This window comes from Dunckerocampus dactyliophorus, chromosome 14 (assembly GCF_027744805.1).
Source record: "Dunckerocampus dactyliophorus isolate RoL2022-P2 chromosome 14, RoL_Ddac_1.1, whole genome shotgun sequence".
Taxonomy (NCBI): domain Eukaryota; kingdom Metazoa; phylum Chordata; class Actinopteri; order Syngnathiformes; family Syngnathidae; genus Dunckerocampus; species Dunckerocampus dactyliophorus.
This window is the reverse complement of record NC_072832.1, coordinates 1,581,906-1,653,994: the sequence shown is the minus strand read 5'-3', so window position 1 is coordinate 1,653,994 and position 72,089 is coordinate 1,581,906. Positions and strand designations below refer to the sequence as shown.

Below are 72,089 nucleotides of genomic sequence, written 5' to 3'. Positions count from 1 at the left end.
TGGAAATACATCTGTACTGTATATCAAGGAGCGAGTGAAGACGACCACATGGGCTGGCTTCTCTTTTCTTGCTTTCTTTCATGCACGCCCACAGAAAGAAGGCCAAATACAGCAAAAAATAGATGAATTTTCCCTCAACAAAGGCGGCGATGTAATTAAATGCAAGATAAGGCCATTGAAGATGCCAGGCAAATATCCTGATCATCTTAAAATCAACCAAGTGTGAGGGAATAACAAAAATCCAAATTGGCTGGTCTAGATCAGCGTGATAGGGCTTTCAATATGACACACAACAATGGGCGAAATGAATGAGAAACAAATTACAAGAGCTGCGATACGGCGTCAGACTGCACGGGGGAATTCAAGCACAATCGCTTCCCAATGCGGCTTCCAATATTGCAGCCAATCCTCGCACGATTCATATCCGATCACAAATAATGTTTATCACCCTCATATCTCTCTCGCTAATGGAAAAGGCCTAGTGTTGGGGTTTAAGGAGCACATTCATTTTTAATGAGGTCTGGGCACTGGCCAGAATGAGATGAACAGTCAGAGAGTTTTGGGCCACTGCAGTAAAAGGTCGATCCATTCATTCTAATGTGACCAGGTTATGTGCAACTATAACTTGCTACGTTGTTTATTACTACTAAACAATGCTTTTACGATATTGTTACTGTTTTCTTCCCCCTCCTGTTGGGAAGTTTTTAAAAGGCAAGACTGCGGCAAAAAGACTCAGAAGAAAGAACAACCAAAAGAAAGAATGGATCATGCCTTCAAAGTGGTAATGTTCAAGTCCCAGCTCTGACATGACCATTGCTGTGGTTTTGATGTGGTTTTACTGCTGCTTGGTTTTATGAGTGAAAGCCTGATCTCTTGGCAAGTACGTAGGCTTTTGCATAAAATGTGTGGCATAAAACCGCAGTGTGGCAATAGATGAGTAGTAGATGACTGACAAATTGTCTATTTTTAAATTAATGATAGAAAAATAGGCTGCACGGTGGTCTAGTGGTTAGCATGTTGGTCACACAGGCAGGAGGTCTGGAAGATCGGAGTTGGTATCTCCGTCTGGGCATCTCTGTGTGGAGTTTGCATGTTCTCCCCGTGCGTGCGTGCGTGGGTACTCCGGTTTCCTCCCGCATTCCAAAAATATGCATGTTAGGTTAAGTCAGTGGTTCTCAATTATTTCCTGTCATGCCCAAAAATGTTTTGCGACCCCCCAGTTTGAAATACTATTGAGAAACTGATCATATCTATTTATTTATCTGTGCTGTACAGAATTAACAAAAAACTGAAAGCAGAGAAATGCAACAAAATGGAGAGCAATGAAACACACAACACACAGCTCAGCATGACAAATTCAGACATGTTGGCAGGTCTGCACTAACACTGAAATCTTTTCCATTGATTTAACTTTTCCAGTTTATTTGGAGTTGTTAACACATTCAAATACTGTAGATAAGTATAGTACAGTATAATCCTGTCCTGTCAGTCCTCTTTCTTTCAATAAAACACAGTCAAAATGGGCATATACCATACACACAGTGATTAATCATGATGAACTCATTCAATACCAAAGACATACAGTAGTTATACGATTTAGAATCCTCAAGGCCCGATCCCAACAACGTATTTATACGTCTTTTTCGTATTTTTTCACCAGAGGCAAAAAGAGGTGATGACGACTTCAAAGCATCTTTTAGCCATAAAAACGGCCACAAGGTAGCAGAAGTGCACTTGATTAGAGCTCAAGGACAAATCACACATGACAGGAAGGAGGAAGTGGGAGAGCGTGGAGGAGTGTAGCGTGCAGAAGGTTACGCATTGTAGGCACTGATATTTGTCCCTGAAACTTACCTATGTTCTTCTGCTGATTACTAAAGAATGGAAAAAGGTAGAAACAAACTTTTTATTCTGATAAAAGACGGGAGTCCAATCTTTCTTTTGGTAGGTTCCATGTTGACATAGCCACAGAACACAATATTCTGTGTGCCTTCAAAGATTGTCTAAAATGGCCACTACTGAAGGGCTTGTCTTTTGAAAAATGGCTGGGATTGAATGAGCAAATAATTTGATAACTGTGCTTAATCTGATTAAAAACTTGAATGATTTGACAGCTCAAGATATGTATTATTTGATTCATATATGTATAGTTACTGTTATTGTCAACAATGGTGCTTTTAGCAACAACCATTAAAAATTCATTTTGAACATACTGTACAACAGAATGCTCACATTTTTGTGCCGTTTCTTACTAAATCTTCTTGAAAGCACACGGTTGTGGGTGTTGCATGCGAGATTCTGACAAGCATGAAGTCATCTCCATTTGCAGAAACTGGGAGTAGAGAATTATGCACTAAAATCAGGAAATACTTCACTTGAGCCAAGAAAATTCTCTCCAAGCATCATGCAAAACAAGCTCTTGTGAAGGAGAGGGCAGCCATATTTTCAGTCTGGAGGAGAAAATGTGTTTCCTGCCAATGATTGGTGTGCGTGGCAGCATCTCGCGGCGAGATCACTCGTCAGGGCCGGGGATAAAATGTCGCTTAGGATAATGCGATTGCCCTTAAGCTACGAGAAGGTGAATGATATTCCCTGATTTATAATCTGAAAATTAAAGACACACTCATTTTCTAATTTAATTCCACCTTCAATGGAACAATGTTCACTCTGAGCCAAATTGGCGAATAATGTTACTAATTCAGATGCAGATGTAATTTCTATTCGGGGGCCGAGGCGTGCCGTGATGAACGAGTCCCGGATGGATCGTTGCCACTCCTATCTCCCCGTCTCGACAATTCCCCGGCAGTTGTGATAATAACCTGGGCAATAAAAGAAGGGAGAGGCAGTCACTACCCGGCTGCACTCCTCATATCCCAAGTCATCTGATACTTCATTTAATCGTATTTCTGTCCTTTCTTGTGTCACTCCTCCATCAGAGACAAACAATCACACGACGCGAGTATTAGCGGTGGATTAGACAACACGGGTCTTGATGAGCCGCATAATCACGGCTGCTTTGCGCGATGCAAAAAAAGTCATCACCACAATAAATCTGCTGTTAAAAACTTGATTGAATGCAGGGTAAATGTCAAGGTAATTATACGGCTCTGAGGGTTAAAAGCAACATTAAATCCTCCCGCTGAGTGGTGACATTCAAGCAAAGGAGGAAGCCATCGTGAGGAATGACGAGTGGAGCCGCAGACGGAGATAGGCCACCAGTTTGTAAATGTAGACCACATCCAAACACTTCCACACTTCTTCATATTTATGACTGCAAACCATTTAAGACATGACCTCGCTTTGACTGCTTCCCCCATGCACGCCGATGGGTCCCCGTTAAAGACTAAATTCATCACCTAAAATGTCAAATGTCGCGTGCAGGAAAGATACTGAATGACACTTTGCTGATGTGTTTATCGTCTCAGATGCGTAGGTCTGTGCAAAGGTTTCTTGGACCACGTCCCAAAAGTAACACTAACTTTGACAGCACTAAAGGCATTTTTCCATGTACGGTTTTGGCACATACAGTCATGGAAAAAATGATAAGAGCACTCTTGTTGCTTCAGTTTCTTGTTCATTTGAATGCCTGATACAACTAAAGATGGGCAGGTACTTGGTTTGGACAAACATAGCAGTGGCAACAAAAATAGCTCATAAAAGTTACATTTTTGGGCAGTCCAATGCTATAGCTATTCATGTAAGAACTTACTGTAAGTGATTTTGGTTATTATCAACATATTTGTCCAGACAAATGTACCTTTAGTTGCACCAGGCATTACAATGGATCAATAAACTGAAGAAACAAGGTTAGTTTAATCATTTTTTCCATGACTGTAAATCATGGTGTAAGCCAGGGGTGTGCAAAATGCGTCCCGGGGGCCATTTGCAGCCCGCATCTGTTTCTTTATGGCACATTCTAAAAATATAATTTAACAAAACTAAAAAAAACAGCAAAAGTTGAAAAATCAGCAGTAATTTAATAACAATAAAGTCAAAATATGAACTCTTTCAATACCAAAGACGTAAATATACGTTTTTAGAAACCCGAACGCCCAATCCCAAAGACGTATTTATACGTCTTTTACGTTTTTTGAGCGAGACGCTAAAAGAGATGATGATGCATCTCCCCACTAAAGCATTTGGCTGTAGAGTACTTTTAAGCCATAAAAACGGCCACTAGATGGCAGAAGTGCATGTGATAAGAGCTCAACAGCCATCATGTAAATAGAAAAATCACACATGACAGGAAGGAGGAAGTGGAAGAGCGTGGAGGAGTGTAGCGTGCAGAAGGTTACGCATTGTAGGGACATTTTAACGCATACACACACGCGTGTACTCACGCACACGCGTGCACACACAAGTGCACACACGTACTTCAGTTCCACATGTGGAAATTGTAAATAGTTCGTGGTGTTATATTTGTAAATAAATTGTTATTTTTTATGTAAAACAAGCCTTTTTTGTGTTATTATGTTGGTATAGTTGTTTAGTTGTCTGAGCTGTCATAAAACCAAAAACTATTTGTGTCAAAGTGAAAGTTATCCTTGAAATGTATCTTTTCACAAAACTTACTGTAATTGCCTTTGAGCGTATGCGTAGGTATTGACATTACATCCCAGCGCTACTTCACACTTAACTCCTCCAGTATACTTTACCCTTCCATCCAATGTCAGCACGAAGCAGCAGGGCTGTCGGAGGTCAGGTCATTGACTCGCTTTAAGCCCTTGCTTAAGAAACAAAAGGGTCGGGTGGTCGGGTCACTGTGTGGAACTTGAGGGTCCCGTGTCGTGTGCCTCCTCTTCACATCCCGTAATGATCTGCCAAGCACAACGACCCCAAGAAGACTGGGGTGTGTGGGTGGGTGGTGGTCGGGGGGGAAAGAGGCCTCTTCTGGCCCCTGCTTGCGCTCACTTCACATGAGAAATATAACGTGAAAGAGATTTCCTTTCTTGCCGTTTTCTTTTTGTTCTGCCCCTATTCTTCAAGACCCCGCTGCCCACCCTCAACCGCAGTGCGAGCCAAGGCTCCATGACAAAAAGCCAATAGAGTTAGCTGCCAAGGCTCGGCGCCCTGAGAGGGATAACCGGCGCAGGAGGTTAAAGCAACAATGTTCCCGGCCCCATTGAGCGACTCCTTCTGTGTTGATGCTGAATGCGCGTGTGCATCTCAAACATCGCTGTGTGTATAAGGTGTCAAGGGTTGTATTGCCCGGGATGCATCTAAAAGAACACCTGTTCACACCCAATAACCAGGGCTTCATTTGATTTCAATCAAACCTTAGTTATGACTCGGCATCATTGTGTCCGATAAAAAGCAGAGGAAATGTAAAGCACATAGGGTTTGCGGGGAGTAATGCTAATTATTTGCTTGAATGCTGAATGAAATGCAGCCGTTTGACATCCTCCTGGCTTCTTACATTACATTTTCCTTCCCGGCTGTAACAATTTCAAGGCGAGTGCTTTTCCACAGGAGCCACAATGAGAGGTGTGATATTCCGCCCTCCAAACCATAATGGTGCCTTGTTTGAAAATGACAGGTGTACGAATGAGGCCCTCTCTTTTCCTAAGTACGGCAAACCGCGGCCATTCGCTCTGCTTTGTTTTTACCGTAATAGTCCCATTTACAAAATGTCAGTGAAATTAATGTGGGACAAACGCGGCGGTAACCGAGCCAACTAATTTTTGCTCATTCAAGCTGAATTATTAATAGGTGAGAAATATACCATATGCTTTCCCAGGAACGGCATACATTCATTTTATACGGAATTGACGCTGTTTTGTGAAAAGTATAAGTAGCTTAACTGCTCTTTTCAAATGGGGTGACTTATATGGAGGCCTTAATGATGTATAAATCAGCTGGTGTAATTACCTTCCAGCTGCTGCCTTGGGCTTTTGAGCTGAAACTATAAGGCCCTCTGCAGCCTTCATCGCCGGAATCCCTCTTCATCAAGCGCCGCTGCTTTTCTCTCCTCAGGACACGTTATTATGACTTATGGAGAGGAAGGCAGACGCGTTAAGAGCCGTACGGTTGCATGATTGCGTGCATAAAACCGTGCCTCTGAACAGATTAGTAAGCATGTTTACTTGCATGTGGGCGCATGCTTGATACCGCAGCGGTACTCTTCATGTCACAACACTGAAAGCAAACAGATTACCACAACTTTGGAAGTCTTCATATGTCTTAATTATGACCAGTTCAGCATATGGAGAGCGGTGATTGCAGCGTTATCTTGCTGAAGAGAAGGGGCGCCACCTAGTGCACAGCTGCGGCCATAGCTTCTGCACACATTCCCCTCCCACTTGCATCACTTTCTAACACACTTAACACAACTGTTCACGAAGCGACTCCCGCTATCATGATGTTTAACATCTGCATTAGCCTCGTGTGTCAACCCTACAAAAAAAGCCCTGCTATGTTCCTCATCACGCGGCTGTCAGACTTGGCCGATGCACGATTTACATAGAAAAGCAGAATTTGCTTTGGAAGTGCAACACATCCAAAGTCGAGCTAATGATTGACTTCCATTTAATGGCGCAGCTGTATTCTTGTTTTATGGCATGTTTCTCTCGGAGGTCATAAACACCCTCCTCATGCAAATGGCTTCTCTAGAAACGCTTTTTTCCAGGTTTGTTTAAAGTTCGTAAATAAGCATGAAAAATCCAATTATTAACTTCATCAAATATGTCCTATACGTTCCAACCTCACAATACTAACGCTTTAAAATGATGGCAAAAACACCATGTAAAACACCATGTTTGCTGAGCGTTTTGTAGCTTTTCTGCAGTATGTTGTGGGTAAGGCTTAGGCAGGGGTCTGCAACCCACGTCTCTGTTATCCTTGTGCTGTGGCTCCAGCTGGTTTATGCTTGTCTTCTGGTGAGTCAACTGGGTGACAAACCATGACGCTGGTCAACTATTTTGTCTTTTTAGCTTCCCTTGCCGCTAATTACTGCAGCTGAAACTAATCGATGTGTTACAACACTTCTACTGTGAATGTCGTTCCGAAATGAGTGCAGAAGGCTTAAGAAACATGACTAATCGCCAGGTGGCATCAGGTGTGGCTCATCAGTCTGCCAGGAGGAACAGGATGACACAAAAGCAACGTGACAACGTGCTTAAGGACGCTACTGTATAAACAGTATATAGCATTGCCTTGAATTTACTCTAAAACTGTGGCAAAACATGGGACTTTCTGTTTGCAGCATAGGATCGCCACCATGTTTATGGAGGACAAGCCATATTTTGTGCCATTGTGCTGCAACACAAGTTTTTCTTTGCTGCACTTTTCTACTAAATTCTCCTGGGAACACGATGCTTATTCAAATGCGGCTGAACAATCTCAAGCGAGGAAACAAATCCACGTCACGTTTGCAAAAAATAAAATTCAAACTGAATGGTTGGCTAATGTGTTGATGTGCTGTGAGCCTAAACTCACCATCCTAGCTCTACAATTATGGCAAAATATAGCACTTTTTGTAGCAAAATATCAAGTTTGCAGCACAGGACCTCCACTATGTTTATGAAAAATGTGGCAATTGCATTGCTGTGGAGGAGCGTTAACGTGTTTCCTGTGCACTTTCCTACTAAATTCTCCAGAAAACCCTATGCCTGTTTTAATGCAGGCTAAACAATAGCATTCAAAGTCAATGAACAGGTTGGTAAAATGTATTCAAGGAGGGCTTTATTTAGAAATGTTCGTTATTTGACCCTCAACCTAACCTTCTAACGCAAACATTCTGGCTTGCAGCACAGGACCTCCACTATGTTTATGAAAAATGTGGTATTTATTTGTAATTGCATTGCTGTGGAGGAGTGTTAATATGTGTTTTGTGCACTCTGCTACTCAATTCTCCAGAAAACACAATGCCTACTTTATTGCAGACAGGCTAAGGCAGTTAGACCAGTTAAGGTCTCGGAAGACAAGAAAATCCTTGCCAAGTTTGCCAAAAAATTGAATTCAAACTCAATGAACAGGTTGGTAAAAGGTGTTGAAGGATGGCTTTATTTAGAGAGGTGTGTTATTTGAGCGTCAACCTAACCTAAGAGTTTGCAGCACATCTATCGTGACTGTGCATGAGTGCATACACAGCACTCGTGCGGTTGTGGTGAATGTAACTCGGCCTATACACTTTTTCTATCTACTAAATTCTCTTGAGAGAACTGGTCAATTCAGATGAAACATTTATGTCACATAATAAAAAATGTTAATAGAAAAGCACACTGGGATTAATGACCAAGCATGTCTGTGTTAAGCGTCACATCAAACAAACAGGTCCTAATTGGCAAAGGTTCCAGCTCTGTGCTAAGTGGACAGGCAGTGGGCGCTGCCTCTCGATCGCTGCCTTTGTCTGCTTTCACCAGAGGGTCAAGCCCCCCGCATTAAGAAGCCCACAGTGGACTCATGTTTTCTTTGGAGCGTAATGAAACACACACCTGCTGCTCCCGATGCGGTGAATGGCAACTTGAATGTCATATCACTGTCATATGCCTGCTATTCGTGCTCACAATGCCCGTGCATTGTGTTGGCTTTGTGTTTATTTGCATGCTTGCAACTCCTCACTGGGCTGAATTCATACTGCACACCCGACACAGAGCAAAATGAACGAGCATTTGTCTGAGATTGAGTGAATGATGCCTGAAAATGGGAAACTATACTGCTTAAATTCTCTCCACTAAATCACACACACACACACACACACACACACACACACACACCGATATGCTGCTCCATCTTGAAATGCTAATCTATGATTAGCGTCATTATGCAGCAGTGTAATTTCACAAAAGCTTTCCCACAGTGGCGCACAAAAGACTCATTCAGCGCCGGCGCTCATCTGTGCGGCGAAGAATTATGGAACGCAGATGAATTCATTCAGACGGGAGGGGATTTATTCGCTAATTATGGGCCTTCACAGTTTTAATGCCACTTAATGAGGCGCTTGCATAGTGTGAGTCCCACTCGGGCTGACGAATGGATGCTGGATTTTATTCCGTTGTTTTTGTTTTACCCCGTGCAACATCTGTTTGGATGGTTTATTTTATACATTCAGAGGCGGTGCTTATCGGGCGCCTGTTTGTACAATGAGTCAAAGTAGGGAAAGGTTAATTCCTAGCCGAGTGGCATGGATGAACGTCATAATTCAATACAACACAGAACCATGCAGACTCCGCCAGTCCTCTGTATGATTTGTCACCTTATCTTTATGGGTCTGTCTAGTTCCACAGCCGATTCAGTTCAAGGCCGCCGCACTCTGATGACAACAGCCTTAACGCCTCATAGTCATGTTGTTGTGGAGAGCTAATTAAGTTGCCAAAGTTTAATTGTTCAATCATCGCCACCCCCACTTACTTTTAACATACTATATTCATAATGGCTAACAATTACTGCAAGGGCCCTTTAGCTGGGGTATGGCAGTAGTAAAAGCTGCCGGCACAAATGAAAAGCCATAATCACTCCGCCCACAGCAGTTATTAGTTACAAATTATGGGTCAGTTGAGGGGTTGGCTTGTTATATGCATTAAGATAAATAACACAGCAGCTTGCGGCAAGCGCAGCAGAGAAATGAGCAGCATATGTGTGGCTAATTGTACCTATGCATGCGTATGGCGCATTTCCTCAAATAATGTCCTCATGTGTAATTGACGCCATGCTGCAATTAATTGTCTGGTGTCTTGTCCCCACAGGACAGGGGTGTCCAAACGTTTTCTGAAAACTGAACGCATGCAAGGGCCACATTCATATTTTGTAAGAAGTTCGATATATATTTCAATGAAAAAGTGCATCTCAGCTTTGGGATTTGCAGTCGGTGAAAAAGCAGATTGTTAGTATGAACTTCTTTTTCAGTCTTTTCTCTTTTTTCCCCCATTGTTGTTGTGTTTTTCCATTTTCCAAAGATTTCAACTTTCTTTTTAAATAATCTCCATACAGTTTCTTTTTGGAACATTATGACTTTATTTCCATAATATTTTGCCTTTATTCCCATAATATTATGAACTTTTTCCCCAAAGCTAATGTTCCCAAAAAAAACCACAGCTTTATTTTGTTTTTTTGTTTCTTATAATATTACGACTTTTAAAAAAAACATTTTTTCTTTAATCTTTCAACTCTGTGCTACTAAAATCATCTTCATAATATTAACAAGTTTATTCTCGCTAAATTGTGACCTTTTTTCGTGTAAGAATACGTCTTTTTTCTCTTCATATTTGGACTTTATTCTCATGAAATTACAGCTGGGGTTTTTTTCCCACAGTTTTCTTTCAATTTTCCAACTATTTCAACTTTCTTCTTGTACATTTTCTTCTCGTAATTATGGCTTTATTCCAATAATGATTTGACTTTATTTCCACAATATTATAACTTTTCCCCAACCTAATTTGACAAAATTACAACTTTATTTTGTTTTGTTTGTTTCTCACAATACTTTTTTTTTAATTAGAATGGGAAAACGGAAAAATATTTTGGAAATCAAGTAATAATATTACAAAAAGAACATGTATGAAGATTATTTAAGAGGAAGGTTAAAAAAACAACAACAACAGCAATGGCTCAACTGAGAAGACAGTAAATTATGATTTATTGATCAAATTGTGATTGCAACCATATAACTGACAGATAAGTAAACACACAACCAGGCCATCTGCCAACACTACATGGAATGACAATAAACTAATTATAGAACATTAACCACATAATATTCACAACTATTTACAGAGCAGTGCTGCAAAGCATGATGGGAAGCAGCATGTGCAAGGAGGAGTCTGGGTTTTTTCCCAACCCGGAGGTCGCTGGTTCAATTCCAGTGCTCAGCTCAGCTTCCAAACTACTCTTACTTCCGTTCCAGATGTGAGCATATTTCCACAGCATTTGAGTCAAGCTTCGGCTACCAAGCAGCTCCTGTAGTCGACTGACATTGCATCATGTTTTATATTAATATCGTTTCATTTAATTATTATACTTAATATTTCATTATTGCATTATATGTCCTTTATGTGTTCCGTGTAGAACAGTGCTTCTCGCTGGGGGGCCCGCACTGAACTGTTACAGGGGGGCGTGAGAGGCAGGGAGGGCTTTCAATATCGGTGCAGACCTGCCAACATGTCTGAAATTGTCGTACTCGGCATCCAATTTGACTCTTGAATATGCTCGTATGCGTCACTGCTCTCCATTTTGTTGCTTTCATTTTTGAGTTCAATCTGTACAGTACAGATAAATAAATAGATATTATCAATTTCTCAATAGTATTTCAAATCAGGGGGCGGCGGGCGCGAAAACATTTCTTTCCCCAGTGGGGGCATGACAGAAAATAGTTGAGAACCACTGGTGTAGTTTCATGGAGGTATAATTTACGGGTTGCGGTATAGACGTCCTTGCAACAACACACAGCTCTCACACAGCAGACGTGGCATCTGTAAAGCTGAAGTTTACAGGGTAAAGTGCTGCATGGCACATTCTGGAGTAAAAGCTGCTAAACATTTCAACATTAACCTGAAAACTCTTATGGTTTAAATGAATGAATGCGGACAACTTTGATTGGAGGCTCTTAGATGGCACTCCTTAATGATATAACACGAAAGGCTCTTCTAAAACTACTAAAGAGGCTTTACTTCCCTGCATGCTAATGTCACCAACCATCAAATTATTCAACACATTTCACAAAGTGCTTTCTCCGTCCTAATGGCCTGACTTCCACGTCAATGCTTTTCTTTTAGCAACAAATGTATGCTTTACAAAAGCTCTAATGCCAGTATTACTATGCAGGCTAGAGTGTATCCCTTCATTATCCGCGTCAGGCCCGCTGGAATGCTACGCCTCTTTGATCAAGTCTTCATTATCAGTGACTCTGAATCACTTGGCCATCTGACGCAAAAAAAAAAAGTACAGGAAGGAGCAAGGCCTCTTCATACAAGACTGAACAATCAGCAGGCATCCGCATTAATGAGAAGCATCCGCATCCAACCGCAGTCCCCCGGCAGCCTTCGGCGGGCGGAATGCTTGGCCCCTGTCAGTCTCACCATTGCTGGGGGGTGCTGTTAGCGATTCATTAAATAACTAGCTGAGCAGCCGCCTAGCTGTATCAATTAGGGGATAGTTGATATGTCTGTTATTGTCAAGCACTGCCTTTTCAAGCTGTGGCTGCTTTCACTTCTTTGCAGAGGGTGAGCTGCCGGTGTAACCTTCGGCTGTGTGGTCCTGGCATGGCGACGGCGGGCTGACATCATCAACAGTTAGCCGCTGCAATTGTAAATATTATTCATACACAGGTTTAGCATGCACGCGATTCTAAGACCTGACTTTTAGGGGTGATCAGCAGTGATGTGCAGCTCGAAACTGAAATATCGATACTATCGATACCAGCTCTTCGTGCTCTAAAACTGATTCTCAAATCAAGATACAGTCATGGAAAAAATGATTAGAGCACCCTTGTGTGTTCAGTTTATTGATCCTTCCTAATGCCTGGTACAATTAAAGCTACGTTTGTTTGGACAAATATGATGATGATAACAAATATAGCTCCCGATCGATTGGAGTATCCCTGATAGAGCTGCAGCAATGAATCGACTAATCGATGGTTAATCGATTTCCCAATTAATCGACAACTATTTTGGTAATCGATTAATCGTTTTGTAGGCGTTTGCTTCAAATGAACTTGATCCATCTATGGCCCAACACATTACTCGAGTCATTGAAACAACAAGCTTCAGAATAATCGACTAAGAAAATGAACATGATTGAATTTTTGTGTACATTTATTGATCTGAAATTATTTGACAAACATTTAGATGTTTTATTATTGAAAATTATTTTAACAGAATATTCAAGCAGCAACCTGGTGTTTGTGTATTTATTTGCTTTGTCAGTTCAAACCTTCTATTTCTGAATAAAGAGGCGGAAATGTTTTTTTTTTTTTTATCTGATTCTGATCTAAAAGAATAATCGACCGATTAATCAGTTATTAAAATAATCGTTTCTTGCAGCCCTGATCCCTAATTTACTTTTTAAAAAATCCTTTTTTCATTTTATTATTATCTCCTATTATTTTAGTTAGGAATAATAAAAAATAGCTATAAAAGTATTTTTTATAGAAAATATAATCATAATCATAATAAAATGTAAAATATTTTGTACATAAAATGTGTATGCAGTATTTAAAACTACAAATGTAACAAAAATAAGAATTTCCCTGGCAGGAATGACATGAAATATCAGGACTAAAAGAGACACACCTTTACCACAAGACACTTGCTTCTCTCTGTGTCAGTTACAACAACTGCATGGTCTAAAAACATTGCACAAACTGTGTCTCAAAGCACAAGAAGGGGTAAAGTGTTGCCATCTGGAGGTAACATGAAGCATTGTCCGATTAGCAGCATCTTTGAAAGACACAGAAGCCATGATACAAACATGCCAGTTGACCTTTACAAGGACGGCAACCACCAACACTGCTGGCAGTAAATCATTTGATAATGTGATGTACTATCAAGTACCAAACAGCAACGATAAGCAAATCTATGACAATCGCAGTTAATATTATGACAAGGCGCACTCATGTCAACATGAAATTTGCTTAACTGCCAACACCCTGCACGCCCTGTCTGGCTAATGTATAAAAATGTTGGCCTTGGCCAGGCAAAGCTCGGGCAAACCGATTCCTCTTTTCTCGTTGTATTTGTTTGCAAGCATACTGGATCTTGTCATTGCAAACACACACTCTGATGAACACAAGGCGCTCTGTAGCTACTGTATATTATCAAATGTACTGCATATGAACGAATGTATCATTTGCATGAAATACTGCATACTCAGCCTCAATGTGGTGGTTGTTCTTCCTCGTGCCCAACACTATCATACGTTTACTTGCACGGTAAACACACACTAAGGTAAGCTTAAAATTGGCGTTCCGACACGTCAACAAGGCATGTCCTTTGAGCTGAACTTCATTTTGATGGCAACCGTGCACGAAAAGGCACCTAGAGTAATTGTTGTCATAATTGCACCAATTATCAAATCCCAAACCTGATAAATAGATGGACAATTTATGTCTTTTCTGATGTGAAATGGCTTTGCAGCCATTAGCATTGCCGTGTAAAGCAAATGATTGACTTGCTGGCTACTTAGCAGTGACCCGGGATGTGTGTGTGTGTGTGTGTGTGTGTGTGTGTGTGTGTGTATGTGTGCGCTTGCAAAGGCAAGGGTCAGCAGACTAGTGAGGGAAGGGAGGGGGGGCCAGTGCAAGGGATTGATTGGGGTCTCCGATGTTGCCAAACGGAGTGCGAGGGTGTGTTGGCGTGTAGACAATAAGGCCCGGCGAGCATTGAAAGGCCTATTCTGCGGATCCCTGTTAGCTGTCTATTATCCGCGGTCTCCAGGGGGCTGCTAAATAGAGGGCATGTGTTAGGCAGACATTTATCATGTAATTACAGCGCTAGGATCCGTTTCTGATGGTGTGTGATGATTACTAATAATTATTGTGCATTTCACGCCTCCGAAGGGCCCAGATGGGGTCCCAGGACATCAATACAAAGAAAGGGAGGAGGCAGCACAAAAAAAGGGATAGGAGAGGAAAATGCAAAGAAATGGGGCCGATAAATAGGAAAAGGTTGACGCCTTGCCTTAACCATTTAGGAGTGCTTATTAGGCAAATGAATTGAACCATATGTGTCCTAATTAAGTAAGGGGGGAGTGAAGGAGAAGAAAGGAAGGGGACATTCTTTTGCGCATGTCAATTGCAATATTGCTTTATTTATTACAGCACACTCAGTTTCACTCCACTGTTGAAGTGTTATATATTTTTGAATATACTGTATCTTATTATTTATTCCATTCATGCATTTTTACTATTGAATAAGTTTATTTTTTTGATTATTCAATTTAAAATAATAATAATACAAAAATAATACTTTTCTGGAATTTGTATTTTATTTTTTTAAAGATGCTTGAATTCAATTGCCACTATGCAATGAAAATATATATATATATATATATATATATATATATATATATATATATATATATATATATATATATATTTTAAATAAAACAAAAATATTTATTTATGAATGATTGGATGGATGACTGTCATTGACAGTGGTGATTTTTTCCCCCCTGGCAATCATGTTATACAGCGCCATTGATTTCATTGCTATAGGAGGGGTTGAAAAATTGGGCTTGTAATAAATGTAAAAAAGCCCTCGTCTAGCTGGGTGAATTAGTCGGCTTGGTATTAAAACAAATATGTGAGAAATAAAGGTTTTTACTGTGGCATGTCTGCCCTCTGCTGGACTTACATAAACGTGGCGTCCCAGCAGACGTCCAGTAGTAAGAACGCCTGGGGTGCTCCGTTGCAGAGATACAAGGCGCAGTGACTTCTGGTTAAATTCCTCTCATTCATTCGGGTTTGACTTTTCACTAAACGCATCTCACCAATGAGGTCACATTAGCAACAAAACCGGCATCTCTTTTTGGAGAGGCTGCCGAGACTTCAAGATGGGCCCAAATGGAACACACGGCACAAAGGCCACCTGAGCTAATGCGGGAGCAGAGATGGGGGGTCAGCTGCGGAAGACGAGGACCGTCCTGTTTAATAGAAACAAATTGCTCTCCACTTCCCAGTGACACAGATAGCGGACCATTTGTGCCTGCTGGCCTTTGTTGGGAACAACAGAAAGGAAATGTACTCATCCTGGAGGGGGATAAAGTTCGGGGCTTTTTGTTACACGTCAGTTACCTTAGTCTCAGTACCCACCCCCTTGAACAAGCACTGCGGTTAAGTAGTTCAGGTGCCTGCTACATTCTGTTAGATTAAAGGTCCCTGCTCCTGGCCCGAGTTGAATTGCCTCAGCTGGAGACGATGGAGGGAGGAGGCCATGAGGCATGAATGGACACCTTGTACGTGCTCACGGAGGCAAAACGCCGGAGAGAGTCGCTTAGAGTGGGGAGGTGCGGGGAAATGAGGAGGTGGCCGCGCCCTCTACTCACCCTCACGCTATCTCCTCAACCACATTTGGCCCCGGTAACGTGAAAAGCAGAACGCTTGGGGCAGGTGGACGGTGGGCAGGATATCAAAAGGCCCTTTTTCAGATGTGGAAACACAAACACGGTTCGCCCCATGTGGAACACGGCCCTTAAGAAGAAAGGCCACAAAGAGATGAGAGGTTGGGGACGGTTGATGGTGGTGGTGGTGGTGGTGGTGGTGGTGGTGCGGGGCTGTGTAACTTTGCGCCAATGTGCACCTGTGCTGCCCGCTCACTTACACAGCAGCAGTTGGTGCAGGGTCTCCGCAAGAGCCAGGGCGGCCCAGAAAACAAAAAGTCATTGTCATCTGACACATGATGGAGGCTTAACTTACACACATCTTATTGGCAGCTTGATTCCTTGAATCCCAGCCTCCGTTTAATAGATGTGCTATACAGTATCCACAACATTTCAATTAGGGCTGCAACTAACCGTTATTTTTATCACCAATTCATAGATTATCAATTAATCAGTGAATCTAATTTATTTTACAACACAGTTCTAATGTCTGCCTCTTTATTAAGAAATAGAAGATTTGAACGGACAGAGCAAATAAGTGCCCAAACACCAGGTTGCCGCTTGAATATTGTGTTAAAAACATACAAAATCTAAACGTTTGTCAACCAGCTTCAGCAAAACAATAAATGTACACAAGAATACAATCGTGATCATTTTCATAGTCAATTCATTTCAAGCTTGTTGTTTCAATGAATGTGGTAATGGGTTAGGCCAGAGATGGACCAAGTTAATAAAACACCTTTAGTTGGGTTTACAACATACAGTATCAAAAAGAGGCAAAAATGCCCACTGCCAGCTTCCTAAGTCAAAACTGCCATGTGAGAACATCTTGTTTTGGCTGAAACACAAAGATAATATGTCTGCTTTCATGGATGACTACAGAAATTAAAAAATAATCACATTTGAGAGGCTGAAAGCAGAGGATATTTACATATTTAAATTTTAAAAAATGATAGTTGCCAATTAATGAGGTAATCAATGAACCATTGAACTGTTGCAGCTCTAATTTGAATGCCTGTAAGGTCAAACGATTCAGAATTTGACCATCATTTTCAAACAAAGCTTCAGCATTTGGACCGCCGTTGGGCATGATTCAGCCAGACTTCAGCACGTTCAGCTCTCGTCAAAACATCAAGGGATTATCTCTGGACGTGTGTTTACTTTTGCAAATTGCAAATTGCCATCTTCGCCACAGTTAATAAGTTACAATGAGGAACATTTTTACACTTTTGCACAATTCAACATGCCCGAAAAGGTGCAGGAAGAAGCAGAGCTTATTTAATCATACGCCTACTCCGTGTCTCAGCAACTACTGATCATTTCCTGACATGCTGACACTTACAACTATTTTTACAAGGTTGTTCACAAGTTGAAACACAAAGACTGACCGCTGTCACGCATGGCGCCGGCATCGCCATGTACGCCCGGCGTGTACGCCCATGCGCCTCACAAGACATCAATCCCGTGAGCATGAAAAGATTTTTTGTCAGATCAGGATTTTTTTTCTTGTTGTATTTAAAAAAAAATCCCAAATCCAAAATGAAACAATAACACGGCACATAAGCATAAAATAATACATAAACACGGCCCGCATCAGAACATTACAAAGTATGATTAGGGCACTGAAAAACACATAAAAACAACTATTGACCTTGATTTGGATATTCAAGAATAATTTGCATAAAAATAACCAAACCTGGCCAATAAAAAAAATTTAACAATTAAATTCATATATTGCCTCTATAATATTTCTAAAGTATTTGGATAATCAGTTAATTTTAGATTGAAAACATTGAAAAAAAACATAGTAGTCGCCTCTGCTGTGTACTGTGGTCGCCAGCTACTGTATATTTAACTGCTCGGCATATCTTGGTTATGCTTACGCTTTACTTGATTTCAAACATGCATTCGGGTGCAGTGGAACACTTTACAAGTTACAATTCACAATCCCGCATATCCAAAAAGGAGTAGGAAGAAGCATAGCTTATTTTTCAACTTGATTTCAATGTTCCGTTCCAGTAATTTGGAGCCGTTAATAAATACAAACATACATCATCCTGTCACAGTAAAAGTGGGCATATTTCACACATACTTGCAATTGGTGAGTCAAATTTGCAATCATTTGACAGCCTTCATTTGTATTACTTCCCGTCTGCTCAGTCTGAAACCGGTCAAGCGGAGATGCACAACAGTCTGAACATGTCTCGACCTCCACAAACTCCAGGGTACGAGGTCAAGTACAAGAGTCAAAGGTCATGTCTGGCCCACAGGGTTAGATTCCAGTCAGGGAGGAAGCACCCCCCGCCCCATCCCGTCCTCAAAAGACCTTATCTTACTCAAATAACGTTCACTTTCGTAGAGGAAAAAAAAGAGAATGGCATCACTTTGGCAATAACATCAGGTTGTGCGTTACTGTTACTATTGCAGCACTTAAAAAAAAACAAAAAACGTTTGGTAATCCGCATCCTAATCTTGCGGCGTGCTCAGCACAGCTTAAAGAAACCGATACTCCTGTGACTACTTTAGCGGATGATTGTGTTACCTTCACAATTGGGCTTCGCCTTCCTTCCTGTTTTGTACTTGTGGAATGCCTGATAAAAGTATCCCCACAGCGGCTTTCCACCTGCAGAGGAAGAGGACGTGGCCGTGGTCTGGGGTCACAGTTGAAATGCAGCCCACTGGGAATGTGGGTACAAGTTAGAAGAGTAAAGACAAAACGATGTGCAACTCTTGAAACGTGCACTTGTTTGTTGTGATGTGCAGGACATGTGTCGTGCTGTCGCGCTACCTTGAAACAACAGCAGGCATTCACATGCAAAGGCGGGAGCTGTGGCTGTCAGCAGACTGCTACATATTTCTTTTCTTCCCTTAAATTGTGTTTCATTCTGTCCAGGAGGGGAGGCAATTTATCTGTCATGGCTCCCCCCTCCCCATTTCTAGTGCATTATACTGACAGCAGTGTTATTAGCCACGAGGGAAAGCGGCCGCCGCATGAATTTGGCCACTGTTCACCTCCAGGGCATGACCAAAGCTCTTGTGACAAAAGCACCAATGGCACGGAGGTTTTCTTTCTATTAATTTCATTAATATATTAATTATGACTCGGAGATGACAGTCGAATCAGATTGTCAGGCGCCCTGTCATGGGCCTCCAACCCCCCCACTTTGGTGATAAGTTCTCTCAGGTTTCCAGAGCTGTCATCCAGAGAGCTTTGACGGTCTTATCGACGTTGGGCCCATTCCCTGGATAATTTCCTGTGTGTCATAATTAAATGGTGGCTCTCTGACGGCAAGGGTCTTCAAAAGTAGAAACTAGGAATCTCTTGACATCTGCCTTTGTGGAGATAACGTTAGGCTACGTCCTCTTTGAATGACCGCTTTAAATGGGAATGAGAAGGCTGCGATTGAGTTATTGGACTGTGGTTGTGTTCATATTTATTCCACCACAATTTACAAACACTAGTTATCGTGGAACCTCGGTTAGCGTCTAAAATCTATGCACAGGTTTTGCCTCCATTTGCATACATTTCCTGGTTAGCATACAATATGGCGTGCGTCTTGTCATGTAATTAACTCAGTAGCGGCCATTTTAGACCATTTTGACTGATCTTTCTAGGTACACAGAATATTGTGTTCTATGGCTATTTAAACATGGAACCTACCAAAAGAAAGATGAGGCTCTCATCTTTCATCAGAAAAAGGTTTGCTTCTACCTTTTTCTGTTCTTTGGTAATCAGCAGTAGAACACTGCTAAAGTTTCAGGAAAATATCAGTTCTCGACAAGAAAAGGGAGGAAAAACTGCTTTTTGGGAAAAGATACATTTCAAGCATGACTTTGCCGTTGCGTCATAGCCGTCTTTGTCAACAATCAAGTCTTCCATCCCTTTCATTCCCTTTCGTTCATCATTTATATGCATTTCAAATTGCTTTGTGCATGTGAAACTATAATTGTAAAACTATTTAAAAAATGGTTTTTGGGTGTCCAGAACGTATTAATTGGATTAGAGTGCATTTGGGTTTAAGTCGGACCTTCTGTAAATGATTAATGACACTAACTGAGGTTTCACGGTATGTTCTCCACTCTGCAGGGTGCACCCATCACAGTGAAGCAAACATGGCTCTATCAAGTCCGATGTGTTTACTTTGTATCGAAGCAAACAATGTTTTGAAGGAAGATAATCTGTGGAGTCCATCCCCACATGCCCATGATTATTGGCTGCGGTTAAATTTGGACAGGTGTCAGACTCAGGATTGTAGTATCTTGCTGCAGTACAGCTAATATCTAGTCTGTTAACATTGACACATGCTCTGTCATTGGTTTGAATTGGTTTTCTAATGATAATCCAGCCTCTTAATACTTCAATTACTCAAAATTTTACAATTGAACCTCAGGAGAGATGGATTATGAAAACGGTTCAGTGAATATCCTATCAGAAAACCGTATGTTCAGGAAAGTAAATACTTTCCAAAGAAAAATAAAGTCATTTTCAAGTGTTTCCAGTAGTATTTTTCTGTATACAGAGGCCCCGTTGCACTTGGAACTATAACTGGGCCTTGTTTGAGAGCTGTCCAGATATAAAACAGAAGTGATAATTTCTACTCATGTCAACACTCCTGGGAGGCGGGGGGCTGCCAGAAAACTGTAGGCTTATTGTGTGCCTGTCATATCATCCTCCCGTTTGTGGCCTCAAGAATGAAAAATATTTAAGTGGCTTTGATGTGCTGGATCTTGTTGAACCACTCGAACGCAAAGAATTCCTTTCCCAGATGATCATTTCTTCTGTGCAACCTCAGGTTGTTTATTGATTGTTTGCACTGTGCATAGTATGTTGTACTTTAGGGTTACTTGAACAAACAGAAGTGGTGGATAGCGTTGACAGCAGCTTCTATCTGCCAATCTCCCCGTGGATATGGTTGCAGTACTGGCAGACAGATCCTCTCTGTCAGCAGATTATCATTCCCAATTAAACCCTTTCATCTAAACGTACAGTCAACTCCTTGGCAAGACCCCCTAAAAATGACCCGAACAACCTGTTATTCGTCGTTTTCAACAGGTCCCCATCTTTTCAACCTCTGCCCTGTAAAAGGAAGGGTTGGGCAATCTTCTAAAGCATTAGGGTTCTAGATTCTTTGTCTATCTTGATCCAAATAACTCAGAACGTCAGTCGTCAACGGTGGTGGTCACGTTCTGTTTCGAGATCAAACTTTCCAAGTTGCTGTGGTATCTTCTCGAACACGTGTTTCTGCACAAGGAGTCTTTTTGTCTGTGCAGCTACGTTGTGTCCGGGAGTGCATGTGTGGAATGGTGCTGTGTCGATATACGCTCCTGCTATGCCGGGAGACATGAAGGAATGCATCAAGACCTGAACAGCTTCACACAGTCTCATTTCCTCTAATAAGGTGCCCCCCCCACCCCACTAAGGCATCCGGATGGAGCAACTAAATACAGATTAACCCCCAGCATCATCAGCAGCCACTCAAGTCAACATGGTGGATTCAAGTTCAAGCACTAACTTTGATATGTTTCGATACTTTACTGGCATCAACTCATACATATGGTGAATCATATAATTCATGTACTCCCAATGGATCACTGAAACTTGAATGACTCAGGTTTAAACAACTTGGAATTTATGCCAAAACTGAGAAGAAAACATGGTCCAAACTAGGACTATGAGGACAATGATCTGTTGATTTATAGACTGTTATTTGTTTACAATATTATGTATGCAGAGCTTGACACATTTATTGGACCGCCATCTAACGGAAGCTGAAGCTGCATCCCACACCTGCCTTACATGAACAGCACTGGTCCATCCATCCATCTTCTAGACTGTTTGTCCTCCCTAGCGTCGCGGGTTGCTGGAGCCTAACATCACTGGTTAATACACCAGTATGTGGAAGCTCTAAACCAGGGGTGTCCAAACTTTTTCCAGTGATGGCCCCGTATAGAAAAGTCAAAGGATGTGGGGGCTGTTTTGATATTTCTTATTTTTGTAAAAAGGCTAAAAAAATGTTTTTAAAAACAAAAATGTTTCAGGTTTGTGTTATTGGTGACAAAGATGATGAATCATTCACAACCTTACCTTTCTCATAGCAAGTAATACAAATGATTCATCATTCATATCAATCGGACACGCTGGAGGGCTTATGTCTCACAGCTGGCCTGGGAACGCCTTGGTGTCCTCCTGGTGGAACTGGAAGAGGTGGCCGGGGACCAGGAAGTCAGGGCTTCCCTGCTGATACTGCTGTCCCCACGACCCGCACCCAGATAAGCAGAATAAAATAGATGGGTGGATATGTTTTATGCTAAAATAGAATTATTAGTGTTAGCCACGAATTTTCTAAAGTGTTGTTTTTTCAAAAAAAGCAAAAAGTATATTATTTTTATTGATAAAGACATTAATTATAATTATTTAGAACAGTTTTAGTGATTAAATACTATGCTTTTTTAGAGCAGTAGTTATTTCAGTTTGTTATAATAATATAACAACAATTATATTATAGTGTTATAGTAATAATAATAATAACGTTTTTAAAAGATTTACATGTGTTCTGAATTGTATATATTATTTTATTGATTATATTATTTTTCATTTGAATGAGATCTCTGCACAAATAAATGCCAAACCCTTAATATTCTCTGAAGGTAAAGGTACAGGAGCACTAAAGTGTAGTGACTTATGGGTCATGGGTCATCTTATGCGGATGGTAGAAATTCCTTATTCCCAAATGTATGCAATGCATAAAACTACCATAGATTGCAACGCTACATTTGACCTGTTCAAAATCTGCTTTTGCAGGATAAAAGCATTGTTGCGCCCTCTTCAGGAAGCAACCTGCACTGCAAGCCCACCTGCAGGCAGTGTTCTGGCCTTGTAGCCTTCATCTAGTTTTACAAAAAAGGTTTAAGTGCAACTCAGTTCACAATTTCCTCCTTTAGGTTTGGACATGCACACGGCCTTCCTGCTCAATGTCACAAAACCCCCAATTTTAGATTGGTTTAATCTGATTTAAATCAGGCAATAAGACTTTTATTTATTCAACGTGGGAGGGCGGGAGTGCAGCTGGCCGCTTATGAGACAGAGAGGTTGCACTTTGAAAAGTGTTACCGGACCACCTGTATCGGAGGTAAAGGAACACCTTCAGAAAGACGAGGATAATCCACTCTGTTTTTAATGGTTGTGAAAAAGTAAACAGTGCCTTTGATGAATGGGAAAAGAAGTCAATTGGCCATGAAGCGTGAAGTAGCACACAAGGCTCCTTTTATAGAACGCTGCTGCTCAGGGCAATGAGTGCAGGGGACACCTTCGCAAGGGCCTTGCTCATAAAAGACTGGAAAAACGTTCTAAACTGTGATGCGCTAGGAATGACACCGGTGCTGGTTTAGCTGTTAATCACTTCACTTACCTGCAATGTTGAAACCGTGAAACCGACCCTCGTCTCGGTCTGTCCACATTTCATCTCTGCAGGCATGAAGGTCACATAGAGCAGGTGATTGCCCTCCACTTGACTCCCATCCAACAGACTGCGGATAAAGCAGATTTGACGCTGACCCGGTGTGGCTCAGCGTGGTCCGTGCATGAACAAATCCCCCAAAACAGCTGCAAGGGGAGGCATGAAGCATGAACAAAGACATGAAGCCCAAAACAAGTCATCATGCAGACTCAGAAACAAGCAAGTACAAGTTTAGGTCATCTGCTTGGCAACTTTAAAGGCAACTTTAGCACTAATCCATGTTGATAAGAGTGAGTATTTGGAGTGTTTTGGTTTTTCCTTGCTTGTTTAGGGACGTAATAAGCAGATTAACCTTTTTGTTGTTTGTTTGGCACTCTTGACCTCGACCTTCTGAACTGGGATGTCAGCTGCATGAATCACATGTAATCACATAGACTAAATGAGGTCTGAATCTCTATATTAAACAATGTATGGATATTCTTCTCATGTTTTGAAGACATATGCCTTTGTGCATTTTAATGAATCCTATCATTCAAGATACCAGAGAATCCACAAAGGCCGCTAATCCTCAGCCCGTAGCCGGAGGCTGCACTAGGCAGCATAAGCTCCCCTGACGTTCCTGCTATCACCTGCCTATTTGACGCCATGCTATCCCTTTGGCGCTTTCAACCACTCTCTCTCCATCCGCTAATCCTCTTTAAGGACATTACCTGCTAATATGTCCATTCAGGAGGTATAAAAGCCCGGCTATCTTTTTACTGCCATCAGCGGTACGCTAAACATCCCATTAAAAAAGAGGAAGGAGGGGGATATCGTGGTCTTGACCCCTAAATACCATCCAGATGAAGGGCTGATGGAGGGAGGAGCTGAAAGATTGTTGGCCTTGTAGATCTAAAAATCTAATTGTTCATATGTCTGACCCATCCATAATTAAGTAAAAAACTACAAACACAGTGTCAAAAAAGGAATATGGGAAGTATAAGAGTCACATTTTCCAAAAATATTACACCAATAAAGTCATACAATTCTGACCTTTAAAACAATAAAGTTGTAATATTATTAGGGATGTCCGGATCCGATCTTCAGCATCACGATCGGCTGCCGATCCCCTGTATTTTGAAGATCGGATAATATCGGCTTCCGCCACGTGATCGGGCCGATCCGGCTGCTGTATAACGTTCGAAACTCTGGGTCACACTCCAACACGGTAGGTGCGGTAACGCGCCTCAAAGCTGCTTGCCACTCGACTCCCGCCACCCACAAGAAGAAGAAAACGCAACACAACCGTGCAGCCATGTCCGCGGTGTAGCGTGGAGAAGTTAGTTTCACGTTGGACGTTGGCTATTCGGCTCCATAGCTACAGCGGGAGTTCCTCCTCACTGTGCTCGAACTGCTGTGTCAGGGTGCGGGGAGCTCACACGGGAAGTGCCACTGTAACCGCTGGTTGTTTACACTAGGGACTGTCAATAAATTACTATTGCATTGAAGAGAGTTTGTTTAAAAGAATGTCATATATTCTAAAATCAGACCACAAATGGATCTATAACCATTTCAAATAATCAGTCCTACCCTAAAAGTATTTTGCATGCCCATTTCTTCCAATTTTATCTTCTTGGATGGACTTTATTGGATCTTTTATTTTATTTTATTTATACTCACTGAGGTTTGTTACAAAAGCCAAACAATATTGTTGGTCACACTGTATAATAAAAAAGACAATTGAACAATACTTTGGTTGCATTATTATTAATGCTTTGAAGAGCTATTTTCATAACCATATTCAATTCCACAAATTCAATGTTGTAACAAAAGATTATGATTAAAAAAAAAAAAAAAAAAAGGATCGGTACCGGATCATATCGGAAAGAAACTTTTTTAAAAAATCAGATCGGATAAGAAGCCAAAAAAATGTGAACTGAAATTTGAAAAGTTGTAATATGAGGATAGATAAAACAGAGAAAAAGTTGTTACATTTTTATAAGAAGATACAGGATATGTATATACTGTATCTGTGGGGGGGGCACTAGATCTCATGCGATTAAAACGATTTCTCGTGGCTACTAGGCCTGGGATGATAATAAATTAACGAATGAATCACACAATAAATGAAAATGAAGTGTCCCTGATACTTTTCCTTAGCAGGAGGATATGGACAAATATGAATGAGGCCTTCATTAAAGCATCAGGGGTCAGAAACCCGCGGCTCTTTTATCCGACAATTATTACTACAATTATCATACAATTTAGTGGTCAAATAGGTTTTGTGGCTCCAAGTGGGTTTACATTTGGTGGAAACAGGCCCAAATGGCTCTTTTGATGCTGAAGGTTGCCGACCCCTGATAAGCATACAAGTCATCTTCTAGCAAAACCGATGAATTATGATTGTTGCAAGCTTCTTGACCTGTGCTAAATAGTATTTCCTTTATTTGCTGCCTGTTCTTCCTTCTAGTTGGTTAACCTAAAGGGGACCGCCACCACCAACAAAGTGGACTTGTTGTTACGGCCTGCAGGCAGGGCAGCTGCTCATTTCACCGCTAATCTTGTGACGCTGACATCACTTTAATGAGACAGCACTAATGAGTGCTGACAGCTCAGTCTGCACGCCACTCACTGCTTTAAATGACCTGGCAACAGGAGCAGAGGTCGACCTCTACTGGTCAATATCGGTATGGACCACCACTGGGCCTAATTAACATTATCACATGCAATGCTGTCCACTAGAGGGCAACATTGTATCATAAATAGTCAGCTGCTTGTAGTGGCTTTTAAACTGACGCCTGTCCATGAGTAATTATTTACAGTGATCACGTGTGCATTCATGACCTACAATATATGTGAAGCACGATTAAGTCAATAACAAAGAAAACGCAGAAAATTAGCCAAAATGCCATAAAGCCACAGTTGCCTGTTTTTTTCTAAAACCCTCAGACTAATGAAGTGGTATTTATCACGTTCAATGCCGCTAAGGCAGCGCTTCTCAAATACATGTAAGGAGGTGGGACCCCCTGGGGGGCGCGGTGAGTGGTGAGTGGGGACTATACAATATACTACATCATATACAAGAGATGCAAGATATATATTTATTCAAACCAATACCGATAATGTTTTTATATGTACTTTTCTAGTTAGATTTAACTGCAGTTTGTGCACATCTGGAGGTAGGAAGGACTCCAACATATTTGGATTGGACCAACTGTACCTGTGGATTTGTCCTAATCAAATATCATGACATTACTACCACCACATCACTACTGTCAGGAGAACCAGAGTACGGAGCGGAGGGAGCCACCCGCTGTGACCCACCAAGGCGCATTATATTCGGACTTGGGGTGTAGTGATTTGTTTTAATACCGACTCCATTTGTATCACGATTCGTGGTTGCCGATACAATTCAAGGACAATATTGGTTCATTCAGAACGATGCGATTCGGAACGATTCAGTAAATTTTAAACAAAGATTCACCCAGCGCGACTATGACATGAATACGTGGGTACTGGACAATGCAGGTGAAGTTTCCTTGATTCTCGTTGTTTTTTGTAAGGGAATCAGGCATTAATTAATTATGGACATAAAACAACAAGTAAACAATTAATGGCAAATGGATTCACATTTTATTTGAATCAAGTGCAACCAACTCTTCAGGTTGAATTAAATCAAGTCTTTGATTAATTCTATCTGATCTACAAGACTTTACCTTTAATTTCATACCTCATTCACTTCTCTACCCCAAGTATTAAAGACGTTAGAGCAAATTTCATAGCGGGAAATAGTGCCATTGCTTTTAACATTGCGTCAAGACAAAAGCTGCGATCGACCCACAGGCCTTGGCAAGTACAACCGCCGTACTACGAAATATATCGTGACTTGGGCTGAGACCTTTGTTATAAAAGTCAACAGAGTAGCCATTTACGATACATTTTTTTGACAATCAAAAAGCCCAGTGGAGAAAATCAAGTGTCAGTTCATGTAGGCCACACGACAAATTATACAATAATTGTACTTTATATTTATATTTATATTTATATTAATATGGTGTTGGACCACATCAAACTCATGGATCGAAAAGGTATGGAGGATGTAAGGCAGGATATAAGATAGATATGAGTTCTCTTTAAAGGGATAGTTTGGATTTTTTTTGTCATGAATTTGTATGGCATCCTCATCAGCAGTGGACTGTATCAGCAGTGTGTTATCGCCCCATTTGGTCCCGCGAGTCCAGTTTCCACGATGAAGAACGTAGTTCCGCTTAGTTGCTGGGTCATTTAAGTCAAGAGTTGGCTTCTCAAAACAATATGCGTTCAAAAGGGTGATACATTTGCATCAAGAAAATGCCTCCTCAAAACAAAAAAATCTGACCTCACAAATGGCTCTGGGTTATATTTGTCTCCGCCATGTCCCTGCGCGCTGTCGCCTCTCCATTCGTGTGTGTGATGAAGACGCTGGCAAGATGGCCACGGCGCTCCGTCACAGATGAAGATGCGAGCGTCTTCATCACATACGCAAGAATGTGAGGTCTGTGAGCTCTGATTTTTTTGAGGCACATTTATGATGCAAACATACAGTATCACTCTTTTGAACGCATACTGTTTTGAGAAGCCAAACTCTTTACCTAAATGACCCAGCAACTAAGCAGAACCACGTTCCTCATCACGGAAATCCGACCAGAATTGGACTCGCGGGACCAAATGGGGGGGTAAGTCACTGTTGCTGTGGTCCACTGCTGATGAGGATGTCAAACAACTTCATGTCAAAAAATCCAAACTATCCCTTTAAAGTGAACTTATATCCTACATTTCTTTTATCTTGTCCTGAAGCTCCGATCCACGAGTTTGAAAGGCTTAAAGTTGCACTTAACTTTTGATGTGACTCGATGTGGTCCAACTCTATATAAATCTAAAGTACATAAGTATAAATCCAGTATAACGCGTGGCGATGACATCACAGGCAGAGGTGTAGAGTGTCTAGAGCAGCGGTCACCAACGTGGTGCCCACGGGCACCAGGTAGCCCCCACGACCACATGAGGTGCCCGCAAGCCTGCTTTTCATTCAGGTGTTCAGTTAATAATGAAAGAAGAGTAGAAAGAAATGCATTGTGAAATACAAAATGTGAGTTGTGGACACCAGCATTTTGTTCATGTTCTGGTAAAACGAGCATATTCGCTTTGTTTGGGTTTAAAATAAGCTCTGAAAAGAAATGTTACAAAAATGAGTAGCTCTTGGCCATTTTCATTTGGTAAAAGTAGCTCTCACAAGGACAAACGTTGGTGACCCCTGATCTACTGTAGAGTCACTCTCTACAGGACAAAAACTCAAACTTGTGGTCTTTGGAGAGGATGTGTCCGCTCCAACCGACCAAACTGTAACCCCTGGCAACCACAACAGTCGCCTTTACATGACGTCATCCATGCGCCCCACTCTACAGACGTAATCAACTTACGCCGACTCAAACTGTTACACGACGTCTTTATCATTATCATCCCTAAAGCTCGCCGTGCTTAAATCCAATGCTTCATTTCCTAGTATCGATTCAATTGATTGATTACCTTTTAAACGACGTTAGATCGATACTGTATATCTCGTCCTGAATGGAAACTTTGCTGGACACAGATCGATATAGTTGGATCATAGGAATATAAATCGATGCATCGATGTATGGATGAATCGTTTACACTCCTAATTGGGACACATGCTCAGACAGCTGGTTGTGCCGCTACGGCGGCCAGGAGAACCGTAATATAGAGCGTGAGGAGCAGCACCAGCAAGGTGCAGTGTATTCGGCACACGCTCCGAGCAGCCTGTGCGACACCACGGAGGTCTCTGGCTTTTCAAACGCCGCGGCGCTGTCTTTATTCATGCTTGAACGATGCTGGTGCCAGCAACTCATGCAGTGCTTTGGGGTGGGGGTACGTCACCACAAGGTACGTCATGACTTGTTACCAAAGTTAAGCTACAGTATTCTGTTGATGTTTTTTGTCCTGTGGTTAACTTCTTTTTACATTTGTGTAATTGAATTTGACACTATGCTATAAATTGTAGTGATGGCAACAGTTTGACTTGAACGAATCATTTATATTTATTTTATTACCTCTAGGAAAATGTGTTTATAAGGTTCTTACCTCTGTATTTAAAATGTATTTTTTTTAGTTGTATTTAAATTGCTCTCCGCCTTGGTTAACAATCAAAAATATTGAAGTATTATTTGTTTCCTCTTTGCAGCAAGTAATAAAGTCAACTTCAACAAATAGCAACAATAACTTAGTCTCCAGCCACAATCCCAGGGATGGTTTGTACCGTCCTTGCCAAAATAAATGAATTAATTTACATAACAATAACAACAAATCCACTCTGTACTGTTCTTTGACCTTCACTGACTGCACATTGACAACATCCCCTCCAGAGAATAGAACGCTTGCATGTTTATGAGTGTACTTCTGTGTCTCCTCCTTTGTGAGTCACCCCAGCCAATGTTTGAAATTATGAATCACGACATGTGCAAGCACACCCGGACATGTATGTATGTATGTTTGCATGCATGTGCAAGTAAAGTTTACCCTACAGACGTGAGAGACGGCAGTCCCAGCAATCACAAACACGCCATAATAATACGAGACGACAGCCTCTGAATTTGCGCACGAGCCAGTTGGAACTGCAACCAGGCGTGTTTTCATCCAGCCACAGGCGTGAGTCATCCATCGCTGCTCTGCAAATGCATTTGTTTTGGGGCACACAACAAGCGCCTTCCTCTTTTTCTGGAGGACTTTCAGGGAATTTACATTCCTGGGTTTTTAGCAAAACACCAGAATAAGCCCACCCATCAACCTTCTTACTGTTCAAGGTGAGCTGGAGCCTTTCCCAGCTTGACTTTCAGGAGAGAGGCGGAGAACACCCAGCACACCTGAACGTCAAACTCCACACTGAGATGCTTCAATGGCGGGTTTAACCAAATTGCCAGACAAAGCGCACCCAATTGTGCATAAACCTGGGAAGCTACCATTGAAAATACTCTCAAATTAAACTAACTATTGTGGGGGTCATGCACCTCTTCCAGTCACATATTTATCAAGCACTTTCATTGACTTTCAAGCTTTTCTAGCGTCTTGCAGCAATACAAGCAGTAAAGTGCATCTTCGCATGTTAAAAGACAGCATTATCCCACAAGCAAACATATTATCATGGCAGCTCTGTTATTCAGTCAGATTGCTATTAGTTGTGCACTTTAGAAGCTGGTAAACATTTTTAATTTAGACGTTTTAGGTTAATTTCAAGCACAAATTGACATCTTGTCACTGCTATACTTGTGTCACTGTCATTGTCATGAATTTCTAAAAAGAGAGTCAATACATGCTCTTAAGCAGTCAATTAAAAGGTTTAAAAACACTTATTGTGATGGTAAATGTGACTAAAGCAAGACAGAATTGTAATGTTTCTCACCAGTGTGACATCAACTTGAAGTAAAGAGAAAGGAAAGCCAGCTAGCGACTTGCTAGCTCGTCACCTAAACGTCTGACAGGAGTACATGTAACGTCACCACAGGTAAAGAATTTGATTGGTGTATTTTTTGTAAGCGGGAGCAGGTTGGTGCGTCTTCAATTTACTTCCCCTCAGAACAAACGGTCCGCAAAGTGTATGAAATCTCACGTAGTCGATTTACGTAAATACGTTTCATAAGAGTACTATTTAAATATAACAATGGGATAGGTGACCTTGAATTAGAGCATCTCAATCCACATTTTCACAAAACTATAGTCTTAAATTGATAACATTTAAACAGGAAGGAACAGAAATCACCAGTGTTGTTTTGATAGATTTCATAATTTCATTTCATAACAATTACTCAAAGAATGCTGCATTGGAATACATTTGAAGCAACTTTTGGATATATTACAGCAGCTGTTTTTAAAGTGTGGCACAGTGATAGAACATGCTTGAGACCTGCCCCTAGTCCCCAAAAAACTGATTTCCAGGAGCATACTTTTGTAGTTTTCTGCTGACCCCCGACACTGTTTACTCTCTCACCACAGGAATTAAAAATGCATTTATTTAGCCGTTAAACGTAACAGAAGATAGTTTGGAAAAAGATGTTTCTGAAGCTGCTGCGCCTGGTCCGCCCACACATTGCAAAGCCCTGTGCTACACTATTAGAGTACAGTACAGCGTATGAGAAGGAGTCCCATTCTGCTGAAGAATTTGCCCTCTCTTGTGATTTCACAAATTGCCGCTAAAAGATATTATTTTTGACCAAAAAAACACTGCTATGATAATACATAATAATAATAGTATATCATAATAATGCAATATTTCCTTTAATATGCCATCTTTTACTTTGTAAAGTTGCAGAATTGGTGTATTTTATCACAGTACTAATGTTATTAGTATCAACATTTTAGCTTTTTCTAGTTCCATTATGCCTTTTAGATTAAGAGTGTAGTATAAGTCCAAAAATCCACATGTTTTGATCTGACAAATCTTAAGTAACTTTGATCAAATGTAGAATTACCACAGCTTCTGCTCATTACCACAATTACCACAGCTGTTCAACACCAAGATCTCGTGACATTATTTTGGTATGCGACCAGACTTTTGTCCAAGTACAATCTGACCTCTCTGTCCTAATTACATGATAAAACTCAACGAAAGATACGAGACTTTATTTTGCTCTAATAACCATAGTCTAGAGGCTTTTGCCGTTCATATAAGCTGTTTCTGAATCTAAATGAGCAACTAAAAGTGAAGTTGTTATTTACTGTTGCTACAACTTGGATAAGAGACAAGGCACTGTACATCTGCTGTACATGTACTGTATGTGAACTGTACTATGGAAAAACGCACTGCTGTAGTCTTTCACCTTATTGTAGATGAAGTTGGACTTCAACATCTTATCTGTTTAATCATTCGCACCTTAACTGTCTAAAGGGCACACTTTATTAAAAAAAAAAGGCCCTCACTGCGGAATTCAATTAAGCATCTTCTTTCCAATTTATCATGTGTGATAACGTATTGGTGTCTGGGCAGCTGATCCGTGGGCTGCAGTTATAATGAGTAGGTCTTTTTCCTGGTCAGGTGGACAGTGTGAAATCTCCTTCAATTAAAAACTACACATTACACCCATACTTTTAATTTGACCCTTGGAACTAATCAGAAGCAAATTACATATTTTTGGGTGGGAGCGAATGAGTCATTTCAACTTGTGCTCTTTTTGCTGGTCTCACTCAACATGCTAATGGGATGTTTCGAGGATTTGAGCAGATTCATGGTCATTTGTGATGAATGAGACTAATCAGCTCCCGAAACGAAAACGACGCTGATTAAACAAGAAGCTATTCGACTAGCGTAATGCAATGTAATGTAACGCAACAGGCCTCACATGGACAGACTTGGGTCAAATTGCTTCAAAACAGAGATGGACTGGGGGAGGTTGTTTGTTTTTTTCACTCTCTGCTTTTTCCTGCTAGTCAATGGTTTAATGGTTAAAACTCTGTAGTAGCATTAGTGCTACTTACACTTCTCTATTGAGTTGTACATTTACATGTTGATACAATATCCTGCAGTCCTTACTTACACATCACATATATGCCAAATAAGCCTATTCAGAAGACATTGTTATGATCCTAAAGGCTTTCATTTGTGTTCCAGCATTCTGCTGTCATGTGACAAGAGAGGAAGGGAAAGTCTTGACCTGGTGACCAGTCAGCATCTCTGCTGATTGGCGGTGAGTGCAACATGATTCCTTATTTTACAAACTGTAAGCGGAGCTCACAGTCAACTCGGTCACCATAGCCACACACACACACACACACACACACACACACACACACACACCCCCACACACACACACATGTTCCTTGGTGATGCTGCATGGCAAAAAACACCCACCCACATCAGCTATCACAATGTTTTATGTCATAAAAACTCAGCATGCCCTCACCAGCTATTTACATACTGTACTGCTTATGCCAAAGGCTGCGCCACTGATGGTCTGGCTATGCAAGATGGAGGAGCCAGGATGAATTAAAAGTGACATTTACAGCAACACTAATGTAGTGTGTTGCACTGAGAGCTACTGTAGATGAGGTTTGAGTTCGAGTTTTAGGGCACTTTAAGCCTTTATGGCACAAGGGAGGATATTTGGTCACTTAAATCTGCACATATAGCACACATAGTACATTTGATCCCCAAAAAAACACAACTACACACATCCATAATAATCATCATCATCATCATCATTCTAACAATGAAAAGGATTTGAAGGCAATTTTAGCAACATTTTTGTCGATGAGTTTGGGTTTATATTATTATTCCGTATGTGTATGTCACTCAATTTGGCCTATTTTAGTCCAAAAATATTGAAAGACAAGTTGTATGTGGTATTGTGGTCACCAGGCATCAGTAACGCCATGAGACATGACTTAACCTCCTGACGACCAGTAGTTCAAATTTGTCCTCTGTAGAGGACATTTGTAAACCTAAATATCTCCCACCCAGTGCATCCAATCGCATTAACTCCTTTCGTGCTCTATAGAGGACATTCAGAGCTTTCCAAAGATACCAAATTTGTAGGGGTGGGGCTTTGTTACCTTGACTTACCCGTAGAAGAAAATGGCTTCCCTCAGTGCAAGCACTTTTTATGGGAAGAGGAAAAGTAAGTGTTGAATACTTTTTATCAAACACATTTTGTCTTGAAATGCTGTTGGCATTTTATTTATAAGACTCTTATGAACACGTTAAAGTGTTGTTTGAGTTATTTTAAGTGTATTTGAGCCTAGTATTAAAGTGTTTAAAAAATGTCCTCTGTAGTAGACATTTGAAGTTATTTCGTCCATTTTGCTCTTTTTTTCCCAAATGACAAGAAAGGGAGTCATTCTCAGAAGCACAGGGAATTTTACTGCGGATTGTTGATGGAAACTCAGACATTGAGTTATCTGATGAAGATGATCAAGATCCACTGTTTGAGGCAGAAGTAGAGGAAGATGATGTACACAAATCAGCGTGAAGTACTTGTGTCTGGAGCAACGTTAAATACCACACCTGAAGAACTGAAGAAATTCTTTGGGAATTCTATTTACATGGGCTGTCTAGGATATCCAAACATTCAAATGTATTGGGCCTCAAGTACTAGAGTAAAAATTGTGGCGGAATCCATGACCAGAAATCGGTTTTACAAATTGAGAAACTCCATTAAGCTCATCAACGACCTTGATGTTTCAGATGAAGAAAAAACAAGTGATCTCTTGTGGAGAATCAGGCCCCTCTTGAGCAAAGTAAGGCAAGGATGTCTGAGTCTGCCAAGAACAGGAAAATTGTGCATTGACGAGCAATTGGTTCCTTTTACTGGTCGATGCCCAGTGCGCCAGTATGTGCCGGGCAAACCAAACCCAACTGGACTGAAGGTATTTGTCTCGGCTGCACCAACTGGTCTAGTTTTGGATTTTGTGGTCTACCAAGGGAAGACAACTTTCACAGCTACAGGAGGAAAGGGCATCGGGGATGGGATGGTGGATGAAACACATGCATCAAGGTGTCGCCAATCTGGCTGCAACAGTAAAACATATGTTATGTCCTCCAAGTGCAAGATTTTCCTTTGTGTTTCCAAGAAAGGGAATTGCTTTTTGAAGTATCATACCAAATAAGCATAATAGAAGCAAAAGTGAAACAAAAGAAAAGAGATGATGGACAGTTATGTTTATGTTGAACACTTTATCAAGTTGACTTTTTGATATTTTTGTTGGACTAACTGTTTCACAATGACGTTCCGTTTCCCCTGTATTGGGTTCCGATGTCCACTGTAGAAGACACATCATAGCTTAAAAACAAAAATAAAAATTTCAAAAATTTCTTTTGCAGTATTCCAATTACTTCACATAGATTGGAGAATTTCAAAATAAATGTGATTGGACAACATTTTTTTTCCTGGTAGTCAGGAGGTTAAGATTACATTACCTTTCACACTACATGGAGACCCGCTACTGAGCCAGCAGAGCCGAGCCCACATGCCACGGCTGACACGGACATGACATGGCTGAGCTCGAGTGGAAAAAAAGGTTCTCTCTCATTCCGTGTGGAAGTGGTAAGTTTTTGGCTTCTTTGTCCTTCTTCCATTACGTCCCTGCAGAGATCCCGTAGCCTGCGCAATGCGATGAAAACACATGATAATAGGAGTGTAAAAGTGACCATTGGGGTGATGTATCACTTGATGGAGCCTACGTACCACAGTTTGAGAATGTGCTGTATGGATCATCAATAGATAGATTTTGATTGACACTTTTACAGAACGATCATACATCAGTGACTTGCAGTACAATCATACATGCTAACAATGAAAAACGTTAAGACCCAAAACTATCGGATTACTACTTAACGTGACGTCGTGCGTGACAGCAGCCAGCAGCCACGCAACCGTGCGTCTGCTGCTATTTTTTTCCATCCAAAACAGTCTATTTTTAAAACAGGGGGTTGCACCCTTCTGTGATGCACTGACAGGAAAGACATCATCAGAAGTAGCAGCACACACACAAGAAGCTTGAAGCATTTCTTCATTTCCAGGATGCCTTTCGCGTCAGTGCGTATTTGCGCATGAGTCCACCCAACTGCGGTTTTGTGCATTTTCATTTGTCGCGAAAACATGTATCGGATTCCAGCGTGTGCGTGTGTAGAGTCGCTATGACGGCCGGCAGCGGGGCTATGGGTGCATTTACGGAAAGAGTGGATATCTGAGGACACCATGCACGCCGTGGACGTAGCTGCTTCCGTGTTGCTCTCGGCCATCATTGCGGTGTCGCTGCTGTCCAACCTTGTGGTGCTGATCTGCTTCCTCTACAACCCGGAGATCCGCAAGCAAGTCCCCGCTCTTTTCATTCTCAACTTGACCTTCTGCAACCTGTTGCAAAGTGTCTCCAACATGCCGCTCACCCTGATGGAGCTCCTCACAGCCGGGCACCACAAGAGCCATGCGGGAGGGGGAGGTTTCTGTCAAATCGTAGGCTTCCTGGACACTTTCCTCACCACCAACTCCATGCTGACAATGGCGGCGCTCAGCATCGACCGGTGGGTGGCGGTGGTCTTCCCGCTGAGTTACCACTCCAGGATACGGCACCGGGACGCGGTGATGGCGCTGGGATACACTTGGGCGCACTCGCTGTGCTTCTCCACCGCCGCCTCCTGCCGCTCATGGGTGGGCTACCACCAGCTTTACGCGTCATGCACCCTCCGGGGCGTCAGGGCCAAGGCAGGCGGGTTGCACTTTGTCATCTTCACCGTGGCTCTGCATACCTTCACCTTCCTCCTCGCCCTGGTGGCTATGTGTGTGACCTACCTGAAGGTGCTGAAAGTGGCCAGGTTCCACTGCAAGCGCATCGACGTGATCACCATGCAGACCTTGCTGCTGCTCGTGGACATTCACCCCAGGTAAAGAGCACCTAAAGTAGTAGTTTTGTTGATGAAATGATGAGATGTACGGGAATTGTTACATCAGAGATAGTACATTCAAAAGTTTGGAGACACTTTCTCATGCTATTCAATGACAAGGTGTCTTCAAACTTTTGACGGGTGCTGTGCTTAGAAAAGTGCAGTATTATCACTTCCTGTCTGATGATGACAGAGACAACAAAGACAACAGAAACCATTCACCAAGTAGGTTACCAGCGTTTTTGCTGAGTCCTCTTGCCATCACAGTTTAGGTTGGACTTGTAGTCACAGGTCATTTGGTTTGTCGAATAATATTTCAGCAACGGATATTTAAATTTGAATTAGGAATTTCATGCATTTCAGCAATTATTATAATAATATTATTATTTTTTAAAATAATTTCTTTAATCAACAAAGGACATAGAAAAGAAAGAAGCCCAACTCCACCCCAGTCCAACCCCACAACACCCAAAGAGACAAAAAATCCACGCAAAACAATGGAAAACAATGATTTGACGCATATGCTTGTAATGTAGCTGTTATTCAACATAGCAGAACCACACTGGTTCTTTTTCCAGGTGACATCCCTTGTTGCTAGGAAGATTCGTGGGGCTCTATGGTAACTTCTTTATGCATAGGCCAATGAAAATGCCCACTATCAGCAATGTGAATGTCAAAGGACAGCATAGGCCCACACACACACACACACACACACACACACACACACACACACAGGGAATTACTCCAAAAGACACACATGGACTCCTAAATCAATCCTCTGTATTGAATATAAAGTCCAAGTTGGAAAAAAGTTAGAGCAATTGCTCACGTTATCCCTGTTGACCGTCCAGATTTGTCACCCGGCCATTAAACCCTACATTTCCCAGCATTCCTTGCTTCATGACATGACTTCTGATGACTCCATGACGCATGTTGTTCTTGGCAGTGTGCGCCAGAAATGCTTGGATGAACAGAAGCGAAGGAGGCAGAGGGCCACCAACAAGATCAGCACATTCATCGGCACGTTTGTGGTGTGCTTCACCCCTTATGTCATTACCAGGTGAGCAGGCATCGTCACAGTAGGGAGTTATTTATTCCAATAGATGGATGGATGGTTATGATTTACAGTTTACAGTGAGTGCTTAATGTTACAATTCACAGTTCCACATGTCCGAAAAGGAGTAGGAAGAAGCAGTGCTTATTTAATCCTACTCCCTCATCCTTAATACATTACTAATCCATCCATCCATCCATTTTCTATACCGCTTCATCCTCATTAGGGTCGCGGGGGCATGCTGGAGCCTATCCCAGCTGACTTCGGGCAACAGGCGGGGTACACCCTGGACTGGTCGCCAGCATTACTAATATCATTACTTAAAAAAGAAGTGCTTTCTTTTTCCCCTGTTGTGCTTCCTCCTGCTTCCTACTATGAGTGTCGTTGGATGTACAGGTAGATACATGGGTTCCCAATTCTAGAGCCTCTTGTTGAGCAGGCCCTTGCAATGTTGATATCAAAATGTTGTGGCATTTCATCCTAACTGCATGGCTCTTTCTTTGTGGATTGTATCCTCCATTTTCCTTGTTGTCATGGCAACATGTTCTCTAATATGCATCCAGATCGTTGACGTCTTTGATAACAAGGTTTCCTGCTTCTACTGGTCCTCCGTTTAGCTTGATGTAGATTTTGCCGTCGGTGCTCCAAGTGCTTTGTGTCCTTCCCTGCTTCCTCAAGTCTCGTGCTTTCTTGGCGATGTCAGCAGTGGACACGGGGGGGGGGGGGGGGGGGGGGGGGGGGGTTGGTTACTTGACCTTTGAATTAAGACACCAAAGGTTGGAAATGGAGTAATGATGAGTTGTCATAATCTAGTAAGGCTAGTAAGGCTGATACCAACAGCCCCCCCTGTTGGTATCAGCCGAGTAGCGCACTCCATCAATCGAGAGAATTCAATCGGGGGGGGGGGGGGGGTTGGTTACTTGACCTTTGAATTAAGACACCAAAGGTTGGAAATGGAGTAATGATGAGTTGTCATAATCTAGTAAGGCTAGTAAGGCTGATACCAACAGCCCCCCCTGTTGGTATCAGCCGAGTAGCGCACTCCATCAATCGAGAGAATTCTTCTCGATTGCTTAATTGATTATTATCCATCCCGTCTCACGACCATTAGCATGACTTATTTGCCTTGGTTTGAAAAAAGGAGGATTTCTTTCTTATTCTGTCGTCTGAATACCGATGGTGACAATCAGACATCACTCTTCTCGCTCATCGATTTTGTTGCCACTCTTAATCCTGACCCCCGAGCCTCCGCAAGTGTCGAGATGAGAGTCGTAGGCAGTGCAGAGAAAGCAAATGAGTGTTCTACGCTATCAGCGGCTCTCATTAGTATTTCACCCCATGCATTAGCGCCGGCGACCTGTGACAAGCTGCTAGATCCGTGGGATGGAAATAGGCACACGGTGGCATGGAGGAGGAGCCCTGTAATTAAGAGGACAGATTAGCCACAAAACTATGTTTTTTATTGTTACTTTCACTTGAACACAATCGGACATATTGGGACACCAGTGGGGTTGACATTTGCAGACACTGAGATGACATTTCCGTGAAATCGCCGCCACAGGGGAGGCTCATTTGCGTCTTCCACTCCAGTTAAATCGATCTTACAACTGACTGCTTTTTTCCCCACCACCTCGTCACGTTTGACTTTTCCATCTCTGTTTTTTATGCTCTATTTGAGGTAGAATTGTAGAGCTCTTCTCCCCGGAGCCCATCAACCCTCACTGGGGGGTGCTGTCCAAATGTTTGGTCTACGGCAAAGCAGCGAGCGACCCCTTTGTCTACTCGCTGCTGCGACACCAGTACAGGAAAACCTGCAGCCTCCTGGCTCACAAAGTCCTCCGCAGGAGTCAGCGGGACTCATTCTCCCCCGGACTGGAGGGGAATGCCAAGAGAAATGACATCCAAGAGGCCACCAGCGCTACAGAGAGCGTCCAAGCATGCGGCAGCAAGCCATCACTTGTCCAGTGAGGCAGAGACGATGATTGTATTTGTACCTACTGAGAGTGTCTTGGTGTTTGATCTTTGAGGTCCAACGAGTGGCATATAAGTGATTATGTCCCTGTTCCACTGCATGCTGCCTACTTGGATCAGCACGGTTCTTTTTGCTATATTGACCATTTTCCACGGGCACCACCACATTCTATTTCTCATAGCTGGTTAGTCAGGAGTCCAAGAGACGACACCATGACGTCCTCTAAACCGCTGCTGGTCTCTCATCGGTTGAACGGATGAGCCGTGCTTTTGTAACATTTGAAATATGTCTCAAAATGAGAAACGCATGACTAAACTTCGCAGTCACCGCTTTCCAGCAGCGCCCTGGTTTCCTGCTGCCCTCAGTCTCGTGCTGCCCTCAGTCTCCTGTCGGATAAAAATGCTCACCCTGTTGTGGCAAACTGAACTCTGGCACAGAGGATGCAATGCAGAGCAACAACATATCGTCAGATTCGTGTTCCTGGTCATTTAACAGTCTTGTTGCTAGGCAGAGTTCATCAGGCTCAAGCATAACAGCCCCATTGGCCAATAAAAAAGAGCCAGTCACTCCCAGTATGGTAGACATTATATATACTTGTCGTAGACATAATAAGAGAAAATAAGCCATCTTAGACATAAAGAAGATAAGATATTCTTACACGTTAGCATGGACTGCGTACTTGGTTGCTGTTGTCTCGTCAATGTAAACGACACCGAGAGACCAGTGTAGAATACTACTCTGCCTATGATAAGGACATGCTCATGATGCACTTCAATTGCTTTATTAACAAGCAGACAACGCATGCAGTCAACCTTAACACAGGAGCTGCTGTCGGCCACTCTCTACACTGCTAACCTGCTGCTAGCGCTCAGCTAACAGGCAACTCTAGCCAGCTGATGTCACTTCCCAGGCCCTGCTTCTCAAAGGCACACAAAACAAGTCACAGACACTGTATTAAATTTGCTGTTTTTTTACTAATATTAGACCGTATTCAGCCATAAAACAGCAATAATTTATTCATTCATTAATTTTGGGAAAAAACACTATAGAGTGAGGGCGCAATCTTCGAACTGCGGTGTAGCGAGGGATGACTGTATCTCCAAATTTTCTGAGTTAATGTATCCGAACTATGAAGAAAAATGATCCAAACAAATTGGAATCCATGCTTTTCCTGAACGTTCCATGTATGGCGTCACTCACGGCCACAAAGAAAGCTCGAGCATTGCTGTCGCTAGTCAAACGGGACTCATGGGACCACACTAAAACATCCCAACTGGATGCGATGATTAAAATTGAAGCATAACCTCAATGAAAATCCCCCCTGGCCGGATTAGACGTGCTGTATGTGTTCATGTGTTCAGGGGATAATGTAAAACGTGATGGCGATTAGGGACAGTATAGCGGTGAATGACATAGGTTTGTATGATTATGATTCTGATTATTATGATGGAGCTCTCTGGCATATGAGTTCCAAGTGCCTTTCAGACAATGACTTGGGATCAAACACATAACGTTTGTATTGTTTACGTGTTGTTTTCGCAGCTCGATGTAAGGTTGGTGAAACAGGTACGTGAGGATTCAGCGATGTGCTGTTGACGTTCTACCTCATGCCACATTTAGTGACATCAGGTTTGTAAAAAAAGAAAAAAAAGACTCGGTATCGGTAGCGCTGATGATGAATTCAGGATGTCGTATTTGAATGAGCAGTGTGACAATGAAGCGTTGAAGTTGCATTAATGTACTTATTTTTATCAAACTGTATGAAAACTGTTTCAATAAAGGCTGTGCAATGTGACGTTCTAGATGGTAAACATCTTAGTTCACGCTGCCAAATGTGTGCATTTAATTTAATTTAATTGAAGAAATAACTTAGAGGCTGAGGTATAAGAGTTGTGCAATATGATCATCCATCCATCTTCTACCACTTACCCGAAGTCCCTGAACACCCCCACTGGGAGGCGTACTGACCAGATGCCCAGATTTACCTCCACCTCTACCTCCACCTCCACCTCTACCTCCACCTCGACCTCCACCTCTACCTTCACCTCTACCTCCACCTCTACCTCCACCTCCACCTCTACCTCCACCTCTACCTCCACCTCTACCTCCACCTCCACCTCTACCTCTACCTCCACCTCTACCTCCACCTCTACCTTCACCTCTACCTTCACCTCTACCTCCACCTCTACCTTCACCTCCACCTCCACCTCTACCTCTCCCTCCACCTCTACCTTCACCTCCACCTCTACCTTCACCTCCACCTCTACCTCCACCTCCACCTCTACCTCTCCCTCCACCTCTACCTTCACCTCCACCTCTACCTTCACCTCCACCTCTACCTCTACCTCCACCTCTACCTCCACCTCTACCTCCACCTCTACCTCCACCTCTACCTTCACCTCTACCTCCACCTCTACCTTCACCTCCACCTCTACCTCCACCTCTACCTTCACCTCTACCTCCACCTCCACCTCTACCTCTACCTCCACCTCTACCTCCACCTCTACTTCCACTTCTGCCTCCACCTCTACCTTCACCTCTACCTCCACCTCTACCTTCACCTCTACCTCCACCTCTACCTCCACCTCTACCTCCACTTCTGCCTCCACCTCTACCTTCACCTCTACCTCCACCTCTACCTCCACCTCTACCTCCACTTCTGCCTCCACCTCTACCTTCACCTCTACCTCCACCTCTACCTCCACCTCTACCTCTACCTCCACCTCTACCTCCACCTCTACCTTCACCTCTACCTCCACCTCTACCTTCACCTCCACCTCTACCTCCACCTCTACCTCCACCTCTACCTTCACCTCTACCTCCACCTCCACCTCTACCTCCACCTCTACCTCTACCTCCACCTCTACCTTCACCTCTACCTCCACCTCTACCTTCACCTCCACCTCTACCTTCACCTGCACCTCCACCTCTACCTTCACCTCTTCCTCCACCTCTACCTTCACCTCCACCTCTACCTCCACCTCTACCTCTTCCTCCACCTCTACCTCCACATCTACCTCCACCTCTACCTCCGCCTCTACCTCCACCTCTACCTTCACCTCTACCTCCACCTCTTCCTCCACCTCTACCTTCACCTCCACCTCTACCTCTACCTTCACCTCTACCTCCACCTCTACCTTCACCTCCACCTCTACCTCCACCTCTACCTTCACCTCTACCTCCACCTCTACCTTCACCTCCACCTCTACCTCCACCTCTACCTCCACCTCTACCTTCACCTCTACCTCCACCTCTACCTTCACCTCCACCTCTACCTTCACCTCTACCTCCACCTCTACCTTCACCTCTACCTCTACCTTCACCTCCACCTCCACCTCTACCTTCACCTCCACCTCTACCTCCACCTCTACCTTCACCTCTACCTTCACCTCCACCTCTACCTTCACCTCTACCTCCACCTCTACCTCCACCTCTACCTTCACCTCTACCTCCACCTCCACCTCTACCTCTACCTTCACCTCTACCTCCACCTCTACCTCCACCTCTACCTTCACCTCTACCTCCACCTCTACCTCTACCTTCACCTCCACCACTACCTCCACCTCTACCTCCACCTCTACCTTCACCTCTACCTCCACCTCTACCTCCACCTCTACCTTCACCTCCACCTCTACCTCCACCTCTACCTCCACCTCTACCTCTACCTTCACCTCTACCTTCACCTCCACCTCTACCTCCACCTCTACCTTTACCTCTACCTCTACCTTCACCTCTACCTCCACCTCCACCTCTACCGCCACCTCTACCTCCACCTCTACCTTCACCTCCACCTCTACCTTCACCTCTACCTCCACCTCTACCTTCACCTCTACCTCTACCTTCACCTCCACCTCCACCTCTACCTTCACCTCCACCTCCACCTCTACCTTCACCTCTACCTCCACCTCTACCTTCACCTCTACCTCCACCTCTACCTTCACCTCTACCTCCACCTCTACCTCTACCTTCACCTCTACCTTCACCTCTACCTTCACCTCCACCTCTACCTCCACCTCTACCTCTACCTCCACCTCCACCTCTACCTTCACCTCTACTTCCACCTCTACCTTCACCTCCACCTCTACCTTCACCTCCACCTCTACCTCCACATCTACCTCCACCTCTACCTCCGCCTCTACCTCCACCTCTACCTCCACCTCTTCCTCCACCTCTACCTTCACCTCCACCTCTACCTCTACCTTCACCTCTACCTCCACCTCTACCTTCACCTCCACCTCTACCTCCACCTCTACCTTCACCTCTACCTCTACCTTCACCTCTACCTCCACCTCTACCTTCACCTCCACCTCTACCTTCACCTCCACCTCTACCTCCACCTCTACCTCTACCTTCACCTTCACCTCTACCTCCACCTCTACCTTTACTTCCACATCTACCTCCACCTCTACCTCCGCCTCTACCTCTACCTCCAACTCCACCTCTACCTCTTCCTCCACCTCTACCTCCACATCTACGTCCGCCTCTACCTTCACCTCTACCTCTACCTCTACTTCTACCTCCACCTCTACCTCCACCTCTACCTCTTCCTCCACCTCTACCGCCACCTCTACTTCTACCGCTGCTGCTGCTGATGTGGCAGAAGGACAAAGACTTTTAATAAAGCCAGTGTTGAGATAACAAGCTTTCTTGATTGTGGAGCTGCTAAAAGGAGTTCGAGGAGGAAAGAAAAGCCTCACATTTGAGGAAGATGCTAGCACTTCAACATCCCAAATGAAGCTCTAGCACGAGCCACGCTTATTTTCTGCTCCTCCCGTGGACGTCATCGTGTGCAAGGTGGGCACTTCCTGTCCCCCGTGGAAGGATGTGTGAGATGCGGAAAAGAAAACAATGCAACGGATGTGTCACGTATACGTGCCGTGTCTTTTTACCAAGTAGACGTGAACGCTGGCACTTCTTGATAAATTGTGGGAATGTCGGAGCCAAATGTCACAGCGCTCCCAACGGGCCTCCGGGCAGACAGCCACTGCAGCTCACAATAACAAGAATTCAAGAAAAGATCCTCTATTTCTGGACAGGAATGCTTGTTTTTGCTCTCGGCTGTTAGGCTCACAGGGTTTTATGAGCTGCCTACGAAAAGCTTTTCAACATAAAGTGTATTTTTTTAGAGGCCAAGCTAAGGTTTGAGTAATTTGCCAAATTTTCATTCCTGAATATTTTTATATCTTCTCCAACCAATGTCAACTTGATTTTGTTTTGTTAATTTTTATAATATTTTATTACCAATAATTTGAGTTTATTTTGGTAAAATTACAGCTTTTTTCCATTTCTGCTGGGTTTTTTTTTTTATATTTTCCAAATGTTTAAACTTTCTTCTTAAATAATCTTTGTAATTGTAATATTATGGCTTTATTCCCAAAATATTTGAACTTCTTCTCCAACCTAATTTTCCAAAAGGTTTGACTTTATTTTGTTTTGTTTGTTTCTTCTAATATTCAATGTTTACTGTCATAAAATTGTGACTTCTTTTCTTGTTAAATGTGACTTAATATTATGACTTTATTCTCGGAAAATTACCGCTGTTTTTTCCATTTCTGTTGTTTTTTTAATTTTCCAAATATTTCAACCTTCTTCTTAAATGATCTTTGTTGACCTTATTTTGTTTTTTTTTTCATAATATTCCAAGTTTATGTTTGTAAAATTGCGACTCTTTTTCCCCTTTCTGCTGTTTTTTTTCCCATTTTCCTGCGATTCCAACTAATTTTCTTATGATGACTTTGTTCCCATAATATGTTGACTCGTAATATTAGAACAAGTTTTAATTTTCCAAAAATGACAACTTTATTTGTTGTTTTGTTTGTTCCTCATGATATTATGTCTTTTAAAAAATATTTTCTTTAATATTTCAATATTATGCTACTAAGATTATTTTTTTCTCATAATATTATCATTAGGAAATATATATATATATATACACTGTTATTATTAATATTATTATGGTAAAATTTTGTAAAACAATTTTTTTCTCTTAATATTTGGACTTTATTCTTGTAAAATTACTGCAGACTTTTCCCATTTTTGCTCTTTTGTTCTGTTTTCTTGTTAAATTCTATTTTTACAATGTGCTGCGGGCCAATAAAAAACAGCCGCGGTCCACAAATGTCCCCCGAGCCACACTTTGGACATCCCTGCTGTGTAATAATGTCTATAGTCTCTAAAAGGGCTATCTTTCTGCTATAAATCAACACATCCTTTTTCATTACTTTTCTGTCATCCGCTGGGAAGGCTGCATGAGATAAAAAGCACCCTGACATGAGACACCTATCAGACAATAATTGAGACCAGAGAGAGGGGGACATCTTGACTGACACACACACTTTTAAAAGGTGTTAAAAGCCAGATAAGCCTGGAGGTAAAAGCATCCCAGGGTTTGAGAGGGAAGAAAGTAGAATGGCACAGCAGGGGGTGAATGTCTAATGCTTTTTGTGTTGTTTTGTTCCGTCAATAGCGAGTGTACGATACGAGCAGATTATGGGCCACCATCGGGGAGGGATTGGGAATCTATCAGAGAGAAAACCCGACCGCTGGGCTTTTGTTTCAGTCGGGCCTGGAGCACAGAGTTTAGCAGAAATCCATCAAGACGGTTTGATTAGAAGACGCCTCGTCAGTGAAAGGAGGGCAGCGGTCAGCCGTGAATCAGAAGCACCGGGAGGTCAAATGAACGATCCAGTCGAGCTGCTGTGAAAGAAGACTTGCAATGTCGAATTTCCTGGACAAGAAAGGCAACAATCGGGACTTAAAATAATAAGTTGGTGAATGATTTGGTGGGAAATGGTAGAAGTCAGCTTAAAACATTCCTTAAATGAATAAATTTTTATGTAAAACCATATAAAGCATCGACTTTTTGAAATTGCTCTTGGTGTTGCTGTGCGGAAGTACGTCGGTGAACCTCGCTTCCTGATGCGCTGGACGTCACGTTAACAGCCCCGGCTTTGTTGTTCATCTCTCATTTGCGGACCCTGGTTCCATCTCCGGGGGTGGCAGGGGATGGACAGACCAGTCGGGTTATATCGGGGGTACAAATAATTGTGCCCTACCAAATCTGCCCAGCAACACACTATTTTTACCAGTAAAATGCTACACTGGTCCAAATAAGATGTGGAGGTATTACCTTGTCAGCGATATTCTCTACTAATTTGTACGTCACACACAGAACCTACTCCACACTTTTCAACATCTGAAGTGCACACAATCACTTAACAGCCTCTCCGTGTCAGTCTGGTCCACCTTTGACAATCCTGAAGAGGGCTGCCCATCAATTCCGCCTGGTGTCGGCCAATCAGGCACGCTTGATGACTGTCCCCCTCGCCTCATGATCATCCACGAGTCCGCTTGTAAAAGTCACAGCACTCGCCAACCGCCGGGTGACAATCAGCAGCCAATTGTCCTCACTCAGTGACGGCGAGAGGGAAAATGGCACCTTAACGGGGTCTCAAAGGACAAACTACATCGACTCCCGTGTAGTTAAAGTGCAGTTTAAAAGGGATGATGTCACATGACACTGAAGAGCAGAGTAGGCCTGCACGATAACACCTTTTGTGGACGATAATTGTCATACAAATTATTGTTGATAATCGATATTACTGACGTTTTTGAGGCCATTTTTGTCATAATAATGCAAGTACATCAGATCAAGAAGCAATAAACTTTCATTTCTAAAGCGTATTTAACATTGGAATTGGAATTTCAAGAGCTTTTAAATAAAGATGCAGATACGATATTAGTAGCCCAGGTGAGTAATTGACTGCAGGTGTGTAACCAGCGCCTCCCATGCCAGTAGGCAGTGTGCTGCAACAGATGACAGACAGATGGCAGCAAAGCAGCACCACCGCTCATGACAGTACTAGCATTATTAAAGGGGACCTAATATACTAATTTTCGGGTCTTTGTATTGAGTTTTGGACTCCTGTAGAGCAGCTGCACATGATAACCCGCACAGAAAGCTTTCTTGATCTTCCAGACTCTGCACCTCTTCCTGCAGTGTTTCCTTGGGTCTCCCAATGTACTCCACTCCCGGCCCTCCTCCTCCAGCCGAGCCCACTCTGCTGTGATTGGTCGCACCCGAGGACTTCCGGACAGCCGCCGAACCATTTTTGTCCAATGACGTACACAAAATAACCACAGTTAGGACACTGATATGTTGCTACTTCCAGCTTGCTCTTCTGACTCTTCAACACGGCCAAGTAACTTTGGAAAGGCGTCGGACCTCCGCAGCAGTTTGGCGGGTAGTTCGGCTTCGTACTGAAGTTCCGTTGACAGATGAGCATATTTTTCTCTTGCTGGCCAGGAATCAGCAACTCCGAACACTTCTGCCTGCTGCTTGCCTCTTTAGGAACACCCCAACAAACATTTCCTAGGAGCCGTTGCTCGACGTGCTAACAGGGTGAAGCAGAGCGGGGGTGCTGGGCATGCCCATATAAGGAAGTCCGGGTTGTGTTGACATCAATGGAACTCGGTGTTAAAAAAAACTGTCGAAAACAGCGTGCAAAGCTGTCCAAAAGTGCTTTCAGGTCTCACTTCCAAGTGTGCAGGCCTCATTATTACAACATCGTAACAAAGTTTACAGGTCAGAAAAGAGGAAAAGCATAATAGGTTCCCTTTGATGCAAACTGTTTTTATGACACTCTTATTTTTTTTACCACTATTAGACAGGATGTGCACTTCTCTTATTTTGAAGGCCAGAAATGTGAAGTGATGTGGGCCAAAAATACGTTTTGACTTTGGCTAAGTGAGATAGGTGCCTCTTGAAGCCGTGGCTGTTGTCGCTATTTCACACCAAATCAGCTGCCAAGCTAAAACGCTGGGTGACGTGAACAAGCACTAAAGCACAACTCACACAGCCTGAGCCGTCCGCTGGGGAAATATATTCACACGCTTTTCCCGTGTGAGCTCCCCGTACCACAGAGAGCAGTCCGGGCACAGCGAGGGGGAACTACCGCTGCTGCTACGGAACCCAACGTGAAATTAACAGCGACGGGGACCAATATCCAACGTGCAACATGAAACTGACCTCACCAATGTGCGGAGTGAACCCTCATGTCATCTGGCCTGTGCGGTAAAGAGAGAGAGAGGGAGCGAGGGAGAGAAAAACAAATGCACGCATGCACATGTCAATTTATCGAGACCAGCAAAATGATGATTTATCGGTTATCGTGACAGGTCTCGTCTCAAGTAACAAGGTCTGAACATTAATGAACAACTTTGCAATCTTACTGCCCAAAAACATGAACATCATTGATGTTAGCATCTCCGGGAGCGAGATGATTGCGGTTCAATCTGGACAATCAGGAAAATGACCACGACGACTACGAGCATCAATGCCCTGGTGCCCTCCAGGCCACCCCTTTTGGATGTAATTGCACTTCATGCATGAGTTCTACACTCACTGCCTCTAATGACATCTTCTACAAGAGCTGCAGCAAAGTAACACACGTGCACCTACAGGATCAATACAACTTTATTATTGCACAGCGTTGGTTAGCGTTCCTTCCAGAAGGTCCGACTCTACCCGAAACAGATGTTAACCAAATCTAATTTTCCCATGAGAAATGATGGAGGTTGGGTACACATTCATACCAGTTAACCGAACCTAACCTAAACCCACGCACGCACGAGGAGACCATGCAAACTCCACACGGAGATGCCAACATGCTAACCACACGGCCACCGTGCGGCCCAGATAAAAAGTCCTAATTATGAGATGCAAACCGCGCACGTGACGAAGGCTCCAGTGAAGAAGGCGGCACATGCTCAGTTTGTATCTCACTATTTGCACTTTTTATCCCATAATTACAACTTTTCAGCTCATAACTATTATTTTGTTTAGCTCAAAATTTCGAATTTTTATCTAATAATTTCCACTTATCTCATAATTATGACTTTCTTATCTCATAAGTATGACTTTTTATCTCATCATTTCAACTTATTTCAAAATGGTATTGCTTCAAGTCGGATTACTGTACTGTAAACGTGCTCAAGCCGTACTGAGAGTCAAGATCCGCAAGAGGGCGCCATAGCTTATGACCAGCCAGTGCCGGAAAGTGAAGTAGTTACACACTATGGTATTAAAATGTAGAGGCTGCAGAAGAAGATAAGAAGCATACCGGCATTGATTTGGAGAGGCTGGTGCTGAACACGCAGGATCGAAGAGACCCCCCCCCCCCAAAAGACAGGACTGAAAGAGCCGCAAAGATTCAGTGACCTTCTGATGGAAGTCCTCTGCTGACTCGTTGGCCGTATTGAAATGGGGGTAATACAACCTGAAGAGGAGGAACAGAGATTGTTAGACTCTACAGTTAACACATCTACAGTATCTGCGGATGAAGTCCTGGACCAGGAAGGTGGGGTCTGTCCCACATGGTGGATACACTGGCTTCACCTTTGAACAACAATGGCAAGCAGTTTGAACGTATAAAACAGGAATTTTAACATCATTTCACCTGGAAAATGTCACCAGTCAAAAGTTTAAAGACACTTCCTCATGCGGCATGAGAAGGTGTCCATCAGTGCTTATGTATTCTTCGGTCTGGGTGGCGGAATGATAGTCGGGACAGCTGATGGTCGAGTAAGACACATTCGGCCCCAAATCGTCCTGAGGTTTGAGTCAACACGGTGTGGAATATTAAATTCCTACCTTTCTTTTTTGGGAGGTAACAGCACCTGACTTAGGTGTAACAGGTCGTGCAGGGCCGTGGCATTTCGTGCCAACGCGCACCATTTGTGGTCTTGAATTGCGTGCCAAGCGCGTAAAGAGTGAGCAAGCAGTGCTAAGCCGGTCGTCAGCTTTCGTTGGCATGGCCGACTGTGGGGCAATGCAGACGCAAAACATGTGCAAGTGTAAAAAAAAAAAAAAAAAGAAGCAATAAAATATTTCAGAGAAACAGCAAATCCGTGAAAGGTGAACCGCGATAGAGTGAGGGCACACCGTACTGCAGAATGCTTTGATTGAAAAGATGAATGGCAAAGTCCCTCTTTGTCATGAAAATGAATTTAATCCCCAAAAAACATTTCTACTGCATTTCAGCCCAGCCACAAAAGGAGCAGCTGATATCGTGTTAGTGGTTCTCTGGTTGACACGCTGTAGGCGTGAATGTTGGCAAGGACAAAGGCTGGAGATGACAATTTCACGCTGAATAAGGGAGAATAACAGACTGGAAGCTGTAAACGGAAATCTTGAGATCTTTGATTTTCCTCTGTTAACCATGATTACCTGCAAGGAAGCACGCGCAGTCATCATTGCTTAGCACAAAAAGGGCCTCACAGGCGAGGATATTGCTGCTAGTAAGACTGAAACTCAATCAACCATTTATCACATCAAGAACTTCAGGGAGAGAGGTTGAGTTGCTGTGAAGAAGCCCTCCAGGTGCCCAAGACAGTCCAGCGAGCGTCAGGACTGTTTCCGAAAGTTGATTTCGCTGCGGGATCGGTGCACCACCAGTGCAGCGCTTGCTCGTGGATGGTAGCACGCAGGTGTGAGCGCATCTGCCGGCGCACCAAGGCGAAGACTTCTGGAAGACGGCCCGGCGTCAAGAAGGGCACAAAGGTTTCTTGTGAAGGGATATTTTTAGAATGTGAATGGAGGAATGTATCGCATCAGTTGAAGGGAGGAGGCAGTTCATTTGCCGTCTGATTTTATTGTCAAAAAATGTCATGACATCATCAGATGGTCATCAGGCTGAAAGAGTTTCTTGTGAGAGGGTGGAACACCACATCACGGCAACGGGAATGACACCAAGGGGCAGGTTCCTCTTTTCACATAGTAAGGAAAATATGCTTTGCTATTGCACTTATAAAATGTCCATTCTTCCATTTGATTTTACTAAACAGTCAAAAAGAAATAAATAGCACAATCAAAACCTGTCACATTCGTCCACAGCTTTTAAGAGCGTTCCCCCTGCAGGAAGTCATTGTCACTCCACAGGAAGGCCTTGTTGTCCAGCACAGTGGCCAACTTGTGGTTGAAAGGCTGGTGCAACTCCCAAAGGAGCTTCCTGGTGGACGGCAGCATGGGGCCGAGATCCCTGTCAGCCGGCCGCCGGGTATTGGACGATGGACTTTTAGTCAGCGCCGCCTCCACTTGCAGAGATAAAGGACCTAAGGAGAAGATGAGATACTCTATTATAGCGCTTTTGTTAAATGATCATGCCTAAACTTTTGACCTACCGGTGTTCAGGAAGGAGAACACTTTTTCCAAAGTCCCTTGAAGGTTTGCGGCGTAGTCCTCCAAGCGGAGAACAAGGACCTGCTCCCTGGGGAAAACGCTCAACCAGTCCAGCAAGAAGACAATATAAAAGCCCAGGCTCAGCCTCACCTTGAATCACCCAATGAGCACAAAAGTCAGCTTATTCTGTGCTTCTCCTCATTCTGTCATGTTCATGGAAGCCCGTTCCCACCGCCGAGAGAGAAAGAATATCCCCATGGTAAGTAAAAAGTCCAAATTATGAGATCAAAAGCATAATGATGAGATAAAAAGTCCATTTTACTACATAAAAACTCATAATTATGAGATAAAAAGTCCAAATTGCGAGATAAAAAGTCCAAATGACAAGATAAAGTCATAATCTCATAATTGTGATTTACCATTGCTTTATTTTTTTTTCTTTGCGTGGCGTACACGGGCTTCCATACATGTGAGATGAACATTTTGCACGCGTTTGTTTGACGTTGAAGTGGATGTGCTCAAGCTGTACTGAGAGCGAAAGTCCGCAAGAGGGCGCCACAGCTTACAGCTAGCCAGTGACATCGAGGGCAGCAAAGATCTACTTGTAGTAGAGTAGACTGTATGTCAATGCAGGTGGGGGGAGCGGGTGTCCAAACTTTTTCAACTAACATTTTGCCCCTCTTAATATTATGTCTTTATTCTGATATTTGGACTTCATCATAACAATACAACTTGTTTTTCTTGTGTCTCATTTTACATTTTTAGTCTTTGATATTTCAATGGTGTCATTTCTCTTCATATTATGTCTTTTTTCTTGTTTTAGTTGAATTGTATTTTTAGAATGTGCTGAGGGCCGATAAAAGAAAGAAAGAAATGGGTCCCGGGCCGCACTTTGGACGTCCCTGCTGTGGAAAAAGATAAGAAGCATACCGGCATGGAGTTGGACAGGCTGGCGCTGTACACGCAGGATCGAAGCGACCCCCCCAAAAGACAGGACTGAAAGAGCTGCACAGATTCTATGACCTTCTGATGGAAGTCCTCTGTCGACTTGTTGGCCGTCTTGAAGTACAAGTAGTCGGAATACAACCTGAAGAACAGAGATTGTTAGACTCTACAGTTAACACGCCGGTCTGCTGGTCCCACCTCTCTGCAGGATCTCGGAGCATGATGATGATTTTGGCACCGGGCTGGACCATGTGGATGAAGTCCTGGGCCAGGAAGGGGGGCTCTGTCTCCTCCCCATCGCCATGGCTATAGCTCCACGCTTGGTTGTCCCACATGGTGGATGCACTGGCTTCACCTTTGAACAACAACGACTGGCTCTTTTAACATATAGAGTACGTTAGAACAGGTGTTTTTACATAGAGAAGAACAAGAGTACGTTAGAACAGGTGTTTTTACATAGAGAAGAACAAGAGTACGTTAGAACAGGTGTTTTTAAACAGAGAAGAACAAGAGTACGTTACAACAGGTGTTTTTACATAGAGAAGAACAAGAGTACGTTAGAACAGGTGTTTTTACATAGAAAAGAACAAGAGTACGTTAGAACAGGTGTTTTTAAATAGAGAAGAAGAAGCCACCAGTCAAAAGCTTAGCGACACCTTCTCATCTTGTGGCCTGAGAAATATACAAATCATACGTACTGTATTGCTACATATCTATTATGCATCTACTTTTTGAATACGTTATATGTCAAGTGCTTCAGGGCTGGCTACATTGCGGTACGAACATCAGCGTTTTTTCAACAATTCATTAATAAACAATTGCTGCTTCATGGTTGAATATGGCCAATGCTAGTTTTAAAAACTGCACAATGAAGCAAATTGTATCTAATTCTTGGCCTAAATTAAGCATTTTCAAGCATAAAAATGAACTACAATCGAAATACAAGGCAGAAGAAGCATTGTAAGTGTCAATGTAGTATTCCAAATTGGCTGCTAGGTGTGGTGGAATGTGACGAAAATATGTACAGTATGCATGACTCCATCTGACAAAGTCGGGCATCAGTGTGCAGTCGCCCCTGGTTTATCGCGATAAGCAAATTTCCACCAAGTACGATTCAATATTAATAAATCAAATATTTTTGTAGCTATGGTACAGAAAACCTGTTTAGGCTCTTCTTTAACATTATTAGGGCCCTCTAGGCATGAAATAACACCCCTATAGTCACATATACAGTTGTATTTAACAATATAGGGGATATAATCAGAAAAAATAGGACACATTAGACATAAATAAGATAACAGACTCACACGTTAGCAGTTCCTTGATGTTTTTTTTCCAGACAGCGTACTTCCTGTGATCATCAATGTCATCAATGTATTGTAATGGCGGCTTTAAACGGCTTTACACTTGTATGACCCAATATAGCAGACATAATAAGAGTAAATAAGCCCTTTAAGGTGTAAATAAAACTCCTGCTCGTGTGTGTCACAGTAAATGTGTTCCCTCGGGACCTTGGTGGCAGGCGGACAGATGTGTGGAGGACAGGAAGTGACGTCGGAGTTTCAGAGTTGAGTTTTAGCTTGTGGTGGGTTATGGCCCCCACAAGCCTGTGTTGTTATCATTGTGCCTGTTGAGAGATGGCGATCACATCTGGTGTCTGTCTCAGAGTATTAGTGACACCTAGTGGCCACTGTAGAATACTACATTCACAATTACAATGCTTCTTCTGCCTTGTACTTGTATTTTAGTTCATTTAGTTAGTTCATTTAGACATGTTTATGCTTGAAAATGCTTCATTTAGGCCAAGAATAAGTACAATTTCTTGCTAATATGCTGAATTCAACCACAAAACAGCCAGCATTTATGAATGAGTTACTTTTTGAGAGTGAGGGCGGGATGTTCGAACCGCGGCATAGCGAGGGATGACTGTATTCCAGTTGGTAAAGGTATCAGACATGTTTGCTGTCGCTATCCCAGCAGTAAACCAGTGGTGGAGCCACAAACGTTTTACTGGGGTGGCCAAGGTGACCATTACTCACATAGAGGTGGCAATAAGTTCAGGGTGGCCACGGCCATCCCTGGGCCACCCCATAGCTCCGCCGCTGCGTGAAACAGGTGATGGAAAGGTGGGCAAGTGATTCCAGGCGGCAGCGCAGTGATACGAAAGGAGAGAAAATAATGCTGAGCGATTGTCAGGTGTGACCTTTTTGTGTCAAACGGGTTTTTTGCTGCAAATGTATTGATCTTGACAATGCATATTGTTTTGAGATGCAAAACGCCCCAGCCAATCAGCCAAAGTACTTTCTCCAACACCACAAACTGACCAGAACTGGGCTGACGGGACAAAATGGGGGAAAAGTCGCTGCTGATGGGGATGTCATACACCTTCTCGTCCCTTTAAACCTCCTTTTTATGAACTCTAAGTTTATTTGTGTCTTCTGGACAGCTTTGAGTCAACCTGATGCGTCCTTCCACATGCACGGAACATTAAATTCCACCTTAACCGCAGCGTATTCACAATATATGATTGCATTTCCATCTGCTTCTACACGTGAGACATCTCGTAGGAATGAGCAAGTCTGGCGGTAAAAGACAGCGTGCCAAATCGTGCTGAAACCTGAGAGGTGCATGGATGTTCAGGCAAAGTGACAAAGCCCACAGGTTCTTCCGCTGGAAGCGTGATGTCCTCTAACAATAGCGGCGCACACCGCCACCCACGCAAAAGCCGCTTTCACACGTGGTCACCTGTTATGAGCTGCAGAGGGCGGCGGCCTCCGGGGGAATTTCCACTGCTTGACGCTTGGATCTTGTGGGCTGCCAAGTCAAACAGATCCAGGTAATCTTCCACGGGGAATCTTTCCTGTAAGCCCTCTTTGAAGCGGATGTAACCTGGATTACACCAGAAGACCCAAAATACAGCTCAACGTACAGACAAGCTTACATTGGAATTTATGAAAAAGAAAAGTCTAAAAGGTGTGATTTCAGGTGAAATGTCAGCAAGTATTGCTTTTTCTTTGGCTTTTTTGTGTGTGATAATAACCAAAGACCTGTATATGGAACTTACATCATTGCTGCTCAGCACAGGACTGACAATACTTTTGCAAACTAAAAAACAACAACAAAAAAGAACGGAATTTACGCCGCTAAAGCCCAGGTCTCAACGGGTCGTACGGGCTCCTACGGCCGGTCGACGTGCAAAGAAACGCTAGAAATGCACGGAGGACGCGCGTGTGATGTGCTGATTTTCGAGCCGTGCTGTCATCAATGAGGAAGATTGGGGGGAAAAAAAAGTGAAACTTAAGTTCGTGTGCTTGGAAGGACAAAGTTAAGTGTGTGTGAGAACAATGCATCTCTTGTGTGTCTCCCAGTCATTGACTGTCACCTACTGTTCTCTGTTTGAGTAATATCACTTGGTCAAGCCTTTTCCAATAAAAGTGTGTCTTGATATCGGTATCGGACGATATTCAAGGCTGCAATATCAGTATTGGATCAGAAATTGAAAAAGTGCACTGAGCGATTAGACTGTGTAATATCTAACACTTGCCAAAGCGTCTCCTGGTCCACCAGTGCGGCTCCTTCATGACGTTAAACCGCAGCTCGGGATGCAGCAGCAGCCTGCGGAACAAGTCGGTCGTGCCGCACTTTGGTTGGCCGACGATGTAGAAATAAGGCAGGCAGCGCAGGCGGAACAGCTTGCCGTCCTGTTGGCGCAGGCTCTGGCGGAAGTTGGATGTCAGCTGGTCGCACACACCCTTGAAGTTCATCGAACGCACGACGAAGAGGTTACTCGCATACGGATCGATGCTGGTTCCGCCGACAAACTCCTCGTACCAACAGGGGCTTTTGATCCCTGGCAGGAAGTGGCGAGGAATCACGGAGAACAACTGTGGACAAGGACAGAGAGTCACATAATGGATGATTTATAGAAGCAGGTGCAATAATGACAAAGCAAAACCACTACTGAGTTGAAGAAGTAACAGGAAGGTGGTGTCTTTCACGGCCTCACATCTCACATCTTTGGCAACAACACATCTTCAGTGAAGGTAACAATAAATATTCATTCATTCATCATTAAAATGTATTTATATTCATTTTGAATTGTTTCTGCATGTAAATCTATAAAAAAAAAAAAACATGTTTTGTGTTAACATTTTTGCCTTTCTGGACAGGATTATTCAGATTTACATGATTTCTTATGGGAACATTTGATTGGGTTAGAGTCGGACCTTCTGGCACAGATGAATGAGGTTCTACTGTATATTTACTGTATATTTCAAGGTCATCAGCAAAACAGTGGAAAGACATGTTGTATTTTCTCAAGATGGCTCCCAGGGGACGAGATCTTCCAGCAGGATGGCGCTCCATGCCATACATCGGTCTCTACCAAGAAATTTCTGCAGCAGAAGAAGATCAAAGTTCTCGAAAAGTGGCCCGCACAGTCCCCAGACATGAACATTATTGAGCACGTTTGGGCAAAAATGAAGGAAGACACCTGGAAGACAAAGCCAAAGAATCTAGATGACGTGTGGAAGGCGTGTGGAAGGCATGTGAAGCCGTGTTTTATGCCATCCCAGATGCCTTCATCAACCAGTTGTACGAGCCGAATGTCAACCGTCATCCAAGCAAAGGGAAGCCACAGCCGATACTGAAATGATCAAATCTCTCATGGTAAAAATGTTCAACATGCTTGTTGCTATGATGCTTTGATGTTGTTCTGAAACAAAGAAGTGTTTGTTGAATACATTTCAATGAAGTGTAAAACGTGACCAAGACTTTTGTCCAGCTAATAAGCTGTCTATTTGTGACTGTTACGTATCTGATTCAAGACGGTTCGAAGACACGTCGTGTCATTTTTACCAGAGAATGCCAAGACTGAAATGATTCATATGAACCATAGTAACAATAGGGGGATTAGTTAGGGAGTTATGAGGTTTTTACTTCATACTGTCTACCTATGACAAGACTTTTGTCCATGACTGTATTTCATTATTTTAGCTGTCAAACTCAGCTGTCAAACTCCGAGGGTGAGGAATCTAAAATATAAGACATATTTAGAGTTATTTCACACTTTTTTTGTTAAGTACATAATCCCACATGTGTTCATTCATAGTTTTGAGAACCTTCAATGAAAATAAAGAAAACACATTGAATGAGAAGGTGTGTCCAATCTTTTGGCCTGTAGGCTTCTGTACGCACTTACGACCAAGATACACTCCTGATCAAACAGACCAATCGAAAAATTGCAAGAATTTACATTTTGCGCCGTTGGATCTTCAGGAGGTTCTAAGTAGAGCTTCGAAATGCAAAAAAGAAGAAATGGGCGTGAGACAGAAACATGTTTTGAGTAAACAAGCATTAAAGTGAAATAGGCTGTTCATCCGCTCATCAAAAGTTTAAGACCACAGCTCAAAAACACAAAACCCCACTAAAATAAAAATAAAATATCCAAAAAAAACTTCCCTTGCCATACATCCCCAAATGTTCTCAGTTGGATTTGGATCAGGGGAACACGCAGGATGGTCCAAAAGAGTGAGCTTATTCCTCTGGAAGAAGTCCTTTGTCAGGCGGGCATTGTGAACTGCAGCGTTGTCCTGCTGAAAAGGCCAGTCATCATCACACAGACGAGGGCCTTCAGTCATGAGGGACGCCCCCTGCCACATCTCCGCATAGCTAGCTGCCGTTCGACGCCCCTGCACAACCTGAAGCTCCATTGTTCCATCGACGGAAAAAGCACCCCAGATTAGGCATGGGCCAATAGGAGATTCTGACAGTATGATAACCTCAGGCAAAAATATCACGGTTTGATTGTTTCAGGGCATTGTAATTACAGCTCTAATGTGTGTTACTTTGAAATATCTTTATTGAGAAGACTAAAAAAGGCAATTCAAAACAATAATTTTTAGACCCTAAAAGATAACACGAGGAAAGTAAACATGTGTTTTTAAAATAACAACAAAAAATAACTGAATTCTTTCCAAATAAATAAATAAAATGCAGTTGTCAATGCAGTCCACAACTAATCCTGCAACTCAAGTCACAACACCACAGATATTTTCTTTGTAAAAAAAAAAAAAGTAAACTGTTCATAAATGCGATCAAGTGGCCCAAGAAGGTCACGACACAAATATTTTGTTTTTAAACTCGTAATGTTCCATTATTATTTCATAGTGGCACGTCACACTTTTCCACAAACATCCATTTCCGGGTCATGTGATTGTTGTTAGCAACTGCGACGTTGTTACGTGGTTGTTGCTTGTTGTTCAGTGGAGAGTAAACCGCTTATACCACTTACCCTCCACTGCTGTCTCCTTCCCAATCTCGTCTTCACATTTGGTGACCCTCCACGTGAGTAATATGTCGACCAACAACAGCGACAACAGGCGCCGCTCATTGCTAGCGCCTGTGCTGTCTATGCCCGATTAATGGCAACACAGCACACGCTGAGGTTAGAACATATCGAAGCCCAATTTTGACTGCGAGGACTAACACAGGACGTGACAAAGTACTTCCACCTAGTGGCCGCGCTGGACCTCCACTTTCTCTCCTATCGAAACCGTGACTTTTCATAACGTGATATACCTTGAAACCGGTAACCGATCCATGCTTACACCAGCTCAAACATCTCAGGTGGGATCTCCTTGTCACGCCAGTAATGCTGGAAGCCATCCGCACCGTCAAGGTTACATTTTTTTCTCAGCAGAGAATAAAACTTTCCTCCACCTTTCAGTGTCCATGTTTAGTGCTCTCGTGCAAATTTCAAACGGGTCATTTTGTGGCATTGAAGAAGACAAGCCCTTTGAAGATGTTTTTTTCTTCTTAAAAGCCTTCCCTTGCAGATGCCGTCTGACGGTTATTGGAATCGGCACCAGGAACAAACTTCACTTGGGCCAAGGATGGTCCTGTGTCTTGACGGACAGCCAACGGGATCTTCCGCCTCAGGGCTGATGACATTATTTTGTGTCTACCACCTGACTTTTTTGTTCCATAACCCTCAGGATGTTTGAAGAAGTTTCAAATGACCGTCTTACTGCGTCCAACGTCAGCAGCGATGGCACGCTGCAAGAATCCTTGCTTATGCAGCTCAACAATCCGACTGCGTTCAAAGAGAGAAAGCTTTCTTGCCTTTGCCATCGAGAGATCGTGACAGTGTGAATACCTGACACCAAATCACATTTAATCCACGTTTTTGCCTTTAAATGCTGCGGTCTTAAACTTTGGGTCAGCTGTTGAACAGCCTGTTTCACTTTCATGCACGTTTGCAATCAATTGTTTACTCAAAATGTTTTTTTTGCCTCACTCCCATTTCTTCTTTTGGCATTTTGAACGTCTGTGTGGAATGTCATTATGATCCAACAGTGCAAAATGAACATCATGAAAACATGACTCACATGGGGGTCCGTCCCGATGATGTCCTTTTGGTCAGGAAGTTTCCTGGATGGGTATTCTAATGCGGACTGGATCATCCTCACCAGCTGCTCCATGTCTACTGAAGTGCTTTGTAAGGAGACTCCCACCGCCGCTGCTGCTGTGGTGTCGTTGGTCGGGACATCGACACCGTTGGGCTGATAGGGCGGAGGGGTCAGCAGTCCTTTCTTGTCCCACATCAGGACGTAAGAAGCCATGATGAGGAAGGTCAGAGTCAAACACAGCAAGAAGACCGCCATTTGGACTTTGGAGAAGTTCACCCTGGATGACTTGACGTGCACATTTTCAGGCGTATTTGTGTGCCTCACGTCCAGAAATGTCCTGAAGGGTGTTTTTCCGTAGTGTCCGACCACAGGAGAGCTGTAGGGGACGTAGCCGGGGTGCAACTGGGTGGTTCTGCCATGTTTGTAGTCCGACAGTGACATGCTGACATGAAGTAGGCATGTGGAGGGAGACACTCATTGGCTGGCCTTACACCCTTCAGTCTTTCTGCAAATTGGAAACACTTGTTAAAGCACAGAATATGCCTTTCATGCTAGATTCTTTTCATAGTCACGTCGCGTGTGAATTTGAAGCTTCCTACTTTTAGCCTCAAAAGTGCGTGAAGTGTGTGCGTGTGGTCTGTTGTTTTAACATAGAGACGAGTTCCACCGTGAGACTTTGGAGGTCAGAATAATACTTACTCTGTAATTCAACCCTAAGAACACAACATTAATTCTCTGAGAACTAAAAGGAGGGACGCTTGAGAGCTTTTTTTATTTTGTGAACCCTTGAGGATAATTGTGCAGATCATGAACGAACAGACTGGGTATTGATACAGGTGCACAGGATTTGTTTATTTGGATTTCCTGCCAGATATAAAAGTAAGAACACAGGAATGATTGCAGCACAGGTTGTCCTTGTCCCTGCGTGACAATGTACAGATCGCTGGCCCCTTGTGGAGCACGCTCTGTTAGTGCGCCTCTGTGTTTATAGTAGCGTAAATACACCGTGACCTCCCGCGAATGCGACTGCAGTGTTGGGAAGAGGGCGAAAGCACAGCCACTTTAGGAAGTAACAGCATCTGTGTTGATGGCAAACTTAAACAATCACAGAAAGGGCTCACAAACTCGACTTGCACTCACTTCCTGCTGCTCAAAGTGGCTTTCCACACTCTGGGAATGAAAACTTGGCAGCAAATCTGTATGAAACTTTAAAAGTCCCTATTGTGCAAAATAATGGTCATGTGTCCAAAACGTGACAAAAATGTATTGCCTCCCACAACACTTCATGGAAGACGGCTTTGTGAAAAAGCAGGCTTCACTACACATCTTAAAATAACGCATGGAGCTCTGCCCTGTAAGTTAGATCATTTAGCGAACCATTGTTCCCTTGTTGTATGTGATATATGGCATCTTTTATGTTGGACAAGTGCGGTTACAGTGTACACGTGAAAAGTGGATAGACTAAGTGCACGATAGCGCTTCTTGGAGATGCACACTCAACGTGAACAAACACAGAGCATTAGCATTAAAGCTACAGACACACTAAACGGCATGCTGCCAGTCGGGCTTACGAAAAGCACTTTTAATCTGTCGAAATTCCAACATCGAGGCTACCCTACTTTCCAATACACTACTGTGGGACCTCGGAGACTTGGTGAAAAATACTAAAAAATAGATGACATTTAAAGCAGGAGTGTCCAAAGTGCAGCCCGGGGACCATTTACGGCTCGCGGCTTTTTTTTATTGGCCCTTGGCACATTCTAACACATTCTAATAGGATTAAACAAGAAAACTAAAACAAACAAACAAAAAACAAATTTAAAAAGAAAAAAATATAAGTAATTTTACAAGAAAAAAAGGATAAAAAAAAATCAAATGAAACAAAAATGAAGTTGTTATAATATTATGATAATAAAGTCAAAATGTTATGAAAATAAAGACGTAATGTTAACATTATAAATAAGAATATTTCTTTAAAAAAAAATAAGCATAAAATATCAGTTAATTGGTTTCAGACCCAACGGCGATTCAATATTAATAAATTGAATATTTTCGTAGTTTAGCAGAGAAATCCTGTCTGTGACTTTGAAAATACGGTTTTTAACATTAAGAGCGCCCAGTAGACATGAAATAACACGCCTGTCGTAATCTTTACACTCCTGTTATTCACTGTTTGCATCACATTGCTGCAGGGGCTCGAGACAGCCTCTAGCTAGCAAGCTAGCCAGTTCATTTCTTCTAAACTTAAGCCAAAAGTGTACCACTTCCACAAAGAATGGGAGGAGAATTTTTTTTTCACTCTATCATGCGGGACATGCATTGGCTGACTTCATGACTTCAGTGCAGTGTTAAGTTAATGTCGTGTAAGGTCGTGTCTCAGTGGTTTGTGTCATTACCGCCGCCTCCTGACCAGCACACAAGTGACGTGGTGGTCACGAACGAATCGGCTCTAAGAGAAATGAAATGAACGATAGGAGCCGATTCGTGTAGCTGGTAGCCAATTAGTTTTTTCCTCGTGTTTTTTTCTGTTAAAGGCGGATGTCATTGGTCAAGATGTGTGGCGGCGTCTCCGTATCCACACTGAGCAGAGGGAGGGGTGGGGTTAAACATGCTGTGGTGCTCTTAGAGCCGATTCTTTCGTGAGAAACATTCTAACATTGTTATAATATATTTTTGGAGCAAATAAATCCATTTGAATAATAAACATTTGATGTCATGGATTTTTGACATTAGTAATTCATTTTATGCGATACACATAATTTGAGATGGTAATAATTGAATAATAATAAATAATTATAAAAAATAAATAATTATAATAATAATAATAATTGAGGAGCCACTAGGGAGCCAAAAGAACCGTCTCTCTAAAAAGAGCTGCAATTTCCATCACTACAGAATAATACATATCACTTGTATTTCACTATGTTTGACTGAGAATAGATCGTAGTCTACCACCACACCGCGATCATTTCATTCATTACTTTAACATGGCGATGGAGCGATAATCAAACCACGATGTTGCGAGGGTCGGCTGTAATGAGAAAAGGTCATACTAATAATACGCTCTGTCACGGATAACGCAAAGCTGAGAATCAGGCTGTTGGGGTTTTTTTCTTTAACAACAAAAACCATCTTTGCGTATCTACACAAGTTGCATGGCCCCCGCATCCATTCATTTGTCAGTATGGGGCCTTCGGTGGAAACAGTTTCTACACCCCTGCTTGAACTAATTCCAAAGTTTTTGTGTCCGTGATGAATGATGTTCTTCTAATCTGCTAAACAACCACAGTCAAACAAAACAACGGACTTGGAAAAAGTCATATCAAACCTCTTGTTTAAATATGGCCTCCGTCTAGACCTGCCAAGCCAAGGGAAGGGAAGCCCACCTTGACATATGGAGCGCAGCTGTGCGCCTCGGTTCCACTGTGTATTTGCACACGCGTGTAGCTGTGTGTACACGTGCACGCGTATGTTTTCCTTATAGTGAGGGTCTGTTTGCTTTAGCTGCACTTTAAGGCCAATGTGGCATTAATAACAAGCAGACAGCAGCTGAGGATGTGTCCTACTGTGCAGGGTGTGAGGAAGAGGCAGTATAATTACAGGTGCCAAAAGGGTCATCCCAGGTTTACTACGGCTATTTCGGGAGGCCAGTGGAGCGTTACTGTAAACCCCTTTATTTGGAGAACGTGAGGGTACCGCAAATGTTGATATTAATGTCTTAAACCGCAGCCAAGGGGTCTTGGCAGGCTTGTACTGAATGTCTGATTTGGAATTTGACATTGAAACGTCGTCATTGGTGTATGAATGGAAATGATGACTCATCTAACAGGTAGAGTGTTGTGGTTGTTACATCATCATGTTTTTTTTAACTAGCGATTTTTATGCTAGCTGCTGTGTACTAAACCACTCATAGAAGTCGACTTTATGTAGCTTAGGAGTTTTGGTGACGTCACACGTTGCATGACAACTTGCTGCTCTGCAGGTCTGCTGGGGGCACCGATACAATCTGCTTGCAAGTCGAGCAAAAAAATATACATACATATAATACATGCATTCTGATCACAATTTAGAGACCAGTTGAAAAATTGCAAGAATTTACATTTTGCACTGTTGGATCTTAAAAAGGTTCTAAGTAGAGCATTAAAGTGAAATAGGCTGTTCATCAGCGGATCGAAAGTTTAAGAGCACAGCCTTTAAGCGCAAACATCTTGGCAGAAATGTGGATTGAATGTGATTTAGTGTCACACTGGCCTGATCTCTTTCTGGCAAAGGCAAAAAAGCTTTCTTTCTTTGAAGGCGGTGGGATTGTCGAGCTGCATAAGCAAGGCCTCTCTCTCGCAGCGCGCCATTGCTGCTGAGGTTGAACTTTTTCAAACATCCTCAAGGTTATGGAACTAAAAAGTCAAGTGGTAGACACAAAAAATGTCACCGGCCCTGAGCCAGAAGTTCCCACTGGTCCTCTGCCTACATGAAGGTTGTTGCTGGTGCCGAGTGCAGTCTGATAACCATCAGACGGCAAGAAGGCTTTTTTTTTAATTCAAAGGACAGTCTGCATCAGCAATAAGTTCCATTCATTCATCATTTCTAATTATTTTGCATTGTTTTCTGCATAGGGCCGCACGGTGGCCTCGTGGTTAGCATGTCACACAGTCAGGAGATCGGGAAGATCTTGGTTCGAATCTCCGTTGGGTATCTCTGTGTGGATTGCATGTTCTCCCCATGCCTGCGTGGGTTTTCTCCAGGTACTCCGGTTTCCTCCCACATAGCATTCCGAATACATGCATGTTAGGTTAGTTGGAGGCTCTAAATTGTCCATGGGTATGAAAATGAGAGTGAATGGTTGTTCGTCGATATGCGACCTACTACTACTACTACTACTACCAGGCCAGGGTGTACCTCGCCTCTCGGCCAAAGTCAGCTGGGATAGGCTCGAGCATACCCACGACCCTAGTGAGGATAAGCGGCATACAGTAGAAGATGGATGTTTTCTGCATGTAAAATTATAAATATTTGTATATTTTTTCATAGTTTGTACTAAAACTGAAAGTGGTGGTGGTCCTGGAAACCTAGCGCCTTCCCCAATAATTGGGTTCACCTCAGAGTGCACTTGGCTGGCGATTGCGTTGACAAAAAAGCTCTTCTGGGACTTGTCGACACTCTTATTGTGTAAGACAGAACCCTGACAGTAATCCAGTTCACGTACATGACATGTAGCAGCTTGATCGCGCTTGTTTTCTCCGATACTGCAACTCTCACACTCACTGAGTGAGGACCTCACGTCTGTGAATGCACTAAGGGTCACGCGCTGCTATAAAGCTGATATCGTGAAATATTTATTTTCTGAAGCCATTCGCTAAAGTAATCGAGGCCGGTGGAGATGGGCTGATCTGACTGACAGCATGCATGTGGTTTTCAGAGTGCGGAAAGTTCCCGTTTCATATTTATAAAATGTCAATCAAACAGTTCAGGCAGACGCCAGAATACGTTTGAGTAAAAAAACACACGGTATGGTGCCTTTGCAAAAACAAGTTAGAAATAACACATTAAAACATCAGCACAAGGACTGGAAGAAGGGAAAACCATCAGCCACGGGGAAAATGACTTGATGGCAAGGGAATGACGCCTGCAGATAAGAATGAAACTTTTTTTTTTTGCTTAGAAAGGACACGATGTTGTAATCTCACAAAACAGCAAACTCAACTTGAAATAGAAAGTCGGAGATGCTGCCAGAACATTCGTCGTCCTCCCACATTCCCGATGCTGCAGCACAAATTCTTCTCTCCCACTTGGAGTGGTGGACCCCCAGATGAAACAATCTGATATGATACTTCTCTCTCATCCTCCTCCTCATACTTTCAGCCTTACCTCAACCATGGGAAGAATGCCAAAAGAAGCAAAGGTTTGGACATCTCAGGATGCTGTACTCCACTATTTCAAGGTGACGGTGGTGGGACAACCTAAAGCCTTCCTGCTTTCAGACCAAATGTACCACAAGGCAGCATGCCTGAGGGAGGTTTGTCTTGGGTGTGTGCAAATGGGGGTGCTACATTGGTGCGACAACTTAGACATTTACAAATCTGTATCCTCCTTCCTTGCAGGTTGGTCCGGTTCGACAGGCACTCTTTCAACCAGTGTTGAACCAGAAGCTACACACTGCAGACTGAAATCTGAGTAAAAGTCCAGCTCTCAAGTTGAACAGACATGCCTTGACATCGTTAAAGTCTTACACGTGTATATGTTTACCCCTTTCTACAAATAGTTGGCTGTCTACCAGTTCTATGGCAAATATATACAGTAAGTGCGGGCAACTGGTTCCAGAACCGCCTGCAATAAATGAATTTCTGCGATATAGGATTCAATGTTAATAGATTGAATATTTTCCCAGTGAAAGCACAGAAAACCTGGTTAGGATTTTCTAAATATGTTTTTTTTTATTATCAGAGCCCTGAAATAACACTCCTAAAGTCACCTTTACGCTCCTATTATTCATTGCTTACATTGCAACTCTTATGCTGCAGGACTTGAGACAGTCGCTAGCTAGGAAGCTAGCGAGCTAACACGCGGGCAAGCTAAGCAGTTAGCCTCAAAACTTTATTTTATTTGAACGTTATTCACAACTTTATTTCTTGTAAACTTAAGAAGGGAAAAACTTACCACTTCCACACGAAGTGGGAGGAAAACTTTTTTCCTGAAAGCCTAGGTCACAACCAGACGTACAGTTTCTTTGGAGGTGCAATTTTGGCATTCCCCAAATTGCTGGGGCTTTTTTGTTTTGGGTAGAGAACATAGCTGTGGGGACCATGATGGAGTAAGATCTCAACACGCATGGAGGACGTACAAAATATCTGAACGTGCGTTGGCCGCACTCATTACATAAGTGGGGTGCACATGTGACGTGTGGACACACAGACGTCCGTAAATGCGACATACCAAAAAAAACCTGACATGAGGACAACGCATGAAGACGTACAAAGTGTGTAACTTTGTCTTGCAACCTGAAAAAAACACAAGCGCCCGTAGAGTTTGTTTGACATGACAAAGAACCTTTGCGGCTACTCTACGGCTCAAAAATCAGCACGTCACACGCGTGCCGTCTGAGCGTTTCTTGCCTTTTTATGCACGTAGACTGGCCGTAGGAGCCCGTGCAACCGGTTGTGACCTGGCCTTAATGCTAACCCTTCTATAAAATTGTTCAGTGTGTGCCCAGTTTTAGGGTGAACTCATCGCCATTAACTCTCAGGATAATTGTGAATGGGAATCGATCCCACGCCAGCTACACTGAGGTCAGCTATGTCAACCACTACACCACCAATGGCCAGACCCCCATGCAGCACCGTAGAGTAGTAGAAGGAACCAACCACACTCAAATGTAAACAATAAGTCCCATTAGAGTAAACAGAAGGACAATCAGAAGCGCAAACATTCACAAATATTTACTTATCTGTTCGCTGTAACGTCTGCGCTTCGGCCAACTGTAACGATGGTGTCTGACACTGTGCAGATGTTTCATCATGAGGGAGAAGATTTAACTGGCTTGGGGTTATCTTTTAGGATTACACACACACACACATAAAAAATCAAGGGTTTTGGAGCGCTAATCTCACTACTGGCAAACTGTTTCTAAACAACTTTTTTACTCTCTAACGTCCTCATCCATGCACGTCCCACAGAAAATTATTTACTGGTCTTTATGTAACATAAAGACAATTAATATTGAATTAAATTGTGTTTTTGATGTATGCAAGAAAAAGCTCAAAACAAGAAAGATCAATAATTTGTCGACTTAAATCAGTGGTTCTCAAACTTTTTTTACACCATGTCGCACCTCAGAAATACTTAGCGTTGCAAGTACTACCATCTCTGTGACGCCAAAAGTGATATTTGAACCCAGATTGCCTGACTATGAGGCAGACATACTAACCACTACTCTAGTAAAGGAGATGTTCATTTGAATACATGGCTAACACATTTGACTTTGTCCAGTTGTTACATAAGTACTAGTATATGTCTTTAATACAATGTTTTATTATTTAAACAACAATCTCACTAGGCAGAGCCTGCGTACCAACAGCGGTACCCACACCACAGTTTGAGAATGATGAATTTGTATTTCATTAGTTTGAACTTTTTGTGTAACTTTGTGCTAAATGTAAATCAAACAGGCTAGCAACACAGTGTTGTGTTTCGTGTCCGATTAAACTATGCAGTTCATTAAAAGAGATGACAGTATTTTATAATATATAATATCACATATATAATAGATTTAGGTGAAATTTATCATTTTTTTAGGTAGTAAACAAAACAACACTCACAGTAGAGTTGGGCGCTATCAGGTCCAGCTGGCCAGACATGATCAATCAATCAAACAATCCATGTTAATCCACTGCAGAATGGAAGACAGGACAGGTGTCTAGTCTGTCTGCGAGGAATATTAAGTCCGCGGAGTGTGTGTCGAGCGTGGGCTGTGTTCATGGTCGGCTTTAGCAGCACAAATGAGTGACTTTCCGCTGCCTCCATCCGAGTGAGGAGCGAGGGGAGGGCGCTCATCCTCCTACGAGCGCTCGCCTCCTCTCATGCTCGATGAAGGCTGAATTATGCTACAGCGACGTTACTACACTGACCAGACACACGAGAGCAGTAAGACTTCCCGCTTAGCCGAAAATGCGTCGCAATACAGCAGAAAGTCCGCCATGTTGGTAAGCAAGCCAGCTGGGCGGGGCTAGGCGCACAACAGTGCACGATGTATTCGCGGGCTCTGAGCCGAGTGTAAAATCAAGTTATGCGCGGTGGGTTCACTTTGAGGAAATGAACGAATGTATTTATTGAACAGAATAAATATATATGTTTATACAGTGGAACCTTGGTTAGCATCGTTAATTCATTCCAGGAGGTCTGGCTCTAACCGAAATGGACGCTATTCAAATGCATTTGAAATGATGTAAATCTAATTAAGCGTTCCAGAAAGCCAAAAATGTTAACACGAAACACGTTTTTATAGGTTTACATGCAGAAAACAATTGGAAATGCACTTAAATACATGTATACACTGTAAAAAAAATATTCAGTCATCCCTCGTTTATCGTCGTTAATTGGGTCCAGACCTGAACGTGATTTATACCTTCAATCTGAATAAACTGAATATTTTTGTAGTTAGAGCATGGAAAACCTGTTTAGCACTTTGTAAATGCAAATTTTTAAACCATTATTAGAGCCCCGTAGACATGAAATAACACCCGTATAGTCAACTCTACACTCCTCAATAAATTATGTGGTTTAAATCCTCAGTTTTATTTATTTCAGCAGGTGCTTGTCGGAAATGTAATTTGTAGGGTGCAGATGTTGCTTTATCCACGCCTCAATTTGTTCCTTAAATACATCACAGCATTTAAAATGTGTTGGCAGTGCAGCGCAGGTACAAACAATCCACAGACAAAAAAAACTGTTTGCAGGTGAGTTAATGACAGTGGCGTGTGAGTTTGTGGCTAAGCTGACATGGCTTATTTGTTCTCCCGTGTGCTCCTGGCGTGATTCCCTGCTTGTGCGGTCCTTGTACCTTTGACATGGGTCCTCACATTTAAGACGCTCTTGTTTGACTCTGGAATGCGTTTGGTGCATTTACTGGGACACTCACTTGGCTGTGGCGGATCATTGTCATCATCATTACATGGCAGATATTGTCACAGTCAAGATGAATGGAATTCAGAATAGCTTTTACAAGTCATACATTTCCAAGACTTTATTCCCATAATATTATGTTTTTTTCTCATAGATTTACAACTTTTTTCCCATAAATTTAAGAGAAAAACTCATAATATTACCAGAAAGAAGTTTAAATTTTAAAGAATATAAGTCGTAAATTTATTATTCTCGTCAAAAAAAGTTGGAATATTACGAGAATAAAGCGGTAAATTCATGAGAATCAAAGTTGTAAATTTACTAGAATAAATTGGTAAATTTATGAGAAAAAAGTTGTACTATTACGAGAATAAAGTTGTAAATGTCCAAGAATAGAAGTCGTAAATTTACGTGAATAAAGTCGTAAATTTCCAAGAATAAAAATCGTAAATTTACTAGAATAAAGTGGTTAATTTAGTTGTTAATTTAAGAGAAAAAGTGGTAATATTACGAGAATAAAGCGGTAAATTCATGAGAGTCAAAGTTGCACATTTACTACAATAAATTCGTAAATTTATGAGAAAAAAGTTGTACTATTACAAGAGTAAAGTCGTAAATGTGGAAGAATAGAAGTCGTAAATTTCCCAGAATAAAGTAGTAAATTTCCAAAAATAAAAGTCGCAAATTTACTAGAATAAAGTTGTAAATTTCCGAGAATAAAAGTCGTAAGTGTAACAAGAATAAAGCGTTAAATTCATGAGAATCAAAGTTGTAAATTTACTAGAATAAATTGGTAAATTTATGAGAAAAAAGTTGTACTATTACGAGAATAAAGTCGTAAATGTCCAAGAATAGAAGTCGGAAATTTACAAGAATAAAGTTGTAAATTTCCAAGAATAAAAGTTGTAAATTTACTAGAATTAAGTAGGAAATTTGCAAGAATAAAAGTCGTAAATGTACAACATTATTCTTATAGAAAAAAGTTGGAAATTACGAGAACAAAGATGTAAATTTATGAGAAAAAGTCATAATATTAGGAGAATAAAGTGGTAGGTTTACAAGAATGAAAATTGCAAATTCACGGGAATAAAGTTGTAAATTTACGAGAAAAAAGTCGTAATATTACGAGAATAAAGCTGTACAGTGTAAAATAAAGTCATAAATTTAGGAGACCAAAATCGTAATATTAGGTGTCATGGTGTCGTATGTGTCAGAGGGAAAATAGAGCATAGCTCTCCAGGAAGGAAGGAAACTTTCCTCTTGCTTCAGGCAAGCTTTTATTTATAACCTGGCAGCAAAACAGAGCAGTTGAGCACAAACAGATTAGCATGACTAGCTTGCCCTTCTCACTTCCGCCTTCCTTACCCCGCCCCCTCCACATGCCAAAGGTCCCCCCTCGTAACCACCAAAGTAGTATCTCAATATGATGTCATACCGAGTCATGTCGTTTAAATCTCCACCTGTAGCATGCTATGGGGTTGTGGAGTCACGACTGTGTGACGTGTGTTGTTTGCTGTATGTGATCACATCAGCTCACAAAAATAATATCGCATGAGCACACAGCCGTCGTCTGTGCGTGCTTGAACATTGCGTTGGCAATCGTTTCTCGCTCGACAGCTCATACAGCGATCAGAGTCACACGGTTAGCTTCATCTTCCATTGTTTATGGGCGGTTAGCAAGCAGCTCACACGGTTAGCTAGTTTCCTAGATATGACCACAACAGCAGATGGCACAAAGGAGATCCATTGACTATGGTCAGCCAATCAGGACACGGAAGACAATGTGCGGTGCAGACAGAAGAGAGAGAAGAGAGAGAGACTAGCACAGAACTACAACACTCAACTCCCCACAATGCAATTCTTCTTAAAGGGCCACGAAACACTGAGGCCACGAAAGTTGAACCACGATGCAGAGAGGGAACACTGTACTTTGAAGCACCTGCTGTTTTTGGTATTTTCCAACTTGGGCCATTGCAAAACAATGTTCTCAGACAATGAAACGCATCATCAGCTGCCTTCACGTTGGGT

At 42.6% G+C, this 72,089-nt stretch overlaps 2 protein-coding genes across 4 annotated transcripts; one reads left to right on the top strand and one right to left on the bottom strand.

The window, feature by feature from the left end:
- The first annotated feature begins 35,666 nt into the window (after positions 1 to 35,666).
- Positions 35,667 to 41,959, top strand: LOC129194452 (G-protein coupled receptor 26-like). The gene is made up of 3 exons (XM_054799729.1): positions 35,667 to 36,888; positions 37,835 to 37,948; positions 39,625 to 41,959. The coding sequence occupies exons 1-3, from the start codon at positions 36,206 to 36,208 to the stop codon at positions 39,908 to 39,910; spliced, it is 1,083 nt and encodes a 360-aa protein (XP_054655704.1). The 5' UTR covers positions 35,667 to 36,205; the 3' UTR covers positions 39,911 to 41,959.
- Positions 41,960 to 50,916: 8,957 nt separating this feature from the next.
- Positions 50,917 to 69,089, bottom strand: LOC129194312 (carbohydrate sulfotransferase 15-like). Of its 3 annotated transcripts, XM_054799452.1 has the most exons (9): positions 68,759 to 69,089; positions 67,884 to 67,990; positions 60,426 to 60,951; positions 56,582 to 56,921; positions 55,783 to 55,926; positions 53,236 to 53,392; positions 53,023 to 53,179; positions 52,095 to 52,242; positions 50,917 to 52,025 (listed from the first exon to the last, which is right to left on the bottom strand). In XM_054799452.1, exons 3-9 carry the CDS (start codon positions 60,885 to 60,887, stop codon positions 51,811 to 51,813), a joined length of 1,623 nt encoding a protein of 540 aa, XP_054655427.1. In that variant the 5' UTR covers positions 60,888 to 60,951; positions 67,884 to 67,990; positions 68,759 to 69,089; the 3' UTR covers positions 50,917 to 51,810. The 3 variants fall into 3 exon arrangements, with proteins under 3 accessions (XP_054655427.1, XP_054655425.1, XP_054655426.1); XM_054799450.1 differs by lacking the exon at positions 67,884 to 67,990; XM_054799451.1 differs by lacking the exons at positions 67,884 to 67,990; positions 68,759 to 69,089 and adding an exon at positions 66,312 to 66,853.
- Positions 69,090 to 72,089: the final 3,000 nt, after the last annotated feature.

Coding starts and splice junctions, on each gene's coding strand:
- LOC129194452 (XM_054799729.1), top strand. CDS start 36,206: ATGCACGCCGTGGACGTAGCTGCTTCCGTGTTGCTCTCGGCCATCATT. Junction 36,889..37,834: donor CTCGTGGACATTCACCCCAG/GTAAAGAGCACC, acceptor TGTTCTTGGCAG/TGTGCGCCAGAAATGCTTGG. Junction 37,949..39,624: donor ACCCCTTATGTCATTACCAG/GTGAGCAGGCAT, acceptor TATTTGAGGTAG/AATTGTAGAGCTCTTCTCCC.
- LOC129194312 (XM_054799452.1), bottom strand. CDS start 60,887: ATGTCACTGTCGGACTACAAACATGGCAGAACCACCCAGTTGCACCCC. Junction 55,927..56,581: donor GTGGACCAGGAGACGCTTTG/GCAAGTGTTAGA, acceptor GGTGTAATCCAG/GTTACATCCGCTTCAAAGAG. Junction 52,243..53,022: donor GCCTGTCCAACTCCATGCCG/GTATGCTTCTTA, acceptor GGGTGATTCAAG/GTGAGGCTGAGCCTGGGCTT.